The following is a 72,089-nucleotide window of genomic DNA, read 5'->3' as shown; positions in this document are numbered from 1 at the left end:
ATAAGAGAATTTGAATCAGTGCGCCGGTGAGAGAGCAACCAACCCCCCCTAGTGATCTCATAAAGGTCTCGAGCTCGTCTATGTAGAGGCCAAACATGGTGGGGGACAGTGGGCAACCTTGTTTGACCCCAATGGTGCTCATAATCTCCTCTGTCCATCCGACACCTATCCAAACTCTGCCTGAGACGAGTGCCATAACAACCCATATGATCTCCTGGTCATACCCTAGTGTCTGCAGGCATATGATGAGGTGGTCTCATGGGACTATGTCTAAGGCTTTGCAAAAATCCACAAAGCAACATTATACTCTCTCCTTCTATGACTTAGCCTCCTCGATGACACCCCTAAGTGCAAGTATGTGATCCATGGTCCCATGGTCACACCGAAATCCTGCCTAGCACTCGGCTCTAAGCCCCTGCATCTTTGCGAACCTACTAACCTTTATGTCGAGTATTGATGCATAGATCTTGGTCTTGTAGTTTTTTGGGCTCATGGGATCTACTGCCTTGTGAATGGTTGTGATGGTGTTAAGGGTCCACGTGTGTGGGAAGCCAAGGCAAATTGCGTTATTGAAAAGCTTTGTGAGGATCGAGGCTAGCACATCAATCCGATATGCAATAAACTCAGTGCATCGCCCCTCATGATCTTTCACGCGATCATTATGGATCTTCAATGTCGCATCCTTGACACCACCTCCCCTAGTGAATAGAGTGCAAGTGGTGGGGCGAGGTGATTGTGACAAGTCCAAGGCTAGCTGGTTGGGAACGTCATACAAGCTGTGTGCATAGGTGTGCCATACTTGAGTGTCAGTGAGGGGGAAGAGTGATTTTTGCTCAAGGAACGTGCACCAAAAGTCTTTAGACTTGTTGCTGAATAGAGTGTTCTCGTGTACCCTACCCAGGTCCAAAAGTGCATGCCCGCATGATGTGACTAGCCCCTGTCTGTCCACAGATGCCCATGTCATCCTTGTCTCATCAAGGTCAATGTCTGGCAATAGTATGGAATCATTCTAAAAGTCCAAAAGCAGTACTTATTGTGTGCTCGTCCTTGCATTGAAGTCCCCAACAAGGGGGACTTCCATGTGACTCTAAATATCCATAATGTCTAGATACACAATTACATATGGAGACGTATAAGCCTCCTCAAGTGTATCTTTGGCAAAGTGAGATGTCTCAGGTGGGAAGTAGCATATTCCTATGAATATATCATGGCTCTCTATGCGTCGAATCCGGACCCACATGAATCTAGAGTGTGCATCTCTCCTCTCGATCGAGATGGCCCCAATGACAGAATGCATATCCAGTCTTGCATGGTTTATTTTAGAACCTGAAGCTAGACAAAAGATATCTAGATAGAGCATAGCATTCTCTATGTTTTGGGGGAGTGTTCTTGATAGCAGGGTTTTTGTGGCTTGGAGGAGATGAATTTGGGTGGGCAAGCCCGAGGTGGAATGTCCACAGGGGGAGGAGGAATGGCCATGTGGGGGGTGGAGGATGGAATGGCCATAAGGGTTGTAAAATGGCAAAGGGGGGGGGGGGACAGCTTAGCTACAGGGGGTAGACTAGTCATGGGGGTGTAGAATGGCATTAGAGGAGTAGGATGGCTATGGGGGAGGAGCATACATTTGCCACAGGGGGTATAGGTTGGCCATGATGGGAGCTATGAGGGCTGTGAGAGGGGTTGTGCAAGGGGTTGAGAGGCAGCGAGGGGGTTCGAGAGGCAATAAAGGGGAAGCTGCAAGGGGCTATGAGGAAACAAGAGGGAGCTATGAGGGTGGTGAGAGGATCTAGTACACTTTCCCTTCTTGTCCCATTTATTTGGGAAAGAATTAATGTTCAAACAATGAGAAAGTGACAAAAAAAATACCACACCTATACACCAATCTCAATGTTGGAAATTTTTGTGGCGTGAGCTCATTTTGAAATACCATCGAATTATCAAAATGAGCAAAACTCCCCTCCTCAATGTAGGCAAGGTCCCTCAGTGCTCGTCAGGATCAAATGGTCCCCTCTAAGAAGGACTGCTCCACCCTGTCATATGCCTTCTTAAAATCAAGAAGAAGAATGGTGAGCTGTTGTGCCTCCCAGAAAGTGAAGATGTTATCCAAGATGCTACGCTCCTAGACAAAACCGATCTACATCTCATGAATAATATCTGGGAGGTGGGTCTCATACATAGACTCAAGACCTTAGCTAAGATCTTGTAAGCAGTGTCGAGAAGGGTAATCTACCTCCATTGCCAAATGTATGATCTATTGCTCCCCTTCAGAATCAGGCATATCCAACCTCTACTCAAGGAGTGTGGGAGGGTTATGGAGTCAAAGATAGCTTGAGTGGGGTGGAGATATGCTCCTAGAGGCATCAAGAAAAAGATCGAGGTTAGGCCATCCTTGTGTGAGTTCACAAAACTGAAGCAAAAAACAAGAGAGAGTGAGAGCAAGAGAGAAACACACAGATTTGTGGGTGCTGAAGCACCCTTATCTTCTATGTCATTCATATATATATATGTTGAGTATTGTGTACATAACCGGGGTTAAGGCACACTGGCCTTTAATCCCCATAACCTCCCACTTAAAGGACAATCTCCCTTTAAGGGTGAACAACTACTAGTGGATATACTATCCAATGCCCATCAAGACACAACAATACTCAAACCATTGATTAGGTAGACTCTTCATTTTAGCATATTTGTAGGGTTATCATTTGTATGAACCTTGACAAGCTCTATACGCTTGTGCTCAAGGACCTCCTTGATGAAATGGTATTTGACCTTAATGTGTTTGGTCTTGCATGAAAGACCGGATTTTGTGCTAGCTGAATAGCACTCATGGAATCACTATGCAATGTCGGTACACCTATATGAATCCCCAAGTCTCCCACTAGCCAATCAAGCCATATAGCCTCCTTGCAACCCTCTATGGTTGCAACATACTCGGCTTCCATGGTAGACAAAGCAATGCACTTCTATGTGCGAGACATCCACGACACTACACCACCTGCAAAGGTGAACACATAACCAGAGGTGGATCTCCTGCTATCCACATGCCATGCATAGTCTAAGTCTGTGTACCCAAGTACACACATCTCCCCTTTGCCAAAGCAGATGCACATCTTCTTGGTACCCTTCATGTATGCACATAACTGCCTCCCAATGCCTCTTTCTTGGATTAGCCATATATCAGCTAACAACTCCCACTGCAAATGTAATGACAAATGTTTGGTTTATAAAAGTTTTTGAAGATCTGAAATTCGAATGATGAGTGAGAGAGATAGTATAGCTCAAATGAGTAATAATGTAGTGAGTCAAGAGGTAAAAGAGCCATAATGTCTTAAATGTGCCATGTGCAACTCTCCAAAGTTGCAAGGGAAACATGATTGTGTGTGTGAAGACTCAACAAACCCCATTTCATGGTGAAATGAAAACAATTTCGAACTTAACCATAGACCTAACAAGCTTAATGTAGAAAATTGAATGAAAGGTTGTGTGGGGTAACCATGAGTTTTAGGGGGAGAGTGTAGGAGAAAGGCAATGAAATTGGGAACATCATGGAGAGAAAAAGAAAAGTTATGTGGGGAAAAAGGGGTTAATGAATTTAGTAAGAAAGCATATGGAAATTTATGAAAAATGGTTTTTAAGAAAAAGAAGGGGTAGAAATTTCTAAAAATAAGCTTTACAAATAGAACTAAAAAATAAAAGGACAAGAGAAAAGATGGGTGTGAGGTAGATTTTTAAGACTATGGAGGGAGTGTGGTAAAGGAATAGGTTAGTCATTTAGAAAGTTTGTGGGCAAAAATTAGAAAGGTTAGGAGAATGGAGCATTAGTGAGGGAAGATAGCCAAAAAGGTGATATTAATAAGTAAATGAATAAGAAGGACTAATTAGAGTTTCTAATAAATAAAAGGTTGGTGAGGTTAGGAGAGTAGAGAAATTTGATGGAAAAGATATGGAAGAAAGTATGAAAGGTGAAGGTGTAATAGAGTATATAGAAATAGAAGTGTAATGGTATAAAACATTAATGAAGTAATGGGGTAGAATAATAGGGAGGTAGACTAATGGGGAAATGGGAATAATCGAGTGAGAGTTCATAATGGGGTAGTAGAATAGATTTTAAATAGTTTGTAGTATAAGGGTGAAAGGGGGTAGAAAGGGGAATAGTTTCATTAGATGGGTAAATAGGTTAAGAGGATTCGTATAATAATGTGGTAGAAAGGCTATCACATTATTAAGTAGGTTTATGAAGTAAGGTAACGAGACATCAAATTATAATGTAAGGTGCAAAATAAAGTAAGCCATAAGAGAGATGGAAATAAGGAAACGTTAATGAAAAATTAAGAAGTGTGAAAGAGTGAAATAAACACTAATGGTGAGACTTGGAAAGAAAGGTCAAAAAATAATTAAAGAACATGGGGGGGGGGATTTAGAGAGTAGTTATGGGATGTTGGAGAGCATGATATGGACCATGCTCATATGCAAACTAGGATGTCCCTTGGGAGAGGTGCCTGTGTCCCCTTGTATTTTTTTAAGTTGAACATATGCACAGTTTGCTTCCGAGATGGCATAGATTTTCTTCTCCATAGGAGCTAATCACATGAGGATGTTTCTTTGCTCTAGATCTAGATGTGCATTTATTTCTACCTTCTTCTTGTTTTAGGAGATTACTTCATGTTGTTCTTTCTTGTGTGAAATGTAACTAAGGCTTTCTCATTACTAGTTTTTAGACCAAGAATAAGGATTTGTCATTCACTTTCCACACAATCTTTCTGGGCCAAGAGGATCATGCAAGGGCACTCAAGTTTTAAAAGACCAAGACTATACTGAAAATGAAATTCAAGCACTAGTATGAGACTTCATTGCTTGCATACGGGTAAGGCCAAGTGAAATAATCGAAGCATCTATTGTGCTACCAGACATACCATTCATTACAAACACCACTCCCTCAAGTACTTACACTCTTAGAGTTCAGCTCCATACATGGCCTAGCTTTTTACAATGCAAAGAGTGATTGCCTTTCCCAACAGTCTCGCATACTTTCTACATGGACAACACCATATATGGTTGCTTCAATAGCTGTTCGTATATGAACCATCCACCAGGATCCATAACATGCATTCCTTGCCTTCACCATACCTACTTTCTACCTAAACTATCTCCTTCACCACACTATTGAGACATATCCAAGTTCACTTCCATAACAACCTATGCCAACCTCCATGCATTTCTCCATGCGTTTCTCCATGACTCTCCTCACTTGAAGATAAGCCTCTATCATACAAGCCCTACACACCATTTCATGCACTAGTTTATGTCAAAAAGTTCCCTTTCACTATCAAATCCAATAAGAAATTAACCATGGAAACAATTCTTAGCATGTATGTCAAGACAAATATTGTAAAAATTTAAGAGGAAAGCTTCTTCAAGACGAGTAGTGAAGACTTCTTACCATTAAGCAAACTAGGCCTAGCTTCTTCAAGAGGAGTAGTGAAGACTTCTCACCGTCAAGCAAACTAGGCCTAGCTTGTCATCAAAAGAGGGAATCCAATCATCAAGAATGGAAGGACTTGATATCTCTCTCTCTTACATAAAAATTCTAAAAAGTAAAATTCTTTTTAAAAAATTCACCTTCTTTTGGTAGCAATTTAGGTACTTAGTATGGGCATGCTCGCGTGCTATATAAGGTTGTCAATTAGCTAGTCTCAAATGTCTCCATGACAATTACAGCTTCGCATTTGATATGAAAATGTATGAGAAGCCATATCTAAGACACCATGAAGAGATCCAAACATAATATCTAAGACACCATGAAGAGCTCCAAGCATAAAATCCTTTAGATGTTTGAGAAAGTTTGGCCGTGACCTTGGCCCAAATTAAAATGATTTTTTCCCAATTTTCCCTTTTCATAGGACAAAAAATTCAAGAATACTAATGCTAAAGGAGAGGGAACCAATGGATCAAAGTCACCATACAAAGTCTAAAGGAGAGGGATTTAATGCATCTATACCACAATATAATTATCCTTACTCAATACCAAAATGGCATACTAAAGAGCATGAAGAAGAATGCATCGAGATGAATACTTAAAAACATCTACTAATAGGATGCCTAGACCTAATGCCAATACCACTCTTTATATGTACATGTGTTTCTAAACATGAATCAAATCACTGGCTATAAAGAGCATCAACAGCCACATTTCTTATATAAGATAAGATTATGAAGCATAGACATAAAGCCTCTTAAAACTCACAACTAAATAAGGACGTGAGCATAAAACATTCACATAGGAGAAACACATACATTAAAGATGTGTGTGCGTGTATGCACACGCGTGCATGTGTTTGTGTGTGTGTGTGTGCATGCGCGCATGCATGTGTGAATGTGTGCACGTGCCTGTGCTATGAACCAATGGTGTGTGGGGTGCTTAAAAAGAGAGTGTAAAGGGGAGATTTCACGAGGCTACATAAAAGAATAATTCAAAGTTGGGAAAGTATACATGTGTGTGTGTTCATGCGTGCGTGTGTATGTGTGCACTTCTTCTTAATTAAAGTTTCTTTTAACAAAAGAAATGTGTGTGTGTGTGAGAGAGAGTGAGACTATGGCAAAGTATTCCATTGGATCACATCAAACGCAGAGGGGGTCCTAATGGATGCTTTGTGTGGTTTAGTTGGGGACGCCTAACTAACCTATGCTATACCATGTTGGATGGTCAGTATTGCCGGTGATTCCATGTTAATACTAATGTTGCTAGTGTTATTCGTGTCATGTTTGATTATTGTAATTTGAGCATAATTATATTGGGCTTAATTGATCTAGTGATTTGTTCAATTGATTGTTAACAACTAATGTAATTGGTGGCTTGAGTGTAGGTGATGCAACTAATGATGGAGATTGGAGTTAGTGAGACAGTACTAATTGAGGTGTCGCACAGTGCATAATATATGGCCATGGGCCAATTTTGTATTTCATTGGCAGAGGACATAAATCATTTTTGGTTAAAGCAAACCTAAAGTGGCTTTGTAAAAAGTAAAGGACGTATATCATTTTGGATAAACTGAGCCCAAAGTGGCATTGTAAAAGTAATCCCTTACTTTGAGAAAAAGGGATGCTCTTGCATATACTATTATTGGCTCTTTTTGCTTTGATGATTTATTATAAATACTCTAGATGGAAGCAAGGACCACCATCTAGAGGGGGCAGATTGGACTCCATGAAGCATGGCTCTCTCTTTTCTCTCTCTCTCCAAATTTTGAACCATGAAAAGTGCAAACCTTCCAAATTTGTGCGTAGTTTCCAGTCTTTACATAGACTCTCTCTCTCTCTCTCTCTCTCTCTCTCTCTCTCCTCCCTCCACTCCGCTCAGCCTAGCCCTCCTCTCTGCTCAGCCTATCCTCCCTCCGCTCCGCTTAGCCTCTCCTTCGCTTAGCCTACCTACCCACCCCACTCAGCCTATCGTTCGCTCAGCCTACCCCTCCCCTCCGCTCAACCTACCCCTCCACTCCTCTCAATCTCCCTTCACTCAACCTACCTACCCACCCTGCTCTACCCCACCACTAGCGCTGCTCCTCCCACCGCTAGCACTGCTCCTCTCGCTCCAGCTCCTCCCTAAGCACTGTTGCAGCTCTTGCTCTTGCTCCTGCTGTGCCTCCCCCTTTGTTGTTGCTGCATGCTAGCCCTCCCATTGGTAGCCTCCCTCCACCTAGGCTCCTAGGCTAGGCTCCTTGCCTAGGCCTAGGCACTCCGCCCTTATTTGTCTCAGCCTCCCCCCCTTAATCCACCTCAGCTTCTCCACCTTAGGCTGGCACCCTACCTCACCACCTCCGACTACACCCCCTCGCACTGGGTGTGCCTGCTGTCATAGGGGGGGTGCCGGTGCTTCCGCTCTCGATCGGACACTAGGACCTGCACCAAAGAAGAAAAAAATAAGTCCAAGAAAAATGGGGGACAAAGCCAAGAAAGATGACAACAACAACAATTTAAAAAAGCAAATGACACACTCGCAACTTGAGGATATAATCACACATTACAACCGAATAGGTCTCGAGGTAGACAGCAAAGCAAAGGTAGGACCTACCTCAACCTTAGCTTCAGCCTCTATCTCTACCTTGACCTCAGCCCCCACTACAGTTTCAGTTTCAATTCCAACCTCACGCTTCAATCTCAGCTCCAGTTCTAGTCTCAGCTCCCTTTACATCCCCACTTTTGACTTCAGCTTACACTTCAACATTACACTTCAACACTAGTTATAGCTACAGCCCCCACATCCCCAGCTACTGCTATATCCACTATCATCTCTATTCCTCACCCAGTCACCATCTAGCTTTTGCACTCAGTCCCACACCTTCATGCCACAACCATCAAAGTTTTAGATTGGACATGGGTCGGCTGATACACCAGAGGCCTGGGAGACCTTGCTCATGGAGATACATAGTTTCCATGAGCGTGAGATGGAGCTGACTCACTTTGCATGGGAGCAGGTCCGCTTCAACGAGGAGCAAGGACACATCATACAGGAGCAGGCTCGGGCCATTCAGGAGTAGGTTGGTCTCATTCAAGTACTTAGACAGGATATCCTACAGCTCCGGCAGGAGGTCACAACCATACACATAGTCCCAAGGAGTACCTCAGTGGTCGAGGCATAGATTGCAAGCATGCAATTTGCTATTGAGGAGACATCCAGATGGGTTGACATGGCCAAATGGGAACCTACAAGGGTAACCATTTTGGCTAGCATCATGGAGCAATAGCAAAGAGCTAGTAAGGCTCTCAACATCAGAGTACGCAAGACCCCATGCACTGAGGCTACACTGATGGCAGATGCGACTACTTTCGAGGCCGCTACCCTAGGTGTGGCTGAGCACAGGATAGAGAGGGCATGGCGGGTGGGGAGAGATCCCAACCGAGAGCAACCCCTGATCATATGGTTTCATGACACTCAGGCATGACTTTCAGCTCTATGACGTAGGTTAGTCCGAGATCACCTAGCGATCTTTATGGATGAGGACCTCACACCTCTACAGGTTAGGTCGACTTCAGAGAAGATTCCACTTTACTGCGAGACATTAACCTTGAGGAGGCAGGTATGCTACGGGTTTCGACTGACAGGAGAGGTCCATTAACATCTTATGGGCAGGCCCTATTAGACCTTGGCAGGATACATGATCTCATTATCTATAATGGTCTTGATAGATGGCCCACTTCAAGTGGTTTCACGTGCTTTCCACATGGGGGAGGCTCCAGCATTGTTGATTACATCATGGGATCCCTTGCCTTCACATCTCGCATCACTGACTTCACTGTAGCACCTCTCCCTCCAAGGGTTGATCATACCTATCTTTTCTTTAGCATCTCCACCCCCCTTCGCATAGCACCTCCCACCCCACTAAGTTCTTACTCCACCTACCATGATATACGCTGTGACCAATCACTCACCTACTTACTTTGGCCGTTTGTACATACTTCTCACTTATATTGACTTCATACCCCTTTTAGAGGATTGTGCTGCCCTTGTCACCCGCTCACTACACGAGGCTGCCATTCATGCTTTCCCCCACACCACTCGCTCCACCCGTCCACCACCCCCTGGGACCATACCTTGTAATAGTTGGTACAATGATGAGTGTAAGGCTTTATGCCATCAACTCAGATTTGAAACCAAAAATAGCCTTCTAAGTGCACCACACATGCTACGCGAGCATCGTAGATTAGTACAGAGGAAGAAACTAGACTTTGTTCGTTGGAACGAGGAGGAGCTACTGAACATTTTGTTAGTAACAACTCTAAGGACTTCTTGTGGAGATTTCTAGAAGGACGGTCCCCCTCACCACTCATTGACACTCATATTTGGTTTGATTATGCACGCACACTTTATGACATCCTAAATCAGCTAGTCCCTAACCTCTCAAACATGCCCCGCCCCACATCCTACACCCTCATCACTAGAGGAGGGGTAAAGGATGCCGTAATGAAACTTCATAATGGCCGAGTGAAGGATCATGAGGGGATATGCACTGAGTTCATTGCATATGGGAATGACTTCCTAGCCCTGATCTTGGGGTTTCCACGCACCTAGACCTTTAACACTATCTCACCCATCCACAAGGCAGGGGATTCCATGAGGTTGGAGAACTACAGGACCATTATAATTGGACATGTCATGTCCAAGGTTTATGCATCAGTACTTGACTCTGATGTTAGCAGATTTGTAGAGTGTCGGGGACTTAGAGCAGCAGGACAGGCTAGATTCCAGCGTGATCATGAAACCATGGACCACATTCTCACGCCCAGATGTATCATCGAGGAGGCAAGGGCACGAAAGAAGAGGGTTTATTGTTACTTTCTAGGTTTTTGCAAGGCATTTGACACGGTTCTAAGAGCTCACCTTATACGACACCTACAAGACTTGGGTTATGACTAGGAGATCATTTGGGTTGTCATCATGGCACTTTATGAGAGAGTTTCAGGCAGAGTTTTGGGTAGGATCCGAGTGGAGAAATGAGATCATGAGCACTATCAGGGTCAAACAAGGGTGTCCTTTATCGCCTACCTTGTTTGGCCTCTACATTGATGAGCTTGAGATAGTGATGCAAACACAGGGGGGTAGGTTGCTCTCTTGCGGGCATGCTGATCCAGATATTGCTCTATGCAGATGACATGGCTCTCTTATCTTCCTTAGCAGAGGGGCTCTAGAGACACCTAAATGCACTACAGTCCTTTTGTGAGTCTCATGATTTGAAGGTCAACCTGGGTAAAACCAAGGGCATGATCTTCAATACATCTTGAGCCATCATGCGCCAGGAGCAGTTAACGTTTGAGGGGTCTCCTGTTGAAATAGTTTCATCATACACTTATCTTGGGGTTATCTTCTCCGGACCCAGCTTCATTATGAGACCCGTAATGCAGGCACACTTGAGTAGAGGGTATGCTTCATTGGCCCAACTAAAGAGACAGTGCTTCCGCTCGCACTTTTATGATCCACGCACTAAGGGGTTGCTTTTTGACTCCTTGGTTCGCCCAGCGGGGATGTACGGCAGCCCATGTTGGGGGCTACACTTGTCGGATACAAAGTGGGCCCATATGGAGCAGCTAGAGGTTCTCCTGTTATCATAGATAATTCGTGGTAAGCCATCCGTTCCTCACCAAATCATTCAGGCTGAGTTTGGGTCACCCCTTTTACCGCAGCTAGATGCTGTATTTTCGATCATCACATATTTGTACCAAGTCAAGGAATATGGGGAATATACCTCTGGGTGTAGCAGGCACCATGGATAGCTCTATTCTCTTCTATGGCACTTGCAGCAGGAGGGGTCCAGAGGTGCTAGTATGCACGTATAGAGAGATGGTTTGAGCGACTGGGGCTCCACATGATAGATTACCTCCCTTCCAGTACAGCATGGACGCTCCGTTTTCTCCCTTCCTATCACATGAGGTCAACCAGGTTATCTGTGAGGATCTATTATAGCTACACACATTTTCGGATCTGGTTGGGATTGAGTGAACTCGCAGTGAAGCTTAGCATCTAGAGATATCACTTCTTACATATCATAGAGGAGGGTTTCATTGACCCACCAGGATACACACAAATTCACCTTGGGCAGTTCTGGGTCTCTTCACACAGACTTCGTGTTGAGAGCGACACTGCAGAGTGACTACCCAGGGAGAGGCACATATGCACGCTATGTGACATGCAGGAGGTTGAGAAAGAGGAGCATTCAGGTGTCCTGCTTACTATGATACCTGAGGGCGTTTCTACTACCTCTTCAGAGATAGCAATGGGATTTTGGCCCGTTTCCTCTCCTACCCAGACCAGTGGTGTTTGGCAAGTTTCATTCATGAGGTAGTTAGACACCGCGAGAGGATACTCCGAGCACGAAGACAGGAGAATAGTTCTTCCTTGGCTATTCCTCTCAGAGCTCCATCATGGAGTTCTTTCAACCAAATCACATGGACCCCCACAAGACGAGGCCTTGACATGATCGTGACTTGGAGCCTAGGGCTCGATAGCTCAGACAGAGGGTTGACACACAGATCACACTTGGGGACATCCCCTCCTTGTTAAGAGTCGGAGCTCGACCGACGGGGGTCACAGTAGCCCTGGTTAGACACAGAGCTACAACCACGAGATGTGCCAGGATTGCACCTTTGAGTGGCCAAGAACACTCTATTGCTGAATTCATGCCTCCACTGCCTCATCCATCCTGATGTCCTGCTGCTGTGGCTGATGATGATGATGTTAATGATGACATTGAGATTAACATATAGTCGACCATCGACATGACTGTGTTGTTCTTAAATAAATGAACCATACAATTAATTCAATCAATTGGATATAAAAGTACTGGTTGGAAAATATAAATAAATAAAGCTGAATTGAAGTTCCTTTCGTCAATATTGCAATCCAAAACATTTATAAAAAAGAAATTAGGCGAGCTGGCAAAATAATTTTTCATTATATTGAATTTGCTGATTAGAATTAGTACAAAAATGTCGAATCCATTAGGTAGTCCAAGCTCCGAGGTCAGGGTTCACTTACCTGCCACCATCCAAAAAAAACTAGGTGTTAGAACATCATAGTGTCAATTGGGTAAACAGGTAATGCTTGTATTCCCAGACATGTTATTGCTTTATCGAGGAACATAGACAACCGTCAAGATTCACAAGTAAATTTTTTAAAATACCGTGCTATAAGTACAATTGGTGTCATAAATCTATCATAAAAGGGATTCATCCGCCACTAAAGTGTGTGAGACAATAAGGGGGGTGGTCCACACCATTACCAGAAAATAATTAAATGGGGGATACTCCACACCCTTATGTTAGACCTTCACAACATTTACATTAGGTAAAAAACCAAAGAGGAATTAAAGAAACTCAACAACTAAGTCTAAAATAATTGAATAAAAAAAGCAATTAAATAAACATAAATGCAAGTTAGATTAAATTGAAAATAGCCATATAGCTTAAATTGGACAATGAGGCAAAAGTAATTAATTAGAAAATTATAAAGAAAACTACAAGAGCAATGCCTTTAGGAAAATTAAGAAATCTAAATCAAAGTAATGTAAATTGAAGGCTACTTAAAAAGGTTTATAGCCAATGATAACTTAACTAGCAAAGTAACTGTAACTTCTTTGAAATTAACTTAGTAATTGAACCTAAGACAGATTTAACTTAAATAAATAAACAAAAATAGTGTGTAAATATAAATAACTAGCTAACATTTAAATAAATAAATATAAGGAGCACTCCGTTATTGATTATTAATGTAACATATACTTATGTGCTTTAAAAAATTAAGAAGAAAAAAAAGTTACCAAAAGACACTTAACCATATGGCTGACTAAATTAGAAAGACCTTAAATAATAAAAAGAATAAACTATAACTTAAGGGAAGAATTAATCTATCAGAAGGTCAACCAATAGGTAATCGACAAGACCCAAAAGCCCTAATGACAGGGTAGTTATAAAGTAAAAAAGCAAGCAACTGCTGCAACGATGAGTTAGGGAAGTCATTGCGACCATGAAAGATTACTAAAGCTCTAGAGCACTCACAAACTAAGGAGAATGAGCCATGGCCATCAAAGGCGACCATGAGAGGGGACCAAGAAATAATTAAAGGCCACAATGGTGGCTTTAAAGACCTTTGTGAAATAAAAGAATTTGTATAAAAGTGTATAAATAAAGAGAAACAAGTTGAATACATTCAAGAGGCCTGCTGGGGAAAATTGAAAGGTGAGAAGAAGAAGAAGCAGAAGAAGAAGAAGAGAGAGAGAGAGAGAGAGAAAGGGGGAGAAAAGGGTGGGGGCATAAATAGAAATTTAGCTTCAAGTTGAGAGAGAGAGAGAACGAGAGGACACGCTCGTGGCATGTGGACTACAAAGATGCAATTCTAATTTTCGCTTTCATGAGGTGAAACACCATTCCTTAAGCTTCCACTTTAAAGGTGGCAGGCGAAAAAATCAATAAAGGTAAGAGAAAAATTAAATTGAGACAATAATTAGGAAAACAACTTCAAAGGACACCAAAAATAGATGATAAAAAGCTAAAGGAAAAACATAAGGGTTGAAAACTACGAAAAGCCAAGTTGCAATGTATGTTAGTCATCGTAGTGGAGATGAGAATTGTTAGGGAACTGAGAAGGCCGCAACGAAGCAAAACACAGGCCGTAGTCTGTAGCCAAGAGGTTACAGAGCCGTGAGGAGCTACCCGCTTGCGTGGTCATCACAAGGTGCCCATGCAGCAACAAACTGTTTGCAAAGGAATGAGCAAAAGGAACGCCACGTAAAAGGAGCTAGGCTGGGCTGAAAAGACTAACTCACAGGCGAGGAGATCAAGTGGCGCAAAGACAAGATCAGTAGCCAAGAGCAGGGAGAGGCGGTCGAGTAGACATGAAGTGAAGCTCCTACACAGTTACGTAAATGGAAAGAAGACAGTCACGGGAATAAATAAGTGAAGCTGCTACACAGTTACGTAAATGGAAAGAAGACAGTCACGGGAATAAATGCAACCAAAAGGAGGCGAGCCTGGACGATGCCTGGGGCATGCATGTAAAGGATGAAGCTGGATTTGCCGCTTTTGCATTGATCAACATATCTTCGACGCAAGCACTGACGCACGGAAAATCAGAGAATGAAGAGGTCAATCAATGGATCCCGTTCCCAACATTAAATACTCTATTGTAAAGGCAGCTTAGAAGGTGAGCTCAAACGGAGCTACATAGTTATTACCGTAGGAAAAGGTTGCTGTGAGGTGAACTAAAAAAAGGGGAAGCCAAGGCCGCTGCAAATGGCGTAGAGAGGAGCTCTAAGACAAGGTGGTCACGGGAGCAAAGAGGCAACACGTTCTAACTCGTTCTATTTCGTGGAGTAAGGGAGTCGGATCAAAAAGCAAAAAGCATGCTTTTATAGAGAGGAAGAACGCGCGGAAAGTCTCTCAGCACGTAACATGCATGAGAAGGATCGTGCATCTTTATAAGTGCTTCGACTATCAGTTACCTAAAAGAAGGCGTTGGTTCCCTTAGGTCTTGTTCCGGGGTATAAGATACGCTATAAAATGGTGAGTTGTACTTGAAGTAATTAAGCGGTCAAGGTTATGTGCATACGAGTAAAACAAGTGTGAGTTGTCTTTACATTTAGAAAAAGAGTTGTCTTTACAACGTGGGTTAGATAAAAGTATGGTTAGAAGGGCATGTGAGGTAAGTTAGGTAGGGGGTGTTGAGCCTAAACAAGAGGAGAGAGTTGACAAACCAAGAGGAATAGGTGGTGAGACTTACACTCAACCAAACCAAGGTAAAATGAAGCTAAATGAGTCTTAAACCGCGCTGGTTTTAAATGCACTAATTATGTGAATAGAGAGTTATTAGTATGTTGCAAAGGGCATACTATACAATCTCAAAATTTTTTATCATTATCACATTAGAAGAAAATCACGAATGGTTTAAAGATAAAAGAAATTGTTCGACCATGTAGGATTGGTTTAAATTTTACACCTTGTTTGGGGTACCATTTTAAGATAGGAATGAATTGTATTATTAAATGATGTTAAGGCTAAATCACTCATTATGAGCAAGCATTAAATCATAACTTATAAACAATCCACCTCCAACTACTACGCATAAACAAGTCCATACGACGGGCAATTAACACGAGAAAAGAAGGGGAAATCATTAATTGGGTTTTTGTGCCTAACAACAGGTCCTATTATTAAGCCAAAATATAGTCCAAGGGGAAAAAAAAATTAAAGGGGAAATTTTTTATTAAGAACGTGTGTATAATTTTAATGAAAATTATAAGCATGCATGTATATATACGTATATAAATAAATATATATATGTATAAATACATCATGCCAATAAATGAATATATATATATATATATATGTATATAAATAAATATATATATGTATATATATATATATATATATATATATATATATATTATAAAGCCAATACATGAATAGAAAGCTCATAGTTGAACACAGGTTGGGGGTTTGTAGGGTTGAGGTTAAGATTAATTTATTGAAAATATAACAGATAAATAAAAGGGGAAACGGGGTTGGGTGGGAGGGAAAGCAAGTAAATGGAATAATGAACGTGTGTGAGTATGTGTGTGTGTGTGTGAAAAAGAGAATGAGCTATAATATTTAAGCAAAATGTGTGTGTGTGTGTGTGTGTGTGAGGGTAGGGGCATGAGGACCAATAAATTAAGGGTAAAAAATTCTATCAGAGAAAGGCAATTTGTACGTATGGGTGTGTGTATGTGTGTGTGTGCATGTGTGTATTTATAAAGTAGAGTAAATGAATGTGTGTTTTAGACTTGACATGACCCGTTTCTGTAGTAAAATGAATACAATGTAGCTCAAAAGAGAGAGCAATTGTCATTAATGAAAAATATTGAATGCTAATGTTTTGATAAAGGTTAAAAAATTACAGAATGCACAATTGTTCAAAAGGTTGCGCTTTGATAAGTTGTGGCAAGCATCACTTTTATTGAAGAGGGGAGTCTCCATACCTGCCACCACCATCCAACAAGCAAAATAGTGAGAACCAATTTTAACTTTGGTTGGGAAGACAGGTGTTATCAACACCCCTCCCTTATTATTGGAGTCACAATAAAAATCGGTAATTTAGCCATATACTTATCAAGCTTAAGTAGCGAAGATAATGAATCTTTGTAAAAAGAATTGGTCTAATACAGAGCAATGTTTAGCACAATCAGTCTAAAATTTAAGAAGTAAAACGATGCACCTTCGTAAAAAAAAGGCTTTTAATACAAATTGAAATAAGTGAGAGAGAGAAAGGGTTTAATTAATAGGAATTTAATGAAATAGGTTTGGTTTCAAGGGGTTAAGAAAGGAGGGAAAGATCTTTCATAAGTGTAAGCAAAGAGGGGGAAAATTGGGAGTAGATAAAATGTAAAAAAGAGAGAGGGGTTGTTGCGAGAGAGAGAGAGAGAGGGGGGGGTTAAGAAAGAGGAGATACTTAGAAAAAAAAGGGGGAAGAGAGAGAGAGAGAGAGAGAGAGAGAGAGAGGAAAAAAGGAGGAAAAGAGGTATATAGTAAGGAAGAAGAGGAGAGAGAGAGAGAGAGAGAGAGAGAGAGAGAGGTATATAGATGGATAAGAGGGGGGGTTAGTGAGCAAACTAGAGTATTAAATAACCTGAGATAAGGATGGGGTGTAATGAAAAATTTAAGGTAAAGAAAAGGGTTAGAATTAAGAATAGTAAGGTACTTTTACTATAAAGGTGGGTTAAATTAAAATTTTTTGTTGAGCAAATAGGCAAAATAAAGAATTAGAAGAGGGGAGAAAAGAAATAAATTGCTAAAAGGGAATAAACACAGAGACTTAAAAAGGGAAAGAGCTTACATGCATGAATAAACCAAAAAAAAAGGGGGTGGAGGGGGTGGGGGGGTTAATAAAAGGTACAAAGCTCTTAAGTACCTGAGCCATGTGATGCCAGGTGCTTTGCTAGGTAGGGCGTGGAGTAAAAGCAAAAAAAGCAGAGCAAGGCTGCGTAAGATTCCAGGAGGCAAAGAAGCAGCACGAGTGGTGGCGGTCTTTGAAAGGACTCAAAGGAGTAATGTATTCAGAGCTTGGGTGGGGAGTCGGGCCAGTCTATAGTAGATCGCAGTCAGCGGTTCTGCAACGGGACACAATCAACGGGTGCACGAAGATGGGCGAGCATTGGAGGTTCAAAATGTGGGACAGAGGGCAAGATCCCAGGGACTCCGAGGACTGCAGAGGCATCATAGACTAGGCAGTGGGCAAAGGGTAGCACATGAGCATTGAGGAGGGTAGATTAGGCTATATATATAGAGAGGTAGGGAGGGTTAGTCGAGGAGAGATTCGAGGGTTGGGGATCTTGTAAGGTGTGTAGGTAGGGTGGTTTTTTTTTGGAGAAGCGTGCAAGTGGGAAGGCGAGACGCCAAAAAAAAGGAGGGTAAAGGTTTTGGGAAAATCAAAAACATTAGGAAAATATAACAGTGAGAAAAGATAGAGAAGTAGAATAGGAGAGAATTTAAAAAGTAAGCATTAATATAAAGGGAAAAAGGGGGGATTTTTTAGGGAGAAAATAGAGTTTGAAATATATATATGTATATATATATACATATATATATATATATATATAGAGAGAGAGAGAGACAGAGAGAGAGAGAGGAAGGGGGTAGAGAGAGAGATGGTAGAGAGAGACAAGAAGAGGGTAGAGAGAGATGGATGGAGAGAGAGAGAGAGAGAGAGAGAGAGAGAGAGAGAGAGGACAAACAAGGGAGATTGAGAAAAAATACGAAGAAAATTAGAGGCAAATTAAGGGGAGAATAAGGGAGTTCGAGGGAAAAGAAAGTAGGGAAACTAAGGGGGGTTCTTGAGGGGAGATCTAAAGAGCAAGTGGCCAAACCAATGGAGGAAGGGATAGTAAGTGTATATGTGTGTGTGTTTAAAAAATAAAACCTATAAACACGGCACACAATGCTCAAATAAGGGTGGATAATAAACTAGGAAAAAAAAGAGAGGGGCTTGGGGGAAGGAAGGGAAAGGAAGAGAGGGGGGGGGGAGTTAAACATGGAAATAAATAGGGGGAAAGGGCTAAAAAGTAAAGTGAATGTGAAGTGGGAAAGGGATAGTGTGTGTGTGTGTGTGTGTGAGAGAGAGAGAGAGAGAGAGAGAGAGAGAGTTCTTAAAAAACCAAAGTGTGTGTGAGTGAGGATGTGTGTGAGAGAGAGAAAGAACCAAAATAGAAGGGGGCCACTTGGCAACAAAGTGTGTGGGACACTTTTTAACATAAACGTAACTAGAGCGCTGCTTGGAAGGCAATACTAACAATTCACATCACACCAATGTACTAGCTAGCATTTTTTCAGCGTAAATGATGCTTCCAAGCAATCAAACCAACAACAATCTACGTATCCACGCTAGACCGCACTTGGACAAACATCATCAATGAGAGCATTATCATAACATGTCACTGTTATACTGGTCTGACCAATCCATCACGTGTATCCTACTACCAATGAACCACACAGCCTCCCACTCCCAATCCCCTCGCTCTTCACACTACCCCTGGGACTACCTACACTTGTTTCCTTGCCCTTCCCTCCCCTCAGCAAGCTCTGTGAAATTTTCACCTTGTTTAAAAATGAGTTTTATATCAAGACATTTTTTTCACACAAAAATTCCCAAGGCATCTCTAGATATCTAATATTAGTCTATACATCCTATTGTACAGCCATTAACATACGAAAATTCACTTTGCATTCGCCAAGGCCCACTAACATAAGTGGTCTCAGTCGCAACCCACACAAGGGGGAGCATCTATAGCCCATGCTTTTCTACATTGAATGTCGATTGCTTTCAACTCTATGTGTCATTTGATGTGATTTAATTCTTTTGATTCTTGAATATTGAAGCTTGAATTTTATACAACACGCTATAGCTTGTCTAGTACATCTACGATAGTCTACAAGTTAAAGCATGCAATGCATGCCTAGCAACCCTAGCCTACAATTGGCTAATTGTAGGTGCCACTTTGAGATGTGGCAATCTCTATCCACTTTGAAATTTATGTTTCTTCAATTTCGACACTCGATGATCCAAGAAAAAAGGTCTTGAGTAGGAATTCGTTGAAGAACTTGGTTAGATTTTTCCAAGAATACGTAGTTTGAGATGGAAATTCTGTCATCATGATTACTCAGGGGCTCAACGCATTGGAGCCCACATCCTTGCTAGGCATGGTTTTTGGATGCAAAAATTCACCTGTAAATGCACAAGATATGTGTTTGAAATCTAAGTGTAATTTCTCAAGTGCATCTTCTACAATCAAACCTTAAACTGGAGTGGTCCTTGGATAAACAATATGGATGCTATGTTCACTGAATGGACTAAGGAAGACAAACCTAAGGAAGAGATCCCAACACTAGCAGTGGAAAGCAAGGCTTTCGTAGTTTTAAAACAAGATGAGACTTTCCCATGTGAAAGAGACATCACCTCAACCCCAGGGCCAAGAAGGGGACTAAGAAGAATTGTAAGTAAACCAATCTCCTTCCTCAACACGTCTAACAAACTCCTCTAGACGGCAAATGGTTGAGAGACAACTCACTCTGACAAGGGCTCAAGGTTACAAATCAGACCCTTAGATGATAGCTTTAAGGCATTGACAAGAGAACAATGTGGTTCTGGAGCACTTTTGAGAACGACCATCCAATGATTCACATTGAAAAAGGTGCAAGATGCATGTTAAGATGGACTTCGTAGTGTCCTTATGTGTCTTGCTAGTATCAAGATGCACCACATTGTAGATAAGTTGTAGAGTTTCGTATGGTCCTATATAAAGGATGCAATCATTGGGACATGCATGAAGATACCTGAGACATCAATCCATCCAATGTATTTGAAACACCAAATTCATGCAGAGAAGCCTAATGTATTGTTTCTTCAAACAATACATTAGAACTGAAGAAACCCAAATGATAATCTTAAAACACTCAACAAGATTTTGAGGGCAATATAGAATGTCTTGATAAGCACAAGACCTTAGAGCATGTTGAGTACTCAAGCAACTAATGCCATGCAAAGAAGCCCATCTTTGGTGAGTGTTGTAAATAAGATGCATTACCCTACCAATAGCACCTTTTAAGAAAAGGAAGAAAACTAGAGAGAGTTGAGACTCCCATTGCATGACTAGGAGATTCTTTTTAGCAAATGCAAATTTTCAATGCGGTCACCGGACATGGTCAAAGCAATTGCCCAAGTTGGGCCCACCTACATACCTCGTTTGCACATAAAAGAGCTATAGCAAGAGATGAAAATTCTTGAGAAGGCCACCTTATTGGTTGCAAACCAAGCCTCCCATGTGAACGATTTGGTGCCATCTTGCCTAATGGATGGTCTAACATTCGGAAGAGGTTATGGACAACTACTCCCATTTTGCCTAATGGATGATCATGTTGTGAAAGTGGTTAAGGACAATGCCAACAATTACATTAGCGTGGGAGAGTGCACATGGAAGATTATACTCATATCTTTTCAACTTGCTTCACATGCCATGTGTTCAGTCTCTTAATTAGAGGAGATAGGCTACCTACCTTGGGTTGAACAAGCACAAAATACTATCAACTTTGTTACACAAAAGAAAAAACTACCTACGCTATGGAAGAAGCCATGAGACACACTATTTGCATACATGTATAGAGTGCTTGGTAATGCATTGGATAAGAGGTCTTCATTGCGAGCAAATGGTTGTGAATGAGGGATGTACAAGGTGGAAAAAAGCTCCAAGGATATTATTCTAGATAATGAATTTTTGGGATCAAGCAACAATTATAGAGTGTTTATGGACATATCCTTCACTTGGAAGATAGAGAGGGTGCAACCAACCATAAGTTCATTTATTACATGATGGGGTCTTCCATTAACACTTTTAAGGCAAGCAAGATCAAAGAATTGAAAGACAAGAGGCTGTACAAAACCTCAATGTTGTACCCAAAGTTTCTAACTAGTCTTGCTAAAAGCTATTGGTGAACTTACTATCTCGTCTAAAACAATGGACTTAGGAAGCCGTACAAAGGTACGTTGAATAAACAGATGAGCTGCCAAGATTTTTAAACATGGGTTCACTATGAGGAAAATATTCAAGAACTAACTTGTTTTCGCAAGGGACTTTGACTGCCCAATAGGATTTGTACCACAATGAGCAAGGATCTTTTGCTCGACCACTTGCGAGTAAAGAGCAAAATGAAATTGAAAATTGAGTAGTGGGAGAAACTTGCATCAAGTACCCTTGATCTTCCATAGCTATTCATGTGTTATCAAAAGTTAGTACCATCTCTACACATGACAAGAATTGAAGTAAATTTTCTTTAAAAAGGGAAATAGATTCAAGCCAACATAAGTAAAGAAGATGATATTCATTCATACTAGCCTTCGACTCCCTTTCATTCATATAAAAGATTGGATGAGAGGGGAACTTTAGGCAACTCTAAAGAGCTTGGAAAAAGAGAAGAACAAAGACAAGTGCTTAAAAGATAACTTATAAATAGTACGATGTTTCTGCTTTCAGCTTCAAAATGTATGATGTGAAATAGATTCAAGCCAACATAAATAATTCATACTAGCCTACGACTCCCTCTCATTCATATCAAAGATTGGATGAGAGGGGAACTTTAGGCAACTCTGGAGAGCTTGGAAAAAGAGAAGAACAAAGACAACTGCTTGGAAGATAACTTACAAATAGTATGATGTTTCTGCTTTCAGCTTCAAAATGTATGATGTGACTTTGATATTTCCTTTCCATGTCCATTATAGGTGCAGCATGTTCACGACCGATATTCAGATTTCTTACAAGACTTCATTGATGGTAAATTTCATGGTCAAGTTTCAAAGTCATGTGGAAACCTAAAGTGGGAATATTTTTGCCCCGCACTTTATTCAAAAGACCCTGATAAAATCGCTTTAAAACTTTTTTTTTAACCCGGCATTTTCCTTTGATGAATTGATGCTTGCTAAAAATTCCCAGACGTTGGTGACAGTGAGATCAAGATTGTTCATATGTTACTGGACATACCAGTACCACAATTTCATCTATGCTAAGACCTTGCAAAAACCTTACAGCCATTAAGATTGACCAGGGTTTGTGAGTCAAGATTGCCAATGGACAGCAGGACGCTGTATTGTCTCGATACGTGGATCCCTATGTAATCTCTTAGCTCTCAATTCGGGTCCAATTGACATTTTGCTATTCGATGTGATTTTGCTATTCGATGTGATTGAAGGAAGTCTCTAGGGGAGTTCAGTGCCTATATCAATGGCAGGACTCTAGGCTTTGCATACGAAGGAAAAAGAGTGATGTAGCAGGGTCTGACAGGCCAAAAGAGGACGCCAAAGAGAATTGCCTTGGAAGGTAATAAAGCCTACAAGCCAGTGCTCAAGAATCCTGACATGGAGCCCAATGAAGGCGATACAGCCTTCGATAGAGGCATGTGCAGATTGTCAGTTTCACATAGATGCACTATTATTGCATGGACTAGGAAATATGGAAGCCAAAGAACCCTCACATGGAACAACACTGATTTTTTTTAAATCAGACACCGCATACTCCAGATAACTGCAGATGGTCCTCTCACACCAACTGCTGAACATAATTAACTCTGCAGTAGTCGCCATGAGCATTATGCCTTTAAACATATTACACCTTCACCAGTATGCTCATGACATCAGCCATAGGCAGTCTTTGGCCTTCAAGATTTCCCCAAGAAAATGATATTTGCGAGTTCATCTCCCTTGAAGTCTAAGTCCCTTCAATAAGCTGATAGAAGTGGGAGGTTCAAGTCCTAAACAATTGATTGTATACTCCACCACACGAGACCAATATACCTTATGTCACCACTACCATTGTTCCCACCAACAGAAATAGCACAGTGAAACATATTTACCTAGCCAATTCAATCTGTACTACAGCCCAGACGTGAAAAGCAAAACACATGCAAGGACTGCCCTAACAAGACAAGAATACAAAAGAGCCTAAGAAGAAAATATTTCCATTAAACTGTCTTTTTCTTCATGTTTAACAGAGCCTACGGGGACTAGAATTATGTCCCCAATGCAGTGACCTGAACAGGACTTTAAAGTCCCCTCCGTCAATCAGGATATACTGATCACTGGAATTTGACTAACAGCTCTCAAAATGGGAAGGAAGGGAAGGAACAGACCGGTCTGCTGTAGAAACAGACAGAGGATCAAAGGAGACAGGAGGGAGGGGGGAGGAAAGAATAAAGAGAAAAGCAGGGGAGAGGAGGATTCTTAGGAAAGTGGGGGGGGACCTCACTCTTAGTCAGTCTGCATTGTTGCTCCATCTTGCTGTGGAGTTTCAGTATCCATGGGTTCTGGAGGCTGAGAATCCCCACCACCTGATGCAAAGCCACTTGAAGGACTGCTCTCGGAATCTTTGGTTTTAGCTGCCTTGGGTTCCGGAGAAGGAGCTGCTGGTTTTGGAGGGGGTGGTCGTGACTTGGTCATAATGGGCTTACAAAACCTGAAACAATACACATTAAAGGATTAAAATTGTTGTATCCTTAAAGATAGTCAGATTCAATACCATTCAGCTAATTAGCTTTCAGATTAAAATCCTGTGTGAGCTGAGTGGAAAATTGTTGGGAAACCAAGACTTGAAAAACATGCAGACCCACAATCAACCAAGACTTGCACAAGAAAATGACACATGCACTTTATACAATTATGTTTATACAATTATGGAGAGAGTTATTGTATAACTCTATTGGCATACCTGGTCTGTATGAAACAAATCTCCTGTAAATCCTATCAGAACAATTCCATAACCATTCAAATTTTCTCATTCACTAGGTGCAACAAGTCCATATTAAGATGAGGAAATGGATAAGGGTTAAAATATTGCTATAGTAGCAACTACAGAGAGACCCACAAGCAAAAAGCCATGCCACAATCTAGCTGGCACACAGCAACACTCGGTTTGCTCAAGCAAGTCCAAAAGATCCAACATTAAGAGTAAGTTAGTAAGGTCCTTAGTCTCGTCCTTGTTGGCAGCTACAATTCCAGTAGGGGTGCTTGTCAAATATTAATATATTGCTGTCGGTCCATTCACTATGTTGCAATTTCTATCTGTAGTTTGAACAAATGAACGAGTTGTGTGAGCTGTGGAGGAAAATTTGTTCGCATGTGAGGATTCCATCAAAGCAAGCTGTGAGCTTTTAAGAATCTCGGGTGGATCAAAGTGCATCGGGTGAGGCAAACTTGAAACAAACGTTTCAATAAGATATCATTCTGGTCTAGTCTAGCACTCTGGGTTTAGGAGTTTGAAACTCAGTAATTATGAGAAGTCCAGCCTTCAAGAGGGGGTCTTTAAGGTGGAGCTAACATTCACTCTGACAGTTGGACAGTCCAAGTTGATTAATCTTTTGCATAGACAACTTGGTGCAGGCAGAACTGTTTTGCATAGACAACTTGGTGCAGGCAGAACTGTTTAAACTAAGTTAAAAAGGGGGTGACGAACGGATGTCCCACAGATCCTCCAAGAGCACACGAGCATTTGAAGCTGCTGAAAATGCCACCATAATCAGCACTCATTTACATGGCTGCTTGTCAGGTAAAGCAGTGTGGACTAAAAATTCATAGGGTAGATTTGACCTTCACAGTGTGAAACACATTGCAGGAGTGCAAATGCTCTATCAAGCTGTAAAATAATGTTCCTGTAGATGTGCAAGCCTTTTAGTTCTTTTTTTCCCAAAAACAAGGAACTTCTATTAATGCTTGACAAAAACCACCATGCAAATCAGCAAAACAAAAAAGGTGCTAATCATGGAAAAAAGAAAACAAATGCCGCCGAAAGGGGCCAACCTGTTTCTTGAGCTCCCAGCATACTGCCTAGAGAGTCTGACAACTAACATGGGCTAACAACCACAATGGTGGACTGACGACTAACATGCGCACCTTTCGGCGGTCGCTCTATACCCGGAGTGCCACGCTCCCGTAGAGTGTAAATGATATCCTGCCAGATGGCGACTAGAGTGGTTGTCGGAGTAGTCTACTAGCCTCCCATCACCCAACTACAGTGACCAACCAAGATATACCAAGCAATGACGCTAGCCACTGTCTCCCACACACTATCCTCTGCCAAAGGTACAAGGCGCACTCGTTTGGGATGAACTACCTTGTGTGCCTCGATCCTGGTCACTGTTTGTTACTGAATCCGAAAGGATGTAGTGGTGGGGTCAATCGAAAACGCATGTGCCCCCTCCATGAGCCAAGCAACCATCCCCAACGTCAAGTCCCTCTCCCTATGCTGGGTACTAGCCACTATCCCCAAAGCTGCTGACCAAACCGAGCGAGCAATGGAGCAACTGCTGCACAGTAGCCGCTTGCCCTCCTGGGCTTCCCCGGGGTGTGGTGAAGCAAGGCGCAGCCTAGAGCTGCCCCATGGACCTCCCTCTCGAGTCCAAGCCCTCGCGCCTTTTGCCTTTCGATGTGTTTGAGATCCAATCAAGGCTTTTCTTGGAGCTCACTTTTTTTGGGACAGTTCTGGGTGGTGGTTTTCGGCCATCAAGGAGCAGCCCACAGTCTGCCTCTTCCTTTGGGCCAGCTGCCTTTTGTTTGCTTTTGGTGGTAAAGGTTCCAAAGGGCTTCACCCTTGTTGCTTTGTTGGTTATTCTTCCTCTTTCCTCTTCTCTCAGCACAGCGGTTGTGTCTTATCCTAATCTTGGTGGTGATAGTTAGTCTAGCCAGAGGGGCTCACATGGCAGCATCCTCGACTGCCCAAGATGTTAAGGTTCTTCTCTCTCCAAAGGACGAACACCAGGTGAAGATAGGTAGGATAGTTGGATTGGATCCAGGTGAGCTTAGCATTGGATGGGGATTATACATTCAAGAGGTTACCATCTATGACAGAGGGGTTTCCTTCTCCATCTGAGTTCCCTTGACGCTATTCGGTCACTGATGGAGTGTAGCCCAATCCTTTTGGCCCCTCATCTTCTCTACCTTATCCATTGGTACCATGTATTCACGGAACTGATGATATGGAGTTGACCCATGAAGTACCTCGCTTTCCTACGGAGTCTTATCTACCTTATTCCTTGGTAACATGCATAGTTTTTTCCATACGTTACCACATTCTCCACCAAGTTGGGACCGTTTACATTGATGCCTCAAACTTTGCAATAGGATGCTTGTTGGCACTGCCAAGTGAGCAAAATTTGGACCATCTAATATACTTTGCAAGTCACCAACTTAATGAAGCCCACATTCACCCTTTTACTGTGCCTTATTCTTTTTTTATTTTATCATCACTGGTATCTTTTTGGCTTTTAATTTAGGTTTAAATAGAGCTGCCTTTTGTGGCATAAATGCTCCCTTTCTTTGAAAGTTTAATGGAGCACCTTTTTATGAAGCATTATTCTTAGCATTACCTACACCTTGGCCATGAATTTTGGCCTTAACTCACAACCAATCAACCACACACAAAACCTTTACACTGATCTAAACAAATGAATCTCAAGGGAATTTTTGAAATTCATTATTAAACATCAACCTAAGGCTCTCATATCAAGTCAGATGAAATATCCAACCACATAAAGAAAATGTCTGGTGACAGTTTATGACATTAAGTTTGTTTCATCACCACTTGCTAGCTAACAAGTTCCTGTCGTTAAAAGACCATTTTATCATTGCAGTTTGCAAGGATAAGACCCATGTAATGGCAAATCACAAGGTCCCCAAGCTTAGGTTGATTGTGGAGTGTCCAAGGACTCTCCCAAAGGAGATTCTTTTAGAGACACTGGATGGTGGTGAGTTTGCTAGGGTAGTATTTATGGCGCAGGCAGATGGGACACCTAGCCAAGACTGTAGGAGAGGTCAGAGCATGAATGCCCCTCAGCGACGGCTCGAGTAGCAGACAGCTCACCCAGAGGGTGTACAGCATGGGTTAGGTCAGCGCATGGAGTCCTAGAAAACCTAGGTAGAGCCTTCCACAAGGGCGTGGACCAGGGTGAAGCAAAAGAAACCTAGCAAAACTGCCTTAAAGAAGCGAAGACGTCGAGCTAGGCAGCAAGAGCGGAGGAGGACAGGGCGTGAGGCCACTCCTCAACCACAAGCCACCCCAATGCACAGGAGACCGGGAGTCCCATTGCTACTCAAGCAGTTCCATTGACTTCACCAAGTTAGGGTCCGCAGGAGTCGGCCGGACAGCAAGACTGAGGAGTCGGCCGGACAGCAAGATCAATAGGCTTCAACCTCAGTGTCAGGTCCTAAGGAGTCGTCTGGACAGCAAGATCAATAGGCTTCACGGTACTTTCAGTTGGACTGTTATGAAGCCCTTTGTTGGTTAGAAAGGCATGCACGTCGGGCTTGTTTCAGCCCATACAAAGCTTTACTCAGCTTGTAAACTTTTTGTGCATTACACGTAATGTCAAGACTAGGAGGTTGCTTGACATAAACCTCTTCCAACAAGTCTCCATTGAGAAAGGCTGTTTTTATGTCCAACTGATGAACATTCCAATGAAAATGTGCAGCCATAGCAATAGTTGATCTGATAGTGGTCATCCTGGAAGTAGGAGCAAATGTCTCCTCATAATCTATGTCTCCTCATAATCTCTTAGCATAGCCCTTTGCAACTAGCCGTGCCTTATACCTATCAATGGAACCATATGGCCTTCTTTTGACTTTGAAAACCCATCGAGTACCTATTGCATTCTTTCCTAGTGGCAAATCAACAAGATTCTAGGTCTGATTTTTCTCAATTTCCTGCTACTCATCTTGCATGGCATGCATCCAATGCACATTGTCTTTGGCTTCTTCAAAAGTATCAGGCTCTTCCTCATCAAGAAGAGTACCTGCATAAGCTGATTCAACAAAAAGAGCCCCCCCTTCATGCCTTGTTGCAGTACGAGTTCTGCCAGGCAAAGGAGCATCAAGCCTACTCTCCCTGAGAGTTTGGAGCAACCAATTGCGAACAGATTTGGCTGCATGTATTTCTGTAATCTCTTGCCTGACAGCATCTTCCACTACCTGTGGAGGAACTAAATCAGCCGGCGGCTGAATCGGGGCATGTGGAACATGAGGAGCTTGATGAAAATGCTGATTTTCAGCAGGGATTTCAGATGCGGAACCCAAAGCTATGGCTAGTAATCCCTGAAAAACATCATCTGATGTGGAAGACACTGGCATATTAAATTCAGCTTGTGTATGTGTTGAATTTTCTAAGAAGATTACATCTCTGCTAACAAAAATCTTGCGTGTTGCAAGATTATAGAGACAGTAATCTTTGCTCTCTGCAGTATACCCAACAAATATGCATTTAAGTGCCTTGTTGGACAGCTAATGGTCGAAACTCAACAGGCACATGGGCATATGCAACATATCCAAAGACGCAAAAATGTTCAATTGAAGGCTTTCTCCCGTGCCAAATTTCATAGGGAGTCTTTGTCTTCAAAGCCTTAGTGGGAGCCCGATGTATGCCCCTCAGGCCAAAACCTATGAGGCAACTTTTCGCTCGTGAGCATGCATCTATCCATATCCACAAGAGTTCTATTCTTCTACTTAGCTTTGCCATTTTGATGTGGGGTCAACCTCACTGTAAGCTGATGTGTGATGCCTTTCTCATTCAAATAAGCCTCAAATTCATGAGACATTTACTCCCCCTCTCTATCTGTGTAGAGTGTATGCACCTCGTGTCCTGTTTCATTCTCAACCTTTGCCACAAAATGTCGAAAATGCCTAAACATCATCTGATTTGCTCTTTAAACCATAGACCCAAGTAGTCATCAATAAATGTTTGATGAATGTGACAAAGTATAGATAACCACACAATGCAGGAGTCCTCATGGGACCGCAAACATCACTATGAATGAGCTGTAATTTTCGAACAGCTCTTAATGCACAATCCTTTTTTAAGGGAAACTTGTTGCATCTTTCCAAAGTATGCACCCTTCACAAGCATGAGGGGGAGGTGACTCCAAGGGAGGCAAAGCATCAACCATAGCATGTTTTTGAAGTGTCATCAAGCTGCCATAACTCATATGCCCATATCTGGCATGCCATAACTATGCACAGTGGGAATAGAACTGCAAGTGCATGATCTGGTCTTTTCTCAAAAACATCAAGCTGAAAAAGACCACAAAACAACGTGCCAGATAGTCTCAAGGCATAATCATCTTCTCTGTCTCGAACTGCACACTTGTCATCCTCAGAGACAACCTGAATCCTCTTTTGTTGAGAGAGGACACTGAAAATTTTTCTTGATTCCAAGCACATAAAGCACATCATGAATTCTGGAATTTGTGCCATCTGTGGCCGTAAGCACTATCTCACCAATACTACGAACTGAACAAGAAGAATCATTTGCACCACACACTCTTTTTGCAACGGGTGATGGATGCGGAGAATCAAACAAACACTTCCTGGAAGTGATATGTTTGGTGGCACCACTATCAAAATACCGATTATTCAATGTCTCATTGACATTGCAATTGCATGCATCCTATAACTCAAGGGTCCCTTTGGGCTTGAATTTCGAAAGCATGGCATGCTCACCAACCCGTGAAGCCATGTTCTTCCTGGTTTGTTCTTCCAGCAACAGAAGTCCTATCAGCTCGTGAAAAATGAGAGGGTTGCCACTCCCTCTCAATGACAAATTCAACGAGGTGTGACATACAAGATATGACTCGGGAAGAGAATTCAGAGTAGTGATCATCATCTCTGAATCAAGAATAATCTCATCTATATTCAACAATTACTCTCTCAAGTCCTAAAGCTTGGTGAGGTGATCAGACATTGAGTCACCCTCATCCATGTGAGTACGCGATAACCCTCTTTTCAAGAAAAAGACCCTGGCATCATTGTAGGCTGCAAACATACTTTCCAAAATATCCCACGCTGCCTTTGAGAACATTACTGAATGTGCGGGATAATAAACCGTTTGATAGAAAGAGAAATTACTGAAAGTGCTTGTGCATCACGAGAATCCTACCTTTTCTCTTCCTTTGTGGGAGGCACAACTGCAGCAGCCACTGCACCTTAGCACTTGTCATGCACCCTGAGCTTGTCCTCTACCCTGGCAAGTGCAATCAGATTCTCTGGCCTTGTCTCATCCCCATTGACAAATGTTTGCCAACTAAACGATTGCGTACCATAAAACTCCATATAGAGTAATTGGTACCATCCAACTTATCCTCCTGTGTGAGGATGCCAAAAACTTCATTGGGATTCTTATGAGCCATAACTGCAAAGGAAAACAAAATGCAGCAAATGTGACAAGAAATATCCCTTCCTAGGATTTCAGATGCACAACCCAAATTTGCCAAAAAATGTGTCCACAATGGCAGCTTGCTGTCACAGCCAATCAAAGGCTCAAAATGCAACCAGAATGTCATGCAAAGGCCCAAAATGTGCCAAAATAACACTGCAAAAATGGCAATTGTCTGTAATGTCACTCAATCTGAGTCCAAAACTCCCTGCAAAGATGCCAAATAGCTTATACACAGAAAAATTGCATCCGAATGCCAAAAGCCCCAATTTCTTCAGGGAAAATGCATTCAAAGCCCCAAATTTAGAGATAATTGCAGTGCAAAACCAAAAGCCCCAATTTGCAGAGGGAAATTGAGCCAAAATTGGGGCAAATCCACGAAGAGACCCAAATTTTGAGATGCCCAATTCATAAAATTTGCACCGAAGGTGCACAAATCTATCCCCAAATCTGCTTGAATCTCAGCCAAACACTGGCTGAATCCCAAATGCGCCTGCTCACTTCAAAATCTGCAGAGTGAACCTGCCAAAAGGCCCAGCAAAAAGAACCTATACGAAAGAGGAGAGCTGTACGGAACAGTACAGATGTACAGCTGTACAGCACATGCTCGTACGAGACAGTCCACGTGGATTTGTATGATATAGGTATGTTGACGGAACAGCTGTACGAAGGTCTGCAAACTGTATGACGTTTACGCAGCTGCTGTACGGACAATGGTACAGACAAGTGACCTGTAGTACCTACAGAAAGTACAAACGTATGGCTGTATGTGGCCTGTACGGACGGGATGGCGTGCAGGTTGTACAGCTGCATGTATAAAATGTGCCATACGATGGTACAGCCTGACAGCCCTAACAACGTGCATACGGACAATTGTGGATGAGCCATACAACAGCACGACGGCCGTACGGGCAGCATGTAAGCAAGCAAGCAAGCAATCAGTCCATGCAGTGTACGGACTGGTACGGCAAAGCTGAAAGAAGAGGATATCCAGACCGATGGCAAGGCCAATGGGAGCTGATCCTGGAGCAGGTACAAGATGCAAGAGCTAACCTTGCTCTGATGCCAAATGAAGGAAAAAGCAGGAAGCAAGAGAGCTGGGGCAAAAAGTAAGTTGAATAAAGAGTATGAGAACAACTACAAAGGAGGGAAGGCTTAGTCTCAGTGAAAAAACCTTGTCCTAACCACTAACTGTAGTTAGGGATCCTAATTGTGGTTAGGGGGGTAAACCTCTAAAGAGGGAAAAGTGCCCCTAACCCACTTATTACATTACATTGGTCACTGCCTAGAATATGGCAATCATTCTAACACCCACTAGCTGTGCAAATTTGGTGCATTTTGTGCAATGTAGACACTGGCATAAGGTCGTGGGGTGTTAAGATACAAAACACAAACTTGGCCCTTCATGGCTTTATCGATGAGCAATTACTTGGCGTCTATAGCATTTAGGATTCCTAATGCTCCCTTACGTCCATTCTTAAGGCAGATAGATTGTTGCTTAGACCCCAATGGAGATGCATGGGAGCCAACTTTTGTCAACTCTCGTCTTTCCTTATTTGTCATTCTATCAATAAAAGCAAGCAATCCTCGCCTACAACAAGCCACCTCTAACAATGGACTGCAAAGGAGCCATGTGATAGTGTCCAATGCTGCCCATATGGCAGCCATACAGTGTTATTCTCCACATAGATCTGCACATGTGGCATCTTCTTCTCATGCCAACATAATAGACTCTTGCTCCATTCCTATACCGGTTCCATGTCCCTCAAACAATGGACCTCTTATTCCAAGAAAGAAAGAAAGAAAGAAAGAAAGAAATTTTATTAGAGTCTTCAGAAGACCGATGGGTCTATGAGATTGAAAGAAAACCTAATACAAATCACAGTAAGGGTGGAGCTACTGAAACAAGCATCATCGCCTGTGCTGATCCCTAAGTCTGATCATACATAATCAAATACATCTGGATGTAACAATGAGAAGAAAAGAAAAGGACTGGCGCGGAGCGGAATCCTCCGTATGTCATGTCGCCCTGGCTAGTGCATAGCCGTTGATGGGACGCTGGCGCCCATCAAGGGGTGATGTGCGTCTCGGTCTCCTGGACGAGGCTCGACACAAGATTAGAGCCATCGTGACTGCCATGGAACGTATTCCCGGTGTAAACAATGACGTGAGGTCCCCCAAAGTGATCTATGTCCCTCCTCGATGTCTCGCGTGTCGTGCTGCGATCATCGGGTCGTGGTCTCTGTCACGTCTACGGCTAGAGATTGGACGATGAATGTCACTCAATAGGAAGAACTCTATGATCCTACTCTGAGAGGTGTCTGATGATGTGGCCAAGCCTCGTCACCTGAGTAAGTACTCTCTGTGTCGGACCGCCTCGTGAATGCAAGCCGCGAGGCATCTCTGATCTGGATAGGCGAGAAATCTGAAAAGGAGCCCGGAGCCGTCTTTGAAGAGGCAGTGGTAGCGACCTCGAATCTCGTAGTACACTGGGCACCTGAAAATAAAATGCTCCTCCGACTCAACCCCCTGACAGTCGCACAATATGCATAAGCGATGCTCCGTAGGAATCCCCTCTGCTCTACCGCTCTTTATGCGGAGGCAGTGTGATGATACCCGAAACTATCCGATGGAGATCCGTAGTAAGTGAGGCATATGAAGCTCCATGTACCCCGGTGGTGTGATGAATCCCTCCTCCGAAATACAAAGACAGTAATCTCTATAAAAACTCAGCTTCACTGGGAGCTCCCTCGGCTCCAACCATGTCCTAAAGGTGTATAGCTGCAAGAGATCCTCTCGAATGACCTGGTTGGTGTGGCCCAATCGGGATGGTGAATGGGAGTACCGGAGGGACATCTAAACTGTACTGAAAAGGAGGTATCCTATCGATGTGGAGCCCTAGTCTCACAAACCATCTGTGAGTCCATGCATACCAGCATTGCTCGTCTCCCTCTGCTGCCAACCTCATGGAGGAATCGAGAGCCAATCATGGTCTCTGTCTCCCTGATGTGCATTCCTCATATGATCTAACCCGGTGTAGATATGTGATGGTCTGAAAGTCTGCATCTAGCTGGAGTGGAGAAGCACCAAACTCGGCCTGAATGATGTGATGTGGTACAGACGGTTTTCCCCGAATCATCCGTGAGCGTGAGGATTTGCAGGCGCTCCACCCGTGTCCACTCTATCTCTGACATGTCAGGCCCCTAACAAGGGCTGCCATACATACCGGCTGGTTGGACCAAGGAGTCGAAGAGAAGAGCCTTGGTCCGAGGCTCCTAGAAGTGGGAGTGAAAGCATTGTCTCTCTAGCCGAGCAAGTGAGGCGTATCCCCTGCTCAGTCTGGCCTACATCGCTGGTCTCATTGTGAAGATCGGGCCGGAGAAGATAATCCCCAAGTAAGTGTATGAGAATACGATCTCAATTGGTGACCCACCGAAAGTAAAAGTAATCTGCTCCCGTTGCATGTTTGCTCGAGAGGTGTTAAAGATCATGACCTTGGTCTTGCCAAGGTTGACCTCCAAATCATGGGATAAACAAAAAGCCTGCAGTACATCCAGATGTCGCTGGAGGCCCTCGGGTGTGGATGACGAGAGTGCCACGTCATTTGCGTAAAGAAGAATCCTGATGATGATCCCGACAAGTGAGCAACCGGTCCCTCCGAACACCCCCATGAAAGTCTCAAGCTCATCGATGTAGAGGCCAAACAAGATCGGTGATAAGGGACAACCCTATTTAACCCCTATGGTACTCAGGATCTCATCTTTCCAACCTGCGCCTATCCGAACGCGGCCTGAGACTCTCTCATACAGTGCCATGACTGCCCAGATGATCTCCTGATCAAATCCCAGTGTTTGTAGACGTGTGATGAGACGAGCTCGAGGTACTATATCAAAGGCTTTGCGAAAATCCACAAAGCAATAATATACCCTCTCCTTCCGTGATCTGGCCTCCTCAATGACAATCCTAAGTGTAAGTATGTGATCCATAGTCCCATGGTCTCGCCTGAAACCGGCCTGACCCTTTGCTCTGAGCCCTCTCATCTCTGATGAACAGGCTGACCGATGCATCCAATACAGCTACATATATCTTGGACATCATATGTCTAATCATGATAGTCCTGTAGTTACTCGAGTCCATGGGATCCCCTGCCTTGTGGATGGGAGTGATGGTGTTGAGTGTCTAGGTGCGAGGAAAGCCAAGGCAAACACGTCATTGAATAGCTTTGCTAGGATTGAGGCTAACGTGTCGATCCCATATGCAATAAACTCAGTGCATAGCCCCCCGTGATCCTTCGCTCGACCATTGTGCAGTTTCAATGTCGCGTCCTTGTACTCCCCCTCTAGTGAACAACGTGCAAGTGGTGGGGCGAGATGTATGTGAGATCTGGAGTGGGCTGGTGTTGAACATCATAAAGATGGTGTGCATAAATGTGCCAGACTCTCGTGTCGGTGAGGGGTGATGGAAACCTACGCTCAAGGAATCTCTGCCAAAAATCGCTGCTGTACAAGATGTGCAACAGCTCCTCCTCATTTCGACGAAGAAATGCTTGCTTCTTCTGACGTACGAGACATCGGTACTTACATACCGTGTCCAGTGTGTTCAAGAGCTGACATCTGGATTCAAATCGGAGCTGTCGACGATAAGCCTTGCACTCTGCATCGCACCAATTGTTGCAGGGTACAAAACCAAGAGGTGGTGGTCTAGTGGACCGTGTGGTGTGGGGAAAGATTTGCCAAATTGCATCATCATCTCTACCTCATTACAAGATATAGCACCAAACTAAAACCTACACCACATGCAAAGATTTCAATAGCTACAAGCAAGATGACCGACACGACCCTACCATGTCAACCAAGAGAATGAGAAAACCCAGAAGAGATGGATGAACAATCTGAGTGAAAGTAGAAGTAGAGGCAAGGATTAGAAGAGAGAAAGAGACTTAAAACAAAAAAAAGAACAAAATATTGGTGAACCTAGGAGCTACAAGAAAGACTCCATGTGTCGAGAGCAATTTATATCATCTCCTAGCATGAATCGCGACTCAAGTGTTGATCATGACTCATGAGTAGTATAAGCTATGTGTGGACCAGACTAGGATACCAAAAAGAGCCTTGGTATTTTTACAACGTGTATGAAATCATGTTGTTTCAATCCTCGACTTTTCTCTATAGAATGACGGTGTACATAAGAACAGTGTGAGGCTACCTATCGCCTATATGTTGTAATGATGGTATGATGTGTTGTTAATTTTCTTATTTAGAAATTAATAATATGCTTTAAGCATCCAATTTCAATTTCTAAGTGACATATCAAATGTATGTGCACTATGTTTCATGAGTTTTTTTCAGGTATTGAGCTATTATGAAATAAGACCATTGATGCTTGAATCTACAATGATGTGTTGTTAATTTCCTGATTTAGAAATTAGTAATATGCTTCAAGCATCCAAATAGGACCCCCCAACGAGGAAAAAAGAAAAATTCAATTAATTAGTGTGGCAAAGGGGAGGGGAGTGGTATAAAAGCTATGTGTTGATTAACGTCAATTAAGGTTTTTGAGTGCGCGAGAGGAAGTCTCCAAAAGCACCTGAGAGAAAGTCTCTAAAAATCGTGTCGGGTCTATAAATACTGAGTCGTGGGAGATCAAGGAGGAAGAGAGAGAGAGAGAGAGAGAGAGAGAGAGAGAGAGAGAGAGAGAGAGAGAGAGAGAGAGAGTTTATTAAAGTCTTCAGGAGACCGTGAAGGGAGACTAAAGATAACTGATACAATGAGCATAACGGTGGCGGTCTCAAAACGGGCCAGCCAACCGTTTCTACAAAAAAGAGGTTATGGACGGTGTGTCTAGTCCTGATACAAAAAATATGTGTCTACCTCTAGATGATACAAAAAAGAAGGGAGGCACCAAAAATGGGACAGAGGAGGGAGATTCAATATATATGTGCAGGTGGTGATCGCCAGAGACCAATCATAGAGGGGCCGTCAAATGGGAGGCCGGAAAAAACCCTGCGATAGATGATTGGCCTCTGACGTCACGCGACCTAGTCAAGCTCGATCGTCGGGAGTGACAGGTGGCCTTGTGGATGAGGGCAACAGTAACCCCGAAGGGACGGGCAGAGAGCAAAGACGAGATGTCATGGACCCGGATGTGTGAGTCTGTCCGTTGGCGCAGCTATCGTGGCTCTGGCTCTCGCTCACGTCCGCGTCGTCGGCTAGACTGAGGAGAGGTATCCTATGACTGGAAGAAATCAGTGATGGGCCGCTGGGTGTCCTCACGTTGTGTGTGCTGCGCGTGTCACCGTGCTCGGAGAGAGGTATCTCGGTGGCGAGTCATCTCATGTAAGAAAGCGGCTAGGCATCGTTGATCCGAGAACTGCAGCATGTGTGGGAGGGGACCGAATCCGTCGCGGAAGAGGCAGTGGTACCGGCCTCGAATGGCATAATAGATAGGACATCTGAAAGCAAAGTGCTCCTCCGACTCAATCTCCTGCAAGTCGTAAAGTGGACAAAGGCGGTCCTCTCGTGGGATACCCTCTGCGTGTCCGCCGTTGCGGAAGAGACAATGGTACCGGCCTCAAATGTCATAATAGATAGGACATCTGAAAGCAAAGTGCTCCGACTCGATCCCCTACAAGTCGCAAAGTGAGCAAAGGTGGCCCTCTCGTGGGATACCCTCTGCGCGTCCGCTCTCGATCCGTAATCGATGTGACAAAACCCTAAACTGACCGAGGGAGATCCAGAGCGCATGTGGTAGATGAAGTTGTGTGTAACCCGGAGGTGTGATGAAGCCCTCCTGTGAGATCTGGAGGCAGTGTCGGCGGTAGAAGTCGAGCTGCACAGGAAGCTCGGGGTGAAGAAACCATGTCCGCCAAGTGTGGAGCTGGAGCAGATCCGCTCGAATGAGCCGGTTGACCTCCTGGTCAGTGGGGGAGAGGGAAGATGGTGGAGCGTCGAGGCTGTACTTAAAAGAAGGCAACCGATCTAAGTTGAGGCCCAGTCGGGTGAACCAATTGGAAAGACGACTATACCAGCATCGCTAGTTCCCACCAACGGATAAGGCCATAGAGGAGGATAGGGCTAGCCAAGGTAGACAGAGGCGACCGTCGAAGGAGGAGCTGAGATCCCTGACTCTATGTAGATAAGTGATAGACTGGAAAGCCGCATCGAGCTATAGGGGTGAGGCGCCGAACTCTGCTAGAATGATCTGGTGTGGTACCGATGGTTTGCTGCAGATCATCCGAGCAAACATCAGTATCTATAGGCGCTCGACTCGAGCCCACTCCGTGTCTGAAAAGTCAGCTCCCCACCACGGGCTACCGTACATGCCTACTGGACAGACCAAAGAATCAAAAAGGAGAGACTTGGTCCGCGGGTCCTGGAAGTGGAAGTGGTAGCACTATCGCTCCAGCCAGGTAAGAGCAGTGTAGCCCCGGTTGATCCTGACTTGCATGAGAGAGAGAGAGAGGAGAGCATGAAGAGGTAGACGGCTGAGTGAAGAGAGAGAAGAAAGAAAGAAAGTTTATTAAAGTCTTCGGGAGACCGTGAAGGTCTATGAGACTAAAGATAACTCATACAATGAGCATAACGGTGGTGGTCTCAAAACGGGCCAACCAACCGTTTCTACAAAAAAAGAGGTTATGAAGGACTATGTGTCTAGTCCTGATACAAAAAATATGTGTCTACCTCCAGATGATACAAAGAAGAAGGGGGGGCACAAAAAAGTGGGGCAGAGGGGGTAGATACAGTATACATGTGCAAGTGGTGATCGTCAGAGACCAATCATAGAGGGACCGTCAAATGGGAAGTCGGAAAAAACCCTGCGATAGATGATTGGCCTCTGACATCACGCGGCCTAGTCGAGCTCGGTCGTCGGGGGCGACGGGTGGCCCTGTGGATGAGGGCAACGGTAACTAACCCCAGTGCCATAGGAGAAGGAGAGGCAACGGGATAGGACAGGGCACTGGGCAAAGGGAGAAAGGACATGAGCAGAGAAGGAGAGCAAGGAAGTGGAGACCATGAGCAAAGAGATGGAGCATAGAGAAGGAAAGAAGGAGATGGAGCAGAGAGAAGAAGAGTAGGGGAGTGGAGACCGTGAGCGGACAGAAGGAGAGTGGAGACGTGAGCGGAGAAGGGGAGCAGAGAGAAGCAGAGTAAAGAGGTGTGAGCGGGGAGGCACAGACGGAGAGATGGGAGAGGAGGAGTTAGCTTAGGTTAATTAACATAATTAAGCAATTAGGAGAGAGATACAAACTAATTAATTGAATTTTTCGGAGAGCGAATAGGGAGTAGCATCCAATTTCAATTTCTAAGTGACATATCAAAATGTATGCACTATATTTCATGAGTTTTTTTCAAGTATTGAACTTCTCGAGGTAAAAATCTAAAATGTCTTATTTTTAAAAATATATATATATTTATTTAATACCCTATTATGCACCAAACGTTTTTATAAACGTTTCAAGTTTGCCCCGAAACACGTTTCCAAACTTGGCATTTCGAAATCCTCGCCTACTATGTCACTAATAAAGATTTAGATATACCTTTGTAAGACTAGAAGATATCAAATCATACAAATTTAGATTTTTGGTTGTTCTAAAGTCCAAAATTCTACAAGAAAATAAAAGAAGGTATATAAGACTAGAACATATCCAATCGTACAAAATTTAGATTTTTTGTTGTTCTAAAGTCCAAAATTCTACAAGAAAATAATAGAGAAAACGAAAGAGAACAAAAAAGAGGTAACAATTTTTTTTGAAATACAAAAGGGAGACATACTTATGTCGTCATCAGTGCCCAAGCATAAGCAGCTATAATAGGTTTCTAAAGATTTAGAATTTGCAAAATTTAAGGAGAGCGCTCTTGGAGTCAAAAACATTTATATTTGAGAGAGAAAAAACGTTCCCAATATTCTATTGCAAAATTGGTGCAGATTCATGCACATACTAACTGTTCTATGTGTCTTTAATTTGTCTAGTGAACAAGGCAAGTATGGACTAAAGGTCCCAAACAAGTTGAATGTATTATGATGGACATCATTGAAGACCAAGAGAAGCAAACATAACCGAAGTCTAAAAAGCAAACATAGAAAGATTTAAAGTACAAGAGTAAGTTTATCTTGCTTCGAGGAATAAGCTTATATAAGCATTTCAGGCATTGTCATTTGAGACCCTCAAATCGCCCTCAATTGAATAGTCCAGATTACCCTAACTAAGGGCGTGAGCAACATTGGTCAGGCTTAGTCTCTAGGGACTTGCTTTGAATGCGAGAGTAACTCCTTGGATTCAAGAAGCACACATGTGCCTTAATTAAAGATTAGTAATGAGTTGCATGTCCAGCAATCCAGTGCCTGCGCGCGCAGGTTACATTCTAGGTACACATTCAGAAACAGTCCAGCCACATAGAAAAACCTTTAGTATTAACACCAGAGCTAGCATGACATCATGCAAACCATTCGATGGCCTCTACGCAAAAAGTAGTTCAGTAACATCTAGAAAGTTCTACCAGAGGACTCTTGAGAGCATTTCCTCCAATATATTATAACCAATGAACAAAAAAATCCAAAGCCTCTTTTCTGCTTAAACAGTGAAGATATGAAGCCATTTTCTACTCAACAATTTCATGTGGTTTTTTAATCTACAAAAACTAATGTGTTGTCCACATTCTAAAAAACGTAGGGAAGGGTATCTCAATAACTTACCGATCCAAGGTTTCAGTCTTCTTTTTCACGTCTGCAGAGAGGATTACTGGATTTGCTGACCTAGGAAGGTGAGCTTGCTGGTCTTTTTTATCCCGAAGCCAATCTTCAGCCTTGTTACATTCCAAAACAACCTGCAAGTTCGTGAAGAAGGGGTTAAAAAAGCACACAAAATCTGATTTTCTATCCTCATCTACAACATTGCATGGAATCAGATGGCTTGCCTTCTCTTTCTCCGAGGCATCAATGTGGTCAAATTTGGGGTCCCTGGATCTGGCAGCCTCACGGAAACTATTAATGCAGTAAAGCAGCTGCTCTATTGCAGGTCCACGAGCCTCTTCCTCCTTAAACCTGTCCTCAATGGGATCCCCAAGCTAAATAGCAAAGGAAAAAGAAACAAGTTAAAAACATTTAACACTGATTATTACCATTAAGTTCTAAATGGTGTGTATGTGAATGAGGACACAACCTTTGAAGAAATACAGGACAGTATGATTTTGAACCTCATACAAGATTGAAAACCAAAAAGCTTTAACATGAATAGCAGTGACTATCACCTACACACACACACACATATGGACATCAACAACCTGCTGACCATTGTTTTTCTCTCACACCACATACATAAGCATCCAATCATGCAAAGGTCTTTGTATACAAAAATAGTGCGCACCTACCTGTAGAACTTAAACATAGATGGTCCCATGTTTAAGCAATGTTTCAAGAAAAGCTATGATGAACCTGGGAGTCAGAAACTGACACCAAATGACACATGCCTACCCATGGTCCATGGAACCGAAAAGTACACACAAAAACTTCACTCTGTCCTGAGTATCTCTTCCCAACTCACACTCTGTTCCTGTGAGTGCAATGCTTAGCCACAAACCTTCTTCAGCTCTGCCAAAGTGGAGATGTAAACGCCTTTGGATTCATCTTCACCATCCTCATACAACCAGTCTTCTGTCTGCTGAAGCTTTTCAGCTAGCACCTCTCTCTCTGTGTCGGTTGCATAATCTCTGTACTTTTCATACAACTGCCACAAACAAGCAATGTGTGGATATGTTATTCACAGAATTGCTGTATCCACAAAAATGCTAATAACCACCAAATACAGCACCACATAAATATGAGTCAAAACCAATCTCAAGTAGTAAATCTATGTTCCTACCCGTTATTATGCAAAGAACAATAAGTGCATAAGCTCTGAGAAGAAGAAGACCATCCCAGACTAAGAAAAGAGGAAGCTCAATGGGTGACATTGGCTACTAGATACTAACAATTCTAGTTAAATCATATCCCTTCATGACAGCAGGCTAAATGAAACCTTAGATTTGAGAAAACATAAGAACAAACGATTGGAAACGTCAGAGAAAGGTAGGGAGCAAAGGGTTAAAAATATATATCTAGATGAATCCAGGAACATGCCCAAACTCATCCTCTTAAAACACAACATCGTCTCGTGATAGTCAATCATAAGGTTGGGAACAAAGGGTAGCCCTTGAGACCAAAAACATATGCATCAAGTGATTAAGAAGTATCTCAATAAGAACATGTCTCTTGAATATGCAAAGTAAAAGGTGCAAGAGAATGGTCGAGAGTAAGAACATGTCTCTTGAATATGCAAACTAAAAGGTGCAAGAGAATGGTCGAGCAAGACCCATCATCTGCACTTTCTAGATCCCCAGGTATGGCATGCTCTCCCATGTAGCAGCACTGTATTTCTGTGTTTCTCCGTGGGCCAGAATCTGACCAAACAACAGCAGGCAGAGAGGAGGCAACTCGTTGCTCACACAAAGAAATAAGATGAATGACATTCTTCAGGCCTGCCAAGAAGAATTTGTCACTTGTGAAGGCCAAGCTAAGGCTGTGCAGGCTTGAAGGTAGCATGGAGGACATTCTCTTTTGTCTACGGGCAGATCTTGTTCGAAATCTACGGCACATGTGCAATCCTGAGCTCCACAAAGGTAGATTTCAGACGCCTAAAGCTCATCTAGGAATACATCAGCCAAGTAGCTGGGGACGCTTCAAGCGACTGAATGCATGAAGCTGCAACAGCTGTGAAGAAGCATAAGCCATGCGAGTGGCAGTCTCCAGTACTCAATGATATCATGGGCTTTCTTCTTGATGATGTCATCATACGAGTGATATCATGCGAGCGGCTTCCTCCAAAGATGCATTCACATGCCATATCCCTATCAGCAAAATTGTCAATTGACTATCTGTTAGTGCTGGACTCTTGCCTTGGCAAGTGGACTGGTCGGTCACTGTTGGTGACTGTAACGAAGGGGTAGGGGCAGATTTGGAGAAAGGGGAAATAGTTAGAGCAGAAGGGAGAGGGACATATGGGGAGAAGAGGGGAGAAGGGGTAGGAGAGAGAGAAATGAGGTAGGGAAGAGAGAGAGAAAAGAAAGAAAGATGTATTAACGTCTGCGAGAGACCTCACACGCCTATGAGACAAATGCAAAGCCAAAAGGTAACTCATACAAGCCACTGAGGGCTAAAGCAAAGGACTCACTAAGGCCCTTGCTCAAAGCCAAAGTGCTAAGCTAGTGAACATAGTAGTAGAAGTAGCAAAATATCAGGAAAGTATCTGTGTCTATCGAGCCTTGTCATCTTTGTCCCCGTTGTAGAGCTTCTCCCGAGCTTCCTCCTGTAGCAGTAATGGACACAACTCCTCAAATGTCAGAGGTTTGGTCCTCTGTCCTGCTGTCACAGCCGTTACAAAGCTCTTGAAACTCCGAGGCAATCTCCTCAGTACCATCAAGGCTAGATGGCATGAGCCCGTCTTCTGACCAATTGTTGCTAACTGATCCCGCACCACCTTGACCTTCGTCAAATGGCTATGTACCGTATCGCCTTCTTCCATATCAAGATTGTAGAGTTGATGCTGAAGAAGCACGATCCGGGAGGTATTATCTATCTCGTACAGATCCTTCAAGGTGGCCCATGCCTCTATTGACATCTCGGCCAGCTGGATATGCGGAAGAGCATCGCCTTGTCATCTTTGTCCCCATTGTAGAGCTTCTCCCGAGCTTCCTCCTGTAGCAGTAATGGACACAACTCCTCAAATGTCAGAGGTTTGGTCCTCTGTCCTGCTGTCACAGCCGTTACAAAGCTCTTGAAACTCCGAGGCAATCTCCTCAGTACCATCAAGGCTAGATGGCATGAGTCCGTCTTCTGACCAATTGCTGCTAACTGATCCCGCACCACCTTGACCTTCGTCAAATGGCTATGTACCGTATCGCCTTCTTCCATATCAAGATTGTAGAGTTGATGCTGAAGAAGCACGATCCGGGGGGTATTATTTGTCTCGTACAGATCCTTCAGGGTGGCCCATGCCTCTACTGACGTCTCGGCCAGCCGGATATGCGAAAGAACAGAGTCCGCTGTAGTCCCTATGATTATTGCCAGGGCATGGGCATCTCTTTCTTCCCAAGCTTCAAGCTCCTCTCTGTCTACTGCCATGAGTACCTTCCCTTTACTGTCCACCATGTCTGCCGGCTTCGACTCCTCTCCCGTGGTCAGCTTCCACAACTTCCGAGCCACTAAATGACTCCGGATCTTCACTTTCCAGATCCGGTAATTAGTCCCGTCCAGGTTCCCAGACTCTCCAAAGTTAGGGATAGTGAAAGAGAGAAAACTGGAGGAGGAGGAAGGGATAGCAGGGGCTGAAGAGGTTGTCGACATCTCTGCTGTATATACCGCACAGCAAAGTCAACCAAACTCAAATGCAGTAAACCAGAACTCTGAACGCACCTGACTGAACCTGAGTCACCCTCCTTCTCGCAAGGGCACAATCCTCCAGTCGTGGAAGTCGATTCCCTAGAGCTTCTGAATCAGGGTCGTCCTTCAGCAAGGTCCCTCCCTGCCTTCAGGCTCCCACACCTGTGAGCCTCCTACTTGGGCTCTGATACCATGTTAGAAAATACCCAACAGAGGGTACACGCAGCGGAAATAATGCCCAGGAGCTCACACAGTGTGCGGTGTGGGTGTGGAATCACAAACTTCTTTACTTATGTGCATTCAATAGGTGTGCAGACTCATCAATAGACAATGAGCCAAACCAGATAGAGAAACCACCAAATAATATATTTCCATCCACAACTATGGACACAATACAAAAGAGACAAATCCAGAGTCCCACCAATGGTGTGGTCCTCTGATCTTACCACAAAAGTCCTTCTCCTATCTGCTGGCTATCTCTAGACTAGAGTCCGCGTGCTCCACCTCGAGCGTGAGTAGACTTTCCGTATAGAATGATCTTCTCCACCTTGCTGTCTGGAAACCAGTCTAGGTGGGCAGCTTCCTGTTAGCTAAGTCTGCAGCACAAGGTACTACTTTCTCCTCCTGACTGTAGGCCCAAAGATAGCCCTGCTGCTGCTCCTGCTGGTGGAATTGCTGCTCCAGATGATGTGCAAATGAGACCTGAATGGCCCCCTTATATAGCCCTCAAGGGCCTGGCCAAAAAACCGACCCAGTCTGTACAAAAACCGACCTAGTCTGTGTGAAAACCGACCAGACTGCTTGGGAAAAACCGCCCTTAAAGGGCTCACAAGTCAGGCCTTTTATGGCCCAAACTTCCAGGGCTTTTGGCCCTCCATTCAAGGCAAATATGCAGCCTATAAAAGGCCTGCCACCTGCCCACTGACAGTCACATTCCTTGCTGCAGATCTGAGCCTGCACTCCCTGCCATGTCTGCGCCTCTGCAAACAGTGCGCCTCCATGTCCTAGATCCTCCGCAATCTGTCCCAGACTGTCTTGCCTTTCCTGGCCCTCTGTCCTACCCTTAACAGTTCTAGATGTGCTGCCCTCATGCCAGCCATGATGCTGTCTATGTGGCAGCCCCTTTCTCTCTTTTACTGTTGGGTACTGCCCTAGGTCTCCCTCCCCCATGCTCTCCTCATATGGGGGCTTACAGATGGGGAGGTGACCTTTCCAACAATCTCGATGCAGTGGAGGGCATGGTCTCCTCGATCTCTATATCCCAAGGGTTACATCAAGGGTGACTCCTCGTCTCTGGCAGACACCTCTGAGAAGGGCTGCGTATCGCATATGGAGCACGTCTCTCTCATATAGTAGCATCGTGGTAGAAACTCCCACTACTAGTCCATGGTACTCTCATCTCATCAAGTTCCTCTCCCTCAACCTTGCCGGCAACTAACTCAAATGCATAGAAATTTGTAACAAGTGTCTATGCTCTGTCGATCTCTGTGACCTATGGCCTCAATCTCTGCTGCTCTCTAATCTGTCGCATCAGTATATCTCTCTGTAGTCGCATCTCAATTAGATAGAGCCCAACACAAACCTGATCGAAAAAATGGATCAACCATGTAAGTGGACCAAAGCCATGACCCTCCTAGAAGAGGCAGTGATATCGTCCTCGGATCTCATAATAGACTGGACAGACACATAGAAAGTACTCCTCTGTCTCGATCTCCTCCACTAGCATAGTGTGCAAGTCCTCTGCTCTCTGGGTATGCCTGCAGCTCTCTTGCCTCAATCCTCAACTGATGTGACAAGACTCGCAACTAACCGATGGCAATCCTCAATGCATGTGAGACACTCATGTCCTCGAGATACTGAAATCTGATAACAAGACCATGCTTCGAGACCCTCATGAAGTGGTCATGGTAGAACTAGATCTTGGTGGACCCCTAAGCCCTAGATGTATGAAGTTGGAGGAGGTCCAACCGTATGATACGGTTGATCTCATCTCGTTGGATCATCTCGGGTGGTGCATCCAGGCTGTACTGAAAGAAGGGAAGTCTATCCATCTGAAAGATGTGACTAACAAACCATGTGGATACCCGTGCATACCATGCTGTATCAACACAGCTCTCTGCTAGTCGCTTGGAGGGCTCCAATGCTAACCTCGGTAATCTCCACTACCAAGCTTTGTGGAGGAACATCACTGTCTGAAAGATGGCATCAACCTGGAGAGGGGTCATAGCAAACTCTGCCTATATAATCTGATGGGGGGATGAGGGCTTACTCTGAATCACATAATCACCTGTAGCCTCTCAAATCTCCTACACTCTATTGCTTAAATACATTGGAGAGGGGTCATAGCGAACTCTGCTTATATAATCTCATGGGGGGATGAGGGCTTACTCTGAATCACATAATCACTTGTAGCCTCTCAAATCTCCTACACTCTGTTGCTTAAATACATTGGGGACTTATATATATCATGTGCTCATTATAGCAGGGTGTAGTTGTCCACTTCATTTCCTTGCCTGCATTCGGAGCTTCTCTCTCCCGTGACAATCACCATGGCACCAAGCGTGCCCCTCGTGATACATCGGACAGTGATCAAGCTGCTCAGCATGAGCCATTGCCTTCCACAGTGGGTGCATCCACTGGTGGTACAACGATCCCTGCAACTCAGCCTCTCTCTCCTACATCTCGAGAAGCGCAGGCAAAGTTTTTGGATGCCCTTGCTTCTATGCTCAAGGGTGCTTTCCATAGGAGTTCAGCCAGTAGCATACCACAGCCATGGCTATGTAGGATACGGCTCTTGCCAGATGGGATATTGGCAACTCAGATTTGCCATTGCTATGCAGGATAAGGGCAAGCAGCCCGCATCCCAGCATGGGGATCAGTCGGATAGCCATGATGAGTTTTCCAGCCCACGCAGAGGGTTTATGGCTGATGCATGCCGTGCATATGAGCACCTGTTTTTTGGACCCTTGCATATACCCCAGCATGGGGATTATATTGATTTGGGTGATGCCTTTCTTGTACCACAGAGCACTTCCTTGATGGATGCCAGGCTACCTTTCGGCTCATAGTTTTCAGCTTCTACGGAGGCTGAGCCATATATATTGGGCCGACCTACAGTATGCAACCGTTCAGTACTGCACCAGTGAGTAGTTTAGGGTTGCAGGGCAGCTGGGAAAGAGGTATTTAAGGCACAGCCAGCATAATATCACGAAGGGCAAATAGAACTTGCAATTAGAAAATGGAATTCCAAAATTCCTCGGCTTAGATTAGGAGTGAGTGTTGAGCTGCACACCCAAGAGGCCTATCAAGGCTGCTAGGAAGCTATGAGTCTTAGGCTTGGAAAATTGTCAAATCCCAACTAGGGATTGAGCAATGAATTGTATGAAGTAATATCTGAGTACAATGGTAGGGCAGGCCCCCTTCTCTCTCTCTCTCTCTCTCTCTCTCTCTCTCTCTCTCTCTCTCCACACACACACACACACACACACATATTATAACAGAACTAATTAGCAAGTAGTTGAAAAAAGCTCTTCTTCATCAACCTGTTCTGTAGATGACTGTGAAGTCGATGCTTCTATCTCCTGTGTAGGTGAGGTTTTCCATTCTGATTCCTCATCAAAGATTACATCTCTGGAGATAACGACTTTGCGGTTGATGGGATCATACAATTTGTATGCTTTGCTTTCTTCACTGTAGCCAACCATGATGCATTTGCGTGACTTCGCATCCAATTTCCTGCGATGATCATCATGTATGTGGGCATATGCTATGCAACCAAATATGCGGAGATGCCCAATGCGTGGCTTGTGTCCAGTGAATGCTTCATAAGGAGTCATACCTTGTATCGGTTCGGTAGGAAGCCGATTAAGTAAGTAGTTAGCTGTAGCTATTGCTTCTACCCAATACTGATTCGGAAGATGCTTTTCACTAAGCATTGCTCTAGCACTGTCTGCTAAAGTCCCATTCTTCCTTTCAGCTCTTGCATTTTGCTGAGGAGTATCTACACATGTGAATTGTCTTCGAATGCCGTGATTTTTGCAAAAGTTCATGAATGCTGAAGACATGTATTCACCTCCTCTGTCTGATCTCATGACCTTGATCTTTCTGCCTGTCTGGTTTTCTACCATGGCTTTGAATTCTTGAAATCTGGCAAACACTTCAGATTTCTCTTTCAGAAAGTAGACCCAATAATATGCAGTAGTTGAAAAAAGCTGGAGAACCTAAAAGATTATAAGCTCAACCAAGTTTCCAAGAAGGTAATTCAGTAATATACCTATATGAATCCAGGAGCATTCCCAAACTATCCTCTAAAAACACTACATAGTGCAGTTTCAATCTCACGATAGTTATTCATAAGATTGAAAACCATAAACTCCATCACACATAGCAGGGACTAGCTACTATGACATCCCCACTGACGTCATCAGCGCCCAACAGTGGATGTAGACCATAGTATAAAAATATGTAATGTTAATCACACTAAATTCCTTCCAAATGTGCCATTGGATATGGCTAGCCTTGCACACGATGCATCATGCAATCCATGCAATTGTCATTAGTGTTTGTCTGTGGCAAGGCACTTTCTCACCAAAAAACACTACTTGCCAGCACAAGCATTAAATAGACGAGCACACTAGCACACTCACATAAGCTCCTTGCATAGAGGCAAGCCCTTAACATGTGTCCTGCTATTCCTTGCCACAATCTCAATGATCATGTTGCCTTTCTCTCATACGGCAATTCCTAATCAAAGAGGACTACTTTGTAGCAGCAAACACGTGCCCACTGCCCACTCACACAAGCTATTCGCAAAAAGGAAACGCTTACGTATATCTTCAAGGCATACAGTGCTACTGCTTGTCATAATCTCTCAACAGTGAGTAGTACCTTTTTCTTTTCATGCTCATTGTTGCCGAGAATGAGAGATCACCCATAAATGATGAAACTCACGAAAGAGGTGAGGGTATACCTTGTTTCGCATTTCATATACATATGATTCCACTGCATTTTTTCTATCCTTTGTTTCTTCCATGACTCGATCCTGAAGAGCCATCTCATATTCTTTTTCAATAGCCTTTTGCAAATCACTTTGAGGAAGTCCTCCAATAACAAACTCTTTTACCACGATATCTGATCTTTTTGTCTTCTTCTTTTTTGCAGCATCTTTCTGCGCAAAGTCGAGACCAAAAAAAAGATTAGAACAAATGTTTACAGAGACACATACTACAGCCACACATGCAGTTAATGATCAAAGAGGCATCTGATAAGTGAAAGGAGAAGCATCTAATACTAATTCTAAACTCTTGAAATTGCAGAGGCCAATTGAGATACAGACAGCACACACCAAGACCAGAGAACAAGTGTCAGTAACAAACAAAACTTTAGCAGATACAGAACTGAAAACCATCTAGTGCTGCAACGACCTGAGTTTTCAGATATCTAATCAAGATGAAGCCCATGGACAATGAGAGGCTACCAAAAAAAGCCTAGGAAGCAAGCAAGAAACCAAAACCAAAACACTATCATTCGGGTGGGTATGATTCCTTTATGGCTGGTTTAAATGGTGAAATGTAGAAAAACACTTTGATCTACCCCCAAAAGAGATAGCTGAGGAGGCTTTCCACCATGCTTTGTTGGATACACTCCATAGCAGATGGAGGTCAGCTGAGAAAGCCAAACTTGAGTGCTGGAGAGAGAGAGGGGGGGGAGGGGGGGGGGGGGGGGGGAGAGAGAGAGAGAGAGAGAAATTTTATTAAATTCTTCGGGAGACCGTGAAGGTCTATGAGACTAAAGATAACTAGTACAATGAGCATAACGGTGGCGGTCTCAAAACGGTCCGGCCAACCGTTTCTTCAAAAAAATTATGAAGGACGGTGTGTCTAGTGCTGGTGCAAAAAATGTGTATCTATCTCCAGATGATACAAAAAATGGCACAAAAAAATGGAGCAGAAGGGGGGAGATACAAATATATATATATGCATGTGGTGATCGTCACAGAGAGAGAGAGAGAGAGAGAGAGAGAGAGAGAGAGAAGACGAAGGAGGAAGATATATTATCACCTTTGGGGTTGCCCATGGGACCCAAAAATAGCAAGTACAAAACTCAGAAACCGGGTAAGATCAACTCCTCTCTTGGTGAGAGGGGAAGATATGTATACCTTTGTGAGACTAGAACCTAATTGCACAACTTCGGATTTTTGTTCTTCTTAAGTCCAAAAAACGAAAGAGAGCACAAATGAGCAAACAAAAACATTTTGAAAAACAGAAGGTAGAGATACTTAGCGAGTAAGCAACGCTTATCAGTGCCCAAGCACAAGTAGCTATATTGGGTTTCTAAAGCCCCCATGGGCTGAACGCAAAGGGCGCGCTAAGGCCCTTGCTGATTGCGAAGCTAAGCTAATGATCTCAAAAACTCAAAACTCAGAAAACAGAATGTAGACACTCTATATAAATGGAGCTGCTTTATGCACTCCCTGGGAGCTACCCTCCCTAAGCTGATGTACTAATTGCTTTTCATGTTGTCCCATAGACTTCTTGGTCTTCCGTGGACGTTAATAGACTTTCTTTCTTTCTTTCTCCCTGAGCTTTTCTCTTTGGTGTCATTTGTCCCATAGGCCCGCGAGGCCTTCCGTGGACGTTAATCTCTCTCTCTCTCTCTCTCTCTCTCTCTCTCTCTCTCTCTCTCTCTCCCCCCCCCATGGCTGCCCGTTAGCTCGTTAGCTCGTCTGCTGCTCCGCCATGGCTGCGTGAAGAGCTGCACACAGGTTAGCTCGTCTGCTGGAGCTGCCCCGCCATGACTGCGTGAAGCTGCACACGCATCTGTGCTCTGCTGCCCGTGCGTGTCTGCTGCTGGACCCGCCATAGCTACGTGAAGCTGCGCACGCATGTTAGCATGTTAGCCCATGCTCGTATGCTAGAGCTTAGCCCGTTTGGCTCATAAGCTAGAGCTTAGCCCGTTTGGCTGCGTGAAGAGCTGCGCACAGGTTAGCCCGTCTGCTGGAGCTGCCCCACCATGGCTGCGTGAAGCTCCGCACGCATCTGCTGTTCAGCCCGTGTGCTATAGCTCATGCTGGAGCCCCGCCATGGCTGCGTGAAGAGCACACCCTGGTGATCTGCTCAGCCCATGCCCCATAGCTCGTCCCTGGAAAACAACAGAGCGTTACCCTGATTAATACTGTGGTTGAAAACAGAGCGTTACCCTGATCTTGGGGAAACCTGTCATCCGAAAGACAGCATCTGCATTTTGGATCAGAGCATCTGTGACATTAACCTGCATCTGTCTTTTTCAGATCACGCAGGTCATCTGACAAAAAGGCCGACTGTCATCTGTGTGTTCCATCATCTGTCAAGGGGCCGACTTCATCTGTTTTTTTCAGATCCCGCAAGCCACCTGTGTGTTAGGTGTGCAGTCATCTGTCATCTCCCACAGCAAGGGGCGACTATCATCTTTCTGAACATTGTAGTCACCTCTGGACTATTCCTTTTGCTCCCATTGCAAACAGTGTTAGTAAACAGTAATTCTTTTCGGCTAAGACAGATGGGAACTCCTTTCAAGACTCCCTTCAGACTGAAAAAGAAGAATGACTTGGTCATACCACTCCTGAAAGCATATGTCACAAAAAACAGTAAGAGAATTGATATGCTCATGGACATGTTCCGAGAGCTTCAAGCTGCGAATTTTCAACTGAAAAAAACAGTTAACTCCAAAGCAAAGTGCATGTGCTAGAAAGTGCTATGGAAGCAGGATGCAAGCAATTACAAGAGGGTGCCCAGCAACTAGAACAGTTGCAAAATCTAATGCAAAACAAGGGAAAGACTAAGGAGAAAGCCAAAGTGGAAGAGCCCAAGCAATGGATAGTTCCCCCCTACGGAACCTGCAAGTGAGCCTAAAGCCCAACCTCAAACACGCAGTAACACCCCATCAAAGCAGGACATGCAAGAGCAAAAGGAAAGAGAAAAGCGCGCCCAAAATCTAGTGATTCATGGACTCCCAGAAGTGGAAAAGGAAAGCCCCCTCACCTTCGCAAAGGAGGTGGCGGGTTTCTTTGCTCAACACTTCACAATCCCAAATGTGGCAGTCTATGGAGCCCATCGGGTTGGGAGGATGCAAGAGGGCATACCCAACAAGAGAGCCATTGTATGCACTGTGATGGATGCTAGGAAGAGGGCTATCATTCTTGACAGTAGTAGGATTTATCTCAAAGGTTCCCCCTATTATGTCAGCAAAAACCATAGCTAGGTGTTCCTCTATCCCCACTAGACCTAAATCACAAATTTGTTATCTATAGATATTGCTATACGTTGATGACATAGTCCTTATATCATCCTCAACGAAAGGGCTGCAGAGACATTTAGAGGCCCTGGAGGTGTTTTGCATATAGAGAGAGAGAGAGAGACTTGACAGCCAACCTTGGGAAGACCAAGGTTATGGTCTTCAACACCTCACATGTAGTGACTCGTCGACTCAGCTTCACCTATCATGCGAGCCAGTGGAGATAGTGCAATCCTGCACATATCTGGAAGCAGTCTTCACAGGACCCCTTTTCACGATGATCCATGCAACCCATGCACTACTCACACGAGGACGAGGTGCTTTAGCCCTACTAGAGAGAGAATGCTTCCAAGCACAATTTCAGGTCCCACCAACAAAGAGCTAGCTCTTCGACACACTAGTGCGACTGACGACCATGTATGCAACGCCCTTTTGGGGGTGAAGATCAAGTGGAGGAGATTTGAGCGGCTACATGTGACTATGGGTCGAGGATGATTTGGAGTACGCCCTTAGTTCCACATGAGATAGTACAATCAAAGTTCGCCATGACTCCCCTACATATTGATGCCATCTTTCAAACAGTGACTTTCATCCATAGAGTCTGGGACTTGCCTCGATGGAGATTACTGAGACTAGCTTTGAAGTCATCCAAACGACTAGCAGAGAGTGGCACAGACTCATGGTATGCACGGATATCCACATGGTTTACCAAGCACGCTATATAGATGGACAGACCCCCCCTTTTCAGTACAGCATGGACGCACCCCCTGAGTTGATCCCGCGAGTAGAGATCAACCGTATCATATGGTTAGATCTCCTTCAGCTCCGTACGTCTCGGACTTGGGGGGGACCAGGAGCTACCCACCAAGTACCAATTCTAGCGTGACCACTCTTGAGAGTGTCGAAGGAGCGATTCATCATCAGACCCCCACTATCTCGAGGACGGAGGAGTCTCACATGCACTAAGGATTGCCATTGGACAGATGTGCAATTCATCCCATAAATTGAGGATCGAGGCGGGAAGAGCAAGTTATGAGATCAAGGGACGATACCATCGCCTCTACCATGCGGGAAGCGGCTTCGGTCCACTCACGATTGATCCACTTCCAGGACTAGGTCTGCATTGGCCTATATGTACTTGAGATGCGCCGACACAAGAAGACTCTACTACAACAAATTAGAGAGCAGCAAGAGCCGATCAGACCACAGGAAAGAGAGGCTGATAGAGCACAGCAACACGTCATAGACTTCTATGCATTTTAGTCAGCTCCAGTCACAACGAGATGGAGGTGGAGGAGATAGCTGACATGCGGGCATTACTAAGAGAGGGACACAGAGACCACCTGTAGCACGGAGAGTGACCAGAGCACACTCTATTGAGGTCCGTCCTATCACAGCTTTCCTCAAGGGAGACCGCCCGAGACAAGGGATCCCTCTAAACATAGCCTAGCGAGTTCAAAGTTCAAGGAGACCACATCCCCTGCGCCACTGCAGTATGAGACCCCCCGACAAACGCAGACATTTTTGCCACTCACAGACGAGCCACCACAGTGCCAGGCTTTGGCTTTTGAGCCTGAGCCTGAGTCTCAGCTCTCAGCATATTTCAGCTCTCAGATAGTTGTTAGTCTCTAGGTTATATCTGATTTTGCTCGAGCTAATGCACTCTGTAGAGTTATCAGTTTTTCAGTTTAGCAATTTTAGCGCTGAGCAAGGGCCTTAGCGCGCCCTTTGCTCCAGCCCACTGAGGCTTGAATGAGATCATCCTTTTTTGTGTGACAAGGCCTTCCGCGGACGTTCATACATCTTTCTTTCTTTCTTTCTTTCTTTCTCTCATAGACCCTTTGGTCTTCTAAAGACTTTTAATAATCTCTCTCTCTCTCTCTCTCTCTCTCTCTCTCTCTCACGTACATCCTTTACCTTCCCGTCAGCTTTTCGTTAGCCATACAACGAAGCAAGGCAATAGAGCTCTAGGTCACCCCACGTTAAGTTGAGCCCTTGTCTCAGCTTGGGGTGTTAGCTTCAGCAAAAGGGCTTATCAAAGTCTGCACAGGCCACCATGAAATTCCCGAAGATGAAAACTTTTGCCACTATACCAAACAAAAAGCCCTCTTACTCTGACGTTGCAGCCTTGACATCGACACCCAGCCCCTATGCATTGCGTTACACGCAGAGGATTGGATCTGACCCACCGGAGCAAATATACTTTCTGACCCACAGGAGCAAATATACTTTCTACAACAGGAAGTAAGAGAGCTCAAGCTTATTGTTGCAGCTCTTGATAAGAAAGTGAAGGAGACGGCAGGAAATGGTAAGCAAGAGATCATTGCAGAGGTAATACAAAAGTGCAGCACATATCCACCAGCACCACCACTTGTCTCCTTGGTCAAGGAGATGATTACTACTCAAGTAAGTTCAGCCAAACAAGAGATGGCCATTGTGACCATCTTGGTTTTCAGATTCACAAAGGCCAATATGGAGTTTCCCAAGACAGAACTGTTTGCTTCTACCCCGGCCAGCAAGCCCTCATTGCCGCAACACCTAGCCGCTAGGCATTGACATACAAGGGAAGGATTGGTATGGATCCAAATGAGTAAATTTATTATCTACAGCAAGAAGTAAGAGAGCTGAGGCTTTTGGTTGCAGCCTCGGTAGGAAACTGAAGGAGATGGAAAGCAATGGCGAGGAAGAAATCATACAGGAAGTACTGCAGATAAGAAATCATACAGGAAGTACTGCAGATACACAGTGAAGCAGCACCTGCACCACAATCGGTGACCAAAGTCCAAGACATAGTTACCAATCAGGTCAAGTTCATAAAAGAGGAAATCTCAGCAATGATTATCAAAAGCGAAGTATATGGAGAAGTACAAGAGCAGGAAAAGAGAGCTGCTAATGCCCGGTGTCTACGCATTGGAGGACTACCGGAAGATTGGCATGAAGGGAGCCTGGCAGAAAAAATTAATAATATTATAGCAGCAACCCTCAGATTGAGTGGGACTTAAAGGATTGCTCATACTGGGACACAAGCTGAAGTCGTTCTCAATGATAGAAGGGCAAGAAGCAAGATTATTATGCAAACCAATAAGCTGAGAGGTACCAAGATATGGATCTCGGAGGAGCTCACCCCGACTCAGCTCAACATGAAAGCCATAGAATGGAACAAAGTGAAGAACTCTTGCAAAGAAGGAAAATGGGCTGTCTACGGAGATGAAAAAGCGCTTATCAAAGACTTTAAAATCCAAACCAAGGACTCTCAATCTTAAACTGACTTAATACAGGCCGATTATCTTACTTAGTATATTGTAATAACTTTGGGAGTAGTATATGCACTTCCAAAGAGACCCTCAGTCTATAACTGATGTTGGTGTTTATCCTTTTGGTGTGTACTTTGTAACATAGTCCCGCGAGGGTTTTTGGATCTCTCTCTCTCTCTCTCTCTCTCTCTCTCTCTCTCTCTCTCCAAGACAGTTTTATCACAACCACTTCCTGAGAGTATCAGAGGAGGGATTCATCATCAGACCCCGGTATCTCGAGGACAGAGAAGTCTCCCATGCACTGAGGATTGCCATTGGTCAGATGCAAGTTTCGTCCCATCAGCTGAGGATTGAGGCAAGGAAAGCAACAGGTATACCCAAAGAGCAGCGAGTCTGCATGCTATGTACGCTGGGGGCGGTTGAGACAGAGGAGCATTTTCTTTGTGTTTGCCCAGCCTTTGAGATCTGGGGCACTACCACTGTCTCTACAGGGAGGGGAGTGGTTTCGGCCCTTTGTCACAACTAATCCATTTCCATCACCAGGTCTGTATCGGACTTTACCTGATGGAGATGCGTCGGCACAAGGAGACACTTCTGCGACAAATCAGAGAGCAGCAGGGGATAGCCAAACCACCACAAGATATAGAGGATGATCAAGCACAACGACACGTCACAGACTTCAATACATTTGAGTCAGCCCAAGACACAGTGGAGTGGAGGAGGAGGAGGAGCTAGCCGACATGAGAGCAGCGTGGATGAGCAACCGACACAGTACCATCGAGCGATGAGGGGTCACTCTGGACAAGTCCAAAGGGCGAGGAGACCACGTCCCCTACCGCAATGGGAGACAGCTCGACAGACACAAATATACGAGACATCTTCACAGCCCACCAAAGAGCCATCACTATACCAAGCTTCGGTTTCTGATTCTGCTCCGAGTCCCAATGCCAATACTGACTTGTTTTTCGATAGATTGATCTGGCCCACTATGCAATTGCAGTTAACTATTTCTATTCAGGATTATGACTTTGTTAGCATAGATTAGTACTCAACAAGGGTCCTAGCGTGCCCTTTGCTTCAGCCCACTGAGGCTTGTATGAGTTCGCTTTCTGTGTACTTAATCCCACAGGCCCGCGAGGCCTCCCATGGACGTTAATATATCTTTCTTTCTTTCTCTCACCACCCCCTCCCAAACAACTTATTTGAGAGGATCTCATATGCCTAGTTGGCCCTTGGCGAGCTTCCTATGAAAGTCATTGCTTATGGATATCAAATGACTTCATCGATCTACTAGCTTCTAGGCTACACGTGGAACACCCCTCCCACTCTTTGAGGATTTCGATCGGGCAATTCGACGTTCCCTCGCACCAACTATGAATTGAGGCTGAACGTGCTATGGGCATACCTAGAGGACCGCCTATACACCTTATGTGATCTATAGGAGATTGAGTCAAAGGCGCAATTTGCTTTCTATGTACTCTAAGATCCGAGGTTATCATCATTGTCTTTGGACCTCTCTCCAACAACCAAATCAAAGACATTTAGTGACCTTTATTCATGAGACCATACGACACAAAGACCAGCTGTTCATAGCATATATATGAGACCATGATGCTCAGCCAAACTCCACCCAAAGAATGATCATGAGTTTTTCCAGCCAGATAACACTGGACTAGCCAAGCCTCAAAGTGAAAGATACAATAGACCCATCAACATGCCAATGCACAGGTCTAGTTGAGAATCGTTCCTCAACACGTGTCCAATGCAAGCCATAGCTACGAGACCACAACGGACTACACATACTCACTGACAACAATACACTATCAATTGTTTCATGCCGCCACTAACACCAACCATAGCCGAAAACTCTCTTCACCAAGACCCTCTTATCCATTCTCAACCACCCAATGGACTTAGTTCCTCAAACAACACAAGGACGACCACCATATTGAAGCCACACCATACTTTGTAGTCTTATATCAAGGAATCGAGGAACATGCCCAAACTCATCCTCTCAATATACCACATAGTGCAGTTTAAATTTCATGATGTTTATGTTTGAATTTGCATGTTCGCTTGGAGGTTCCACCCATTCGACAAATTGGATCTAGTTTTTCAGTCTCACAAACCCTTCAGTCGTTGACTACTTTAATAAACTAATATCTCTATCTATCTATCTATACAATGTACATATATGGTCATGTGTCAAGCAGAGTCCGAATGGTGACTGGATGGACAGCAAAGATCATGACCATGATCAGGGTTGCTTTTTAACACGGAATAATGGGAAGGATATTAGATGAGGGGGAAGCATGCAGCAAAGGGATGCAGTCAAATGCAGTGGGTTGTCAAAAAAAGCCCTTCAGAAAGAGTTAATCAATGAGGTGACAGTACTTAGCCACTTAATATCTAATAGATTGAACCAATATCTAATATGGAACGAGTGCTTGCCCAAAATGCACTCAAAGAATCACCCAGGATATACCTTCATTACATGCAATCACGCCCAGGATGGCTGCTCTTTTGTCACTGAGCCAACGATGGTGGTGCCATTTCAAACACCACTTGATATGTCCGCCCTTCCCAGGCCCACCACATGCATGTTGTTTACGGCACAAAATGTGCAAGTTGCACTATGCCGGCTCCACAATCAGAGAGCCCAGGATCACGAGGGGCTACGCATCGAGCACTTCGCACATGGACAGGTCTTTGCCTTGATCCTAGCTCAGATGTTCAATCATGCGCTATGCCACGGCTCCCCCCCTGCTTGGAGTACCACCACCATTGTGTCGACACATAAAGCAGGAGACCCCATGGATACTGAGAACTATTGTACTCTCTCATGATTGGTCATACACTGGCCAAGATTTATGGATCAGTACTAGAGAGAGAGAGATGTGACTCGCATCAAAACCCACATTGAATACTGCAGACTCTTGAAGGGCTATTTTTATTCACTTAAAAAAGCTAAACTCCTTTCACTGCAATGTACATCAAAGAGTCACCGCAATTCAATCAAAGCCTGATGGCTGCTGCGTAGAAGCAGGTTTAAAAGATCATTCACCCAGTACAAGGAGAGAAGCAAAAATGTCCAACAAGGATAAAACCATAAGCCCTTGAATGAAGGAAGTAAGCCGAGAATGAAGCCCCCTAGTAAAGATCAGCGAATTAGAACGACACATGAAAACATTTATCCGTGTGCCAAATGCATTCGGAAACCAACAAACCTTAGGTGGTTCCACGTCCATTTGGGTAGGATTCTCTTCGCCTGCAGGGACCCCATTCTCAGTAGGCCCAGCACCATCGTTCACTGTGGTATCCATCTTTACATCTTTGTCATCAGCAGTCGCTTCTACTCCATCCATACCTGCACCTTCTTTAGCCTTTGTGACAGGCACATCTACTTCTTCCTCTTCTAACAACTATAACAAAAGTAGTAAGATAACCACAGTCAAATTCCACATCATATTACAATACTTTGAAAGGATAAAGTGATCAACAATTTTCAGATAGTTAACTTACAGTTGCTGATTCCACGGATACGATCCCATGCAAATTCAAATGAATCTTCACTTTGATCTTGGCCTTCTCCGACTTGACGGGCTGGAAAGGACCAATCTATCCCCAAAAGAACACAAAGAGAACTGTTAAATTGCATACATAAAAGGGATAACGCTTTCCTCTAGATCCTGAAGCAGGAGGCCCAGGCATGGTAGCCATCAATTATACTGCATACTTCTGCTTGGGTTGGAGTGAAAGCACAGACAACGCCCAAACCAAATCCTGGAAAAGCAGTACTTAAAAACACTATAAACAGTCCTTTGAGCGATGCAGACAAAAAGCCAAATTCCATATTATCAAGCAGCGTGTTTCTACGAGAAAGGGACGCTGAGAGTCCATCTCACATAGGCATCAGCTTTTACAGAACGCTGATCTTGTCTTCTGAGCTTCAGCTTATAGCAAAAAGGTGGTCGTATCAGTACTTACTGTGAATGTGCTTATTTTTGACGGGGTGCCAGAGGGTAGATCTTGGACGTCCCCATACAATGCATCTATTGTAAACGTGCCTGATCTGTAAAAGGTCATCATTTTGGTGCTAGGCACTGGATTGCCTTTCGGAAAGACCACACTTGCGGATTGAGTTTCTGCGGTTACCCCTCCCTCTTCGGATTCAGGAGCGGAGCCCTTCCAGGATAAGGCAATGGGAGCTGGAAACGCGTCTTGCACCTTTGCATTGAACAGGCCGATCGAGTCAAATCTAGACATCCAATGTTTAACATAGCATTCACAACCAACGCAATGCAGCAGGTTCTTACCTCAAACTCTCGAACCCTGAATGTTGGACTGAGCATTGCACATTGGAGTGTGCATCCCCGAGCAATACATTCGCTCGCATTCATCGTCCGGCTGGGCTCTTTCTTTAACACACTGGAGAGAATCCTTAATATCGCTGGGACCCGAGAGCCGGATCCCACTACCTCCACGGCATAGATTTTATCAGGAGAGATGTTCGCCTCCGCTAATGCCTTCTCGCACGGGATCTTGACGCGTTCAAGGATTGGCTGCGCTAGTCTTTCGAAATCATCCCGCTTCATATGCCCTCTCACATCTTTCTCTTCCATCAAGCACTCGATGTTCAGAGGAGCCTCAGGATTGGCACTGAGGACCTTCTTCAGCTTCTCACAGGCTGCACGAAGCCTCTGCGATGCCCTGGCATTCGAAGGCACGTCAATCTTGTACTCTTCCTTAAATTTTTTGCTGAAGTACTGGAATAGGACTTCGTCGAAATCCCTGCCACCCAGGGATCGGTCAAATGCGTGCGCCAACACCTTCAGCTGACCCTTTTTGAAGGCGACGACACACACCTGCATAGACGAGTGCCCCACATCCACAAACACGACGTTGATGGGGTCGTTCTCCGGCAACTCTGTCTTGTAGATCCCGTAGGCAAGGGCAGTAGCCGTGGTTTCATGCATCAGCCGAAGCGGGCGGAGGCCCGCGATCGCAGCCGCATCTAAATAAGCCCTCCGCTGAATCTCAGTAAAAAAGATGGGAATTCCGATCACGCAATCCGCCACATGAGTCTGCAAGTTCTTCTCCGCGATGCTCTTGAGGTTGGACAAAATCATACCAAGAATCTGCGTGGGCGTGAAAGATCTGCTCTCCCCGAGGTAATCGACATGGACGAGGGGATAGCCATCGGGCCCCTCGGTGACCTGGAAAGGCAAGAGCGGCAAATCTTGCTGCACTTCGGGATCGTGGAATCGTCTCCCGACGAGGCGCTTGATCTGAGCGACGGTATTGCGGGGGTTCATGGTGAGGGAAGCGGAGGCAGCGGAGCCGATGAAGCGCTGTTTATCGCTGAAGGAGACGAGGGAGGGGGTTTCACGTTTGGATTCATCGTTGAGGACGACATCGATACCACGTTGGCGAGCAACGCCAACGATGGAGTTCTCGTTACCGAGGTCGAAACCGACGACACTCATATTGATGAAGATGGAGGAGGAGAAGAAGAGCAGGGTTTGCAGCAGCTGATCTCCGATGCAGATGAAGTTGAAGATGAACAAAATGGAGAAGAAAAAGAAGAAGGAAGTCTTTCTTCCTTGCTTCCGAAAATACTCGACTCAAGAACACGCCCCCTTTAGAATTTTCTAGAACCCATATTTTAGGGTCGCTCCCAGTTCTTCTTCCTTAACCTTACCCTAGTTCCCTCCTCCTCCTCCTCTCGTCACCCTCCTCCCCTCTAGAGTTCAGAGCTTGGTCCCTCTGGCCTCTGTGTTCCGCTTTCCCTGTCACCTCCTTAACCCATAACGCATCATCCCAATTTCAAAAATGACTTCCCCCTCGCGTGAACATGCTCTGAGCACAACATCTCCCCTGTTGTTGTGCTATTGTAAGATGATAAACTGAGGTGAAGGTTGAAGCTCAAGCTCAAGCACTAACAGACAAAAATCTCTGCCCTCTTATGCACCATCAGATGGCTTTATTGATCTAAGGCTTGAAAGAGGCGCCCCTTAGATCAAAAGCAATCGGATAGTGGTGATTTAGGGCCATTCGTGGCCCTTGTGATGTGTGCAGGATCGTGGCAGTTAGTTTTCACCAAGGGCGAATGGTTTAGCCAATCAGCACATGGAGCATGCATTATCATTCCAAGTCAAACAGCCATGATTCGCCCGCCGTCGACCCAACCATTGATGGGTGGGTTCAGACCACCCGCCCAGGAAATAGAATTGGAGGATGGCCACAAGATGTGGGTCATGTTTTATAAAGGAGACTGCTAATTTATGTCACAACTGGTGATTGGTGTAGCAATTGGAGGAGATGGAATGGGCCAATCAATGCGGGTTCAATTCTTTACAAAAGAATGTCCCTCTTATTGGGCCAACTAGAACGATAGCCCTTCACACCACCTTTTGGAGGATGGTTGAGCAGGTGGTGTCAACCAGGCGAGGATGTGCATTGAGAGTTGTAATAAGGCTTTTTTATTCATGCCATGCCCCCAGTATTGCTCCTATTTACTTTAAGGGCCCAAAAGCACGGCCAACATTGCCTTTGGATGTTTGCCTTCTCTCACTGGTAAAAGCAAATCACTCCAACTAGCTAGTCATCATCACCATCAAAACTAGCTCTGTCCATGAAAGAAAGCTGAGGTGTCACACAAAAAACAAGACATTTGTCATTGCCCTAATGAAAATTCCTTTCATGAAAATCCTCCCTAGACTGCCACCACCACCATCTCCCAACCCAAGCAATTCGTTAATACTCAATTGCATAAAGCTTACCCGTGAAGTCAAATTGTTTAACACTCTTGATTGTGGGTTGTCCTCTTTCTTTTATACTACTTGTTGTCATAATCTAACCAATGATGGTTAGTCGAGGCTAATGCTTTACATAATATAATAGAATTACAACTAACCTATCAAGATTCTAAGATGCAAAAGTGTATTGGCTCACAAGTACATTCGTGTGAAATGCCTAGACTAAACGAAGCATGGTCAAGGATGCCATTGTAGGAAAGATGCCAATCCCCCCATCAACTTGGCCCATCCCACACAAATTCGTCCATGAGGTGGCCTAACCATGTCCATGAGGGATAGTGTCCCATAGGCCTGCGAACGTTAATATATATATATTTCTTTCTTTCTAAGATGATTGGACTACTATGATGGATGAATTGGATCCCTCCCTTCCCCCCCCCGGCCCCTCTCTCATCCACATTCACACATACACACATACACGTACATGCATGCATGCCCATGCTCACTTATGCACATGCATACACACACATTTGTTACTTTGTCATCACAAGGGGCCTTAATCCACAATTCTTATCTCCACTTTGCTACAAGGACCTCTCACACTCATGCGTTTTCAAAATGTCTCTTGTAATCGCATCAGGCTATATATTAAGAAATTATCACTTCCTTGAAAGTAGGAGCCGTTTTCCATCCACACACATAATCAAATGCTTCTTGCTAAGAACAAAAATATAGGCTTATGCACTAGCATGTAGCATCAATGGCCTAGTGATGATCTTTAATCATTAGTTAATTGGCATGTGCCCTTCTTGAGTGAGGAAGTAGAATGAGCAAAATAGAATATGCAACTTCACGGCTACCTTCTTGCTTATGTTGTGCACTGCCAACTACACCCCTTCCAACAAAAGGAGAGAGAGGTATAGTGCACTAGTATAGGGTTTACAATTCGTTTCAAACACTAACTTAGTGGGACGTTGCCCAAAGCCATTGTCCTTAGATGCAAATCATTGACAAACCTTCTTTATTGGCTATTGGGCATGTATTTCCATTCACATGGGACCCCTCTAGCAAAAGTATAGACACCTACTTACCAATAAAAATAGAGGGGGTTTCTTCCCACTTTTTTTAAATTAAAAAACCAAGAACATGCCGGCTCTTCCTACTTTACCCTAGTTCACTTGAGATCTAAAAATTTAACTTTCTTTTATAAATGGATATTTCCAACAAAGTAGGGACTATTAATCGATAAGACAAGGCAACAAATGAGAATGAGATGACCCATGTAATTGTGTGAACAATTGCATGCCATGTGAATGTGAAATATAGCACAACATTCTAAAAACATTTACCCTCCATCTTGCCTTCTAATGAGAATCTTGCCCAAAACATGTTTCCTTTCAAAGCATCCTTTCAATAAAGAAACTCTAACATCAATAGTCTTCAAGTACCTCACACTATTCAAGCCACCTTTTGTCCAATGTCTCCTATGCCTTTTTCATTTACCAACCAAAAACATTGGGATGATTTTTGTGAGAGACTCATAGCTTAATGTTCCATCATGATTACAAAGATTCGTTCTCATATACCCATGTCCATCTCTTCGTAAGAACTCTAAATTTAGGACAATGAGCAGGTAGATCCTAATGGATTTCATGCCTTAACAATTGTTTATCATGTGAGATTTAAGTACTTATACATTCCAAAGCTGCCCATATACTCTTGTTTGTAACCATGCACATCTTTCGACAAGAACACCATTTTCGTGCGTTTGGAAACATTCTAATCTTTTGATGGGAATCTTGCAAGACCTTGTTGGCTTCCTTAAAGTGTTTTCTAAACAAAGAAGCTCCAGCATCATTCCTTTCTCACTACTCCCAAATTATTCCAAGCACCTTTCCTCCACAGTAGAGCTACTCAGGAACAATATTGATCTTCATACTTATGTGCACAAATATTGTCTACCTTCCAAGGCATCACTTCTCCCATTATCCTATGCATTGTTCCTTGTCAATATTTCTCTCAATTTACTTAAAGATAAACTCTTGAGAATTTTGAAAGTCTCATGGCCCAAACTATAATGCATGCCACCCTAATACTTAATCGAATTGTTATAAATAATAAGATAACGAAATTGTATTGGTCTAAATAATGTGTCCTTGTGTTGAAAGTATCTTGAGTTGTGTACATTATCAAATCCATTGTCCACTCCCTATTCCAATTTACAAGCCCCCTTTTTGCTTTGCACTTGGAAGTTGCATCATGTTATCTCTACATATAAAATACACATTTATGATGCAAATATCGGCCTAGAATTACACAAGATCCAACACTCTTATATAATTAAATATTATTTTCCATTTAAACTTCATTACATAATTTGACAAAATGGAAATTGTATAGAGAATTCACAACATATCATGCTAGTAGTTATGACCTTAAGCTATGAGTTCACCCCCTTAATTATGTCCAACATGCACTAGGCATTACAAATTGTCCTAGGGCTATTCATTGTTTTCGTTGGTCATCAAAGTTTTGGAGCCACCTCTAATAGTATCATCCTTGCAATGTATAAGCAACAAGTCAACCATTTATCATGCTAGTGCAAATCATGTATTGCATGCATGCTTACCATGCAAACATGCCTATAGATAGTCATGGATTATTGAAGTATACTAATTGGTATGGACTCTTTCCATAAGGCTCATAAGGGTATATCATAAAACATGACACATGTCCCACCAATCATGCAACTCTCCCCTATACTTCTATGCTTCAACACATGGAGATGTAGTCAATGGTTAAGGCCTAGAAAGATAGTGAATGCTCTATGTGGGATAGAGGTTTGATACATATACATAACAATCCTAATTTTTTATTATTGAAAGAACAAGAGAGCAAGACTTTTACGATGGTCACAATAATGAAGAAAATCTACCTTATTCTTTCTCTTACTTGCAATATGATGTTACATTTTCATCAAATGGATGTCAAGTTCGCATTCTTTAATGGAGAAGTACAAGAAGAGGTGTATATGTAGTAGTTGAAAAAGTATATGAGCACTTAATGTGCAAGTTGAAGAGGTCACTTTATGATCTAAAGCAAGCCCCATGGGCTTAGTACAACAAGATTGACACTTATTTTAGGAAGCAAGGGTTTATGAGAAGTGAACTTACTCATGGAGTGTACATTGAGAGAAACACAAATGTTCTTACAATCATTGCACTCTATATGCATGACATCAGACTCTTGCATTACAGTCTCGGTGTTGAGTAAAACAAATAGAGCAAGGTAAATTTTCAAACTCCATGTTGGATTAATTGGGAATGTGGGATTGTACCTTTGAGTATACCTATTGAGACTGGGCACAATATGTAGCAGTTGGAAAGTGCAACATTTCCAAATCCTACATTTTACATGATAAGCTCCTTTATTTGATGACATCAACATGGCTTGATATTTGCAATATAATAAGTCTCACAAGGCAATTCATGGCACAGCTAGGTGTCCATTGTTGGAATGGAGTGAAGCAGATTTCTAGGTACCTTAGAGGGACAACCAATCATGGGCTAGCATATCTAAAAGCAAGTCCATATGCTACACCATAGCTTGAGGGATTCTATGATGTAGATTGTGGAAGTAATTCCAAATGCAGGACCATTTCAAAATAGACGTTCATTTGAATTCTCATCGTGTGTCTTGGTTTAGCAAGAAAAAGAAACCTTGGCATTGTTTACTATAGAAGCTGAGTACATCACTTGCACATTGTGCACATGAAGAAATTTGGCCTTTGAGGCTCTTGGAGGATCTTGGTGCAGTCCAAGATGATGCTTCCATGATCTTTTGTGCTAACTAGGCATGGCATGACTTTTGCATCAAGAACAATCATTCAAAGACATTTTGCTTGTATTGTTGTACAATGCACCACTAGTGAGCCATGAACCAAAACCTACGTCATTGGTGTAGGTAAGGCCATATTGAATCAATATGTACTTTGGCAATAGGACCATCACTCTAGAAGACCTGAAAGGAAATGAACTATCAAAGTGAATTAATAGGATGAAGATCAAACTATCTTGGCCACAAGTGTAGTTTGTTAGGCCTAATCCGATCATGAAGGGTCACTTCATGAGTACCAATTCAAAAGAGCCGTTACATATATCAAAAGGATATCAAACTAGGCTTAACAATGCAATTGTATAACCATTTTTTCTTTATTACAATTTATTTGCTGTACAAAGAAAACACTGCATTTGTTATCTTTAAAATACAATTGTCCCAATCACCCAAAGCAAAGCAAAGGGGCAATGAAATGAACTAATGAACCTACACGTAATACCATGAGTCAACATTAATGTCCTTATTTGTATCTCTAATCTAAAATTTTGGGTGTCTTTGACATACTATTTAACTATAAAACAGATTGGAAGTAGTCATTCAAATTTTCTTTTTATTATTTCTTATTAATTAGTTATACCTAACTATATCATACATTTTTTATTGCCCATAAATGAGTCATACATAGTCATATTAGGCATTTGCTTATCATTAAATTAGTTCAATTACCATGATCTTCTCCTAGTAATTGTTGAGTTTCAAGGGCAACACCATCTTCAAGTGTGTCAATATTATTGGCCATCGTAAGTGTTATATCTACTTCAATTAAGAAAAGATGCCAAGCTCACTTGGCAATTTAATGTGAGCTTTAAAGTCTATGGTATCTTCATGATCACTTGGGAAATAGATGAAAAGTCCAAGATGGGCTCATGATCTTAAGGCAACAGTCACGTATGGTGGATTTTCTCAGTAATTGAATGGCAAAAGTTGGACTTTAGATGGTAAAATGTGTTCCAAAACAAATTTGGAAGGAGAATATGCTGAGTGGCTAAACTAGATTGTAGAGATAGATAACTAGTCTATTTAACCAAACTAGACTCAGTTAACCAAGTAGCCCAAAAAAGAAGAAGAAGCAAGTTTTTCTCTTACGTCTAAGTCAGTTTATTGCCCAATATTTCAAACCCAAAAATGTCATGTATGAGTGCCTAAATGCCCTAGTAGACCTTGGAACCTATGCCTTGAGCAAAAAACAAATAATTAGCAAAATTCAGGACAAAGTTGCAGCTTTGTAGTATACTCTTTCTTGAGGGATTTGTCAACTTGGACTGGAAAAACTGTGTGCATTATCATACTGTGACATGAAGTTGGGGTAATAAAACTTTATGCACCTCTCAACTTCCTACTACTTCCAAACTTAGTGTTGTGACAGAGATCTTTATAATTGGAAAAGGGGAAATAAAACAAAAACTTTGATGCTAAGAGAACCCACCACACATTCTTCCCTTTCTTCCCTTAGATGAGAATGAAGATGGTAACATCCGAAGTGATGTTGTACTCTAGCGTAGGGAGAAGATTGGATCAACGAAGGCCATAATCTCACCAAGCTGGTCTGCACCAAAGAAAAGAGCAATACATTGTTAAAAGAAGATCTTGTGTCTCAATATGACATGAATTGATATATATCAAGGAGTTTGAAGGGGTTGATTGGATCAAATGGGTAGGTTCCAAGGAAACATTATATGTCCTTCATAGATGCCTCTACAAGTAGCTCAAAACACTCTCCAAATTGTCATCAACCACATAGGACTATAACTTCTAATTAATACATGATATGAAAGATTAAATCACATTGGGAGATGTGCCTTGAAATGGACTTTGTGTAGATATACATTTTGTAAGAAACAGAGAAGCGGTTGAAAAGTTATGGACATTTTACTAGAAGGGGATAAAAATTGTCTTAAAAATAAACAGTCACACATAGAGAGTCATAGCTTTTTGGTTTGACATTTGATATTAAAAAAAAAAAAAAAGGATGGTGAGCCTTGAAGAGAGCTTTGCGTTGATATATGTTATGTCAAAATTGGAGCATTGAACAAAAAATTATGAGCAAAATATAATGGGGGGTCAAACTATCATGAAAAACACCTACTCCTTCTACTGATGTCGACCTAGGAGAATACTCCCTCCATGCTTAGACTTCATCAATGATCCAAGTCCCATAGCCTTGTCCATAAAGTTTATATTGGATTGCCAGCAAATGCCATCTCACCCTCTCCTTGATAGAACTGGTCCAACTACAACATCAAAGCATTTGGTGACTCCATTGCCCCAAATCTCTGCTTCATTGCAACCAAAACTTGGTCCCAGTCCTCCTTGGTAGAGTTTGGCAAGGCCTCATGCCAACTCAAGGCTACACCTTCAAGAAAATCGAGAAAAATCTCTACTCGATCCTTGATGGACCATCTAGAAAGCTGACATCCTCAACCAAAATCCCAAAGATAAGACTTCGGGTCTTCCCCTTGGGTCCCTCAAAACATTGAAATCTTCACCATGATGAAACACAAAAAGGAAGCACCAAGATCCAAAAAATATCCCAAACAAGATACAAACAAGCTCTCACAACATGATCTTCAACCAAATCTTCAAAAATAAGGGACCATCTAGTACCATGAAAACATTGTGTATACATGCATTGAAGAATCACCCTTCTCACAATTGGAAGTGTACATAATACTTCAAGATATTGTACTCTTCATCATTTGCATAGCAAAAGAAGTTGAAAGCATTGAGAATCACCACTCCATTGTTATGGTCAAAAACCACCCAACCCTTCACCTGCTGGCTGTCGATGCATGAATCAAAGCTCAATCTATCATTGTGCTTGATAGCGTGTCGATTCACCAACATATTCAAGAGTGCAAACATAAAGGATATGATCATCATGACTGTGTAGATAGCTTGAGCATTACCTTCACAATATTCTAGTTCTCTTAAACGGGTAGCAATTTCTTATAATGGAGGCATCCTCTTTATCACATAGGAAAACACATGCCTATACTAGGCATAACATGCAATCCACTACATCCAGGACCGTTTAGTAAGGTGGGATGATCCAATACCAAACGTATTTGGCATCTCCACCAAAAGACGTGACATGAAGTTGGGGGTAATAAAACATAACACAAAGGGGCTGATTGGGTCGGATGGGTAGGTTTTGGGGAAACATTGCACCTCCTTCATAGATGCCTCTACAAGTAGCTCAAAACACTCTGCAAATTGTCATCAAACACACAGGACTATTACTTCTAATAAAGACATGATATGAAAGATTAAATCACATTGCAAGATGCACCTTGAAATGGGCTTCATGTATACATAAGTTTTGTAAGAAACAATGAAGCGATTGAAAAGTTATGGGCATTTTACTAGAAGAGGGTAAAAACTATCTAGAAAATAGAGTCACATAAAGAGTCATAGATTTTTGGTTTGACATTTAATACCAAAAAAATAAATAAAATAAAATAAATATATATATATGATGATACGCCTTAAAGAGAGCTTTTCGTTGATATAAGGTTTGTCAAAATTGGAGCATTGAACAAAAGTTATGACCAAAATACTGACAGGGGGATCAAATTGTCATGAAAAACACCTACTTCTTCTATTAATGTCGACCTAGGAGAGTACTCCCTCTAGGCTCAGACTTCATCAATGATCCAAGTCCCATAGAGGTTGCCTAGCAGGGAAGGAAGAGCTCCCTTTGTGGGTCAAAAAATGGATTAACCATGTATGTGCAATCAGTGGCGACTGAATAGACAAGACTTTTAAAGGCTTTGGAGGAGAGAGCAATGGAAAAAGGGGAGAGACACTCAAGAGCAAGAACCATGGAGCCCATAGGGACCCTCTCTTTTCCATATGTCCACATCCTCCTTATTCCACATAGGAATTCTAGAAGGATTCCTCTTGACTCCACACTCTTCCACACTCCTCCACATGCCTTCCACATGCTTGGCATGTGATCTCTCTTACATTATTAGAACACATGGACATGAGACCCACCTCTTTATATGGCTCTGTCTAAAAATCCCATAGTATCCCATACACAAATAACTCTCACCTCATACCAAGGTATTTATCATTCATTCACATGGTATTTACAAAAATTCATTCCCCTCCTCCTCTCAATCCCATACAATATCTTAGAAAATGGAAAGAAGTGAGAGCCACTGGGCTATCACTTGATACTCACACTCTTATCAAACATAGAGAGAAAAAAAAACAATGCCAAATAAAAGATATTGAATTTTGGCATCACAATACCCTTTGTGTGAGGGTTGACAAAGCTCATGCCAAAATTGCATCAATGGTTTCATAAGACCATGCAAATGTACCCCATGAGGAGATTGTAGGCACTACTAAGGTTAGGTAAGATGAGGGTATGCAGTTTAATATTGAGGTCTCCTATAAAGAGTTACTTGTAGAGTTAGCACAAGCAAGAAGGGATATTGGTTTTCATAGGTTAAAGCATCCTCTTGCAGAAGAGGTGCTAGAGAAAGCCTCTTCTGAAGCAACTTAGAAGGAGATTGGTAGGAAGAGATCCCTGAGTTCAACTCTTTCCTTGGATGATGTATCTAGGAAGAGTAAGAAGCCTTGCCATGAGGGCAAGACAAAGAGGAAAAGGGATGACCATGAAGAGAAGTCTCATTCCAGTAAGAGGAGGACCAGGCATCATCATAGATCCCCAAGTTCTTCTTCTTCCTCTTCCAATTCCACCTGTTCATCATCTTCTTCTTTCTCTTCTTCTGGATCATTGGCACCTAAGTCCTGAAAGAAGAAGACAACCAAGTAAAAATATTCAGCAACTAATGCAGCAAACCCTTGTGAATTTAAAGGTGGGAAATCTATTAAGTTCGTCACCTTTAAGGGCTAGTATGGTCACACTTAGAGGGCTATGTAGCTCATAAGGCAATTTGGTAATATCTTTGGCACATAAAACTTTCTTGAGTCTTCAAAACGGGTGGTTAGTTTCCATCTAACAGGCACAACCAATGCATGATGGAGTGCATAGACCAGAGAGGGTTTTGATCCAAAGGAGTGGAAGGGATTCTATAGGCATTTTATGCTTAAGAAATCTAGAGACCACATCCATATAGATGTAGGAGATACGGTAGAGATCTGCAATCAAAAGATTTGGGTGCCTATTTGAAGGTTGCCCCTTTCAAGAAGATCTCTAAAAAAGCTTAGGAAGTATAGGGCTGCTTTGAATCCCAAGATACAAGCTATCATTAATATCCAGTATCTTAAAGGCATACAAGATATCATGCATTTAGCTTTTATGGGGCTATTCTCATGCACATGGAGGACCTTTCCACTATGCCTTCACTTCTGTTAAGGAGATCAGAGAAGAAAAGGCCAGCCCCATTCAAGTTTGAGAAAATAGAATTTTCTAGGGATGAGAAAAGGGAATTTTAACCTCAAAAACCAATGGGCACTTAGATGCCAAGAGCCTATAAGGGTGTAGGCTCTATCCCACAACTTTTGTAGGACGAGAAAGGTGTTCAGGGTCCCGAGGCTTTTTGTCACCTATAGATATAATGGTGTCATCATTTGTAGTTCAAGTGTAGCTTAGGACCTCGAGTTGTATTTTGGTGAGAGATGTAGGCTTAAGTGTGAGAAGTAAACATCATGCATGCTTGTGATAGGAATGTTCATCAACATGGTCGGGGTAAAGAAAGCTTTTGTCTCCATTGGGTTTTTAAGGTTTAGAAAGAGTTTTAGGGTTCAAAAGAAGGATCCAAGGTTTAGAA

General features: G+C 43.3%; 1 protein-coding gene across 1 annotated transcript; it reads right to left on the bottom strand.

Moving 5' to 3' along the window:
* Positions 1–23,504: 23,504 nt before the first annotated feature.
* On the bottom strand, positions 23,505–61,246 carry LOC147896407 (heat shock 70 kDa protein 14-like). Its single transcript, XM_087382140.1, has 8 exons — positions 60,007–61,246; positions 59,678–59,917; positions 59,213–59,308; positions 58,918–59,112; positions 49,135–49,332; positions 41,329–41,475; positions 40,446–40,816; positions 23,505–24,014 (listed from the first exon to the last, which is right to left on the bottom strand). The coding sequence occupies exons 1-8, from the start codon at positions 61,174–61,176 to the stop codon at positions 23,810–23,812; spliced, it is 2,622 nt and encodes an 873-aa protein (XP_087238266.1). The 5' UTR covers positions 61,177–61,246; the 3' UTR covers positions 23,505–23,809.
* Positions 61,247–72,089: the final 10,843 nt, after the last annotated feature.

The sequence above is a fragment of the Dipteris shenzhenensis genome, chromosome 12 (assembly GCF_047967505.1).
Source record: "Dipteris shenzhenensis isolate YYH24624 ecotype China chromosome 12, Dip_SZ_1.0, whole genome shotgun sequence".
Taxonomy (NCBI): Eukaryota; Viridiplantae; Streptophyta; class Polypodiopsida; order Gleicheniales; family Dipteridaceae; genus Dipteris; species Dipteris shenzhenensis.
The sequence above is the reverse complement of the archived record's forward strand: the minus strand, read 5'-3'. Positions and strand labels throughout refer to the sequence as shown.

What these genes read in the sequence shown, in the direction of transcription:
- LOC147896407 (XM_087382140.1), bottom strand. Translation starts at nt 61,176, where the DNA reads ATGAGTGTCGTCGGTTTCGACCTCGGTAACGAGAACTCCATCGTTGGC. An exon ending in TGGACGTGGAACCACCTAAG is followed by an intron (nt 49,333 to 58,917) that starts GTTTGTTGGTTT and finishes GACTTTGCGCAG; the next exon opens with AAAGATGCTGCAAAAAAGAA. An exon ending in AAGACTGAAACCTTGGATCG is followed by an intron (nt 24,015 to 40,445) that starts GTAAGTTATTGA and finishes GTATTGTTTCAG; the next exon opens with GTTTTGTAAGCCCATTATGA.